The sequence below is a fragment of the Homalodisca vitripennis genome, chromosome 3 (genome assembly GCF_021130785.1).
Source record: "Homalodisca vitripennis isolate AUS2020 chromosome 3, UT_GWSS_2.1, whole genome shotgun sequence".
Taxonomy (NCBI): domain Eukaryota; kingdom Metazoa; phylum Arthropoda; class Insecta; order Hemiptera; family Cicadellidae; genus Homalodisca; species Homalodisca vitripennis.
This window is the reverse complement of record NC_060209.1, coordinates 208,060,443-208,132,531: the sequence shown is the minus strand read 5'-3', so window position 1 is coordinate 208,132,531 and position 72,089 is coordinate 208,060,443. Positions and strand designations below refer to the sequence as shown.

The 72,089-nt window shown below is 35.1% G+C and overlaps 1 protein-coding gene across 1 annotated transcript; it reads right to left on the bottom strand.

Annotated features, from left to right (window-relative positions):
* Window positions 1-17,796: 17,796 nt before the first annotated feature.
* Window positions 17,797-65,114, bottom strand: LOC124358069 (endochitinase). Its single transcript, XM_046810362.1, has 11 exons — window positions 65,042-65,114; window positions 63,404-63,468; window positions 50,661-50,824; window positions 46,456-46,621; window positions 44,238-44,460; window positions 38,328-38,451; window positions 24,055-24,252; window positions 21,879-21,960; window positions 20,239-20,450; window positions 19,078-19,539; window positions 17,797-18,363 (listed from the first exon to the last, which is right to left on the bottom strand). The coding sequence occupies exons 2-11, from the start codon at window positions 63,465-63,467 to the stop codon at window positions 18,223-18,225; spliced, it is 1,836 nt and encodes a 611-aa protein (XP_046666318.1). The 5' UTR covers window position 63,468; window positions 65,042-65,114; the 3' UTR covers window positions 17,797-18,222.
* Window positions 65,115-72,089: the final 6,975 nt, after the last annotated feature.

Sequence of the window (72,089 nt, the reverse complement as noted above, 5' to 3'; positions counted from 1 at the left end):
AGATGTCGTTACTCCAGATGGGCCAGTTATCTGCAGAACGTTGTTATTCGATATGTTCCAGTTTTCTGCAGAACGTTGTTACTTGAGATGTTCCAGATATCTGCAGAACGTCGCTACTCGAGATGATCCAGTTATCTGCAGAACGTCGCTACTACTCGAGATGATCCAGTTATCTGCAGAATGTCGTTACTCGAGATGGTCCAGTTATCTGCAGAACGTTGTTACTCGAGATGTTCCAGTTATCTGCAGAACGTCGCTACTCGAGATGATCCAGTTATCTGCAGATGTCGTTACTCCAGATGGGCCAGTTATCTGCAGAACGTTGTTATTCGATATGTTCCAGTTTTCTGCAGAACGTTGTTACTTGAGATGTTCCAGATATCTGCAGGTTTATGCCATAGTTCTGAGTGGTGTCTTAGCAACATCCTAATTCACCTTTTCATTCCGCTTTTGATCAATTATTTCTCAGCTACAAGTAAAATTACAATTATTAATAATGTAATAAATAAAAATAGTTTGTGATATATGCATAAGAGAAAGGATTTTAATATCTTATTATTAAACAATATGCTTTTAATATGTAACTTTACAATTCGTAGATTTCAAAATATTATGTTTTACATCCCTAAATTTAAAGACCATGAGGCATAATCTAGTACCTTTGATTTTATAATCTGTAATTGTGAGTTTCCTATGGAGTAATTGAATATTTTAATGTCTTAGCTAAATACTAAAACATTTAACAAAATATTTTTGTAAACATAGATTCTTGTGATACATTATTTTATAAAAAATAAACCCTTGGTCTGTACAAGGATCATATCAAACAGAATAAGAAAGAGATGCTTGTTACAGTACGAGGTCAATGGACAATAAAGTTATTAAGTCACAGACGGGATATGACCTTGCGCTTAGAGTGCCTATACTTTTATATTTTGAAAGTAATAGTATTACACTAAACATTTTGTGATACATTAAAATGTTATATCTAATCTATTTAAGATATAAAATTGTGTACCAAAAGGTTGTACAAATTAGTTTTTAAATTAAATTTGGAGCAAATCTCACTATAATATAGGAAAGTTCCCAGCGAATGTATATTTTTGGGGAATGTGACGTAGAGTTCAATGTGGGCAATTGTTACACGTAGTTACATAAATGAAATTACATTTAAGAATGATTTCAGTTTTATTTTGCTAAACCAATTCCGTTATTGAAGCCACACAGTGTGCACTGTTACAATAAATCTCTCTTGCAAGTGTTGCAGATGTGTTACCAATCCAGGCGATTGCAGTTTTTGAGATAACATCGCTATAGTATCAAGTAGACTCGGTGCGTAAAAGGTCAGCAGCATCGGTGTACCGGCAGTTATGCGTGAAGAAGCTCACCTCTCGAAAGTCATAAACCTTTCGACCCATTAATTTCCCAGCAGGATGGCCACGGATACATTTCCGATAATTTGCGAGTCACGAGGCTCATTATCTTTTAGAATGATAAGATTCAACTTAGTGGAAATTGTCGTTGTTGCGCAATGTTTTTGTGACCGCGGGTAGCTGTTTTTTGTTACTGTTAAAAGAATTAAAAGAGTGACTATCAGTCATTTAGTCTCGTTCTCTGCCAGACCGAAATGTTCAGTGATATCCACTTGTAATAGTTAAAGCAATATTGTTATCACCATTAATTATTATTTGAAAAGTCACAACAAAACCATCCTTGAACTTTTGTTTCCGGAAGTGAAGTGCGTCGTTATTTTCTTTCAATCCAAAATATGGAAATGTCAGCACTAAATCTCACAAATTCTTTTGGCCTAGGTTCCTCGTATGAAATCCGTTGCATAATGACGGTTGTAATGTACCAAAACGGGTTTCACGAGATTATGAGAGAATATATGATCGACGTGATAATCATCACTCTTCATCTCTTTCTCTCAACCTTTGCTGTTTCGGCAGCGGCCTCCCTCCTCCACCCCATCATTAACCTCTTCTTCATATGTGTCACCTTTCAGGCTTTGAAAGTTCATATTATTCAGTCCTCTAGGTTGATATAGTAACTTAATGCTAGTACTGTAACGAATCACTATTGTGGTTTCAACATGTGGCATAGTCTACATACACGCTTTGCTCATTGGTTTATCAGAGGTCTATGAGCTACTAACTTTTTAATTTTGAATTTCGTAAATCTTGTCATGAATCAGTAATTTAACCATTCATTTAAAGCAGATTTTGTATAAACAATCGACCTATAAAATGCTTCATCATGTTTACTGTTGATTATTTTAAATTTCGTTCAGATTTAACTTTATAGTGAAATAAAAAATAAATTATTTAATTTACACAAAATTATAAAAAGTAAAAAACTTTAAATTTGTTTAATAATTAAACGTGAACAGTTTTAAATTTAATAGGCAAATTGACGGGCACGTAGTCCTATTTGCTCGTCGCAATCTATAATTAATAGAAGTAAATAAACTAAAATTATACAACAATTATTAATAGTTCTACATTATCTTACATGACGTAATATAACTATGAGTTGAAGTAAATTTAATTACAACATAAATCGACAAAAATTAAGATAATGTATGTGTTACTAAATGAAAGTATAGTTGGAATTAGGAAATTTTTGTATTAGATTATTCTGTTTTTAAAGAATACAGATCAAATTTTCTAGTTAGCTTAATCTGATTTTATTGAACAGAACAGGAGGCAGTAGAGTAGAGACAGTATTTAAATATAAACTAAAAAAGAAAGAAAACACCCCATTGTCCTAATAATTTTGAAGAACGAGTATCTGTTCTTATTTGCGAATCTTACATGGCCGCCAAGTCAATTTTTGAAATTTTACTAGTAATACTTGTGCTATGTATGTAACATTTTACCCAGGTCGTACATATGGAATATGATTGTGATATTCTCTGGTAGCAAAAGACTAATTCTTTGTAAACAGGATCAACTATAAACAATTAATAATAAATAACTATAACTATAACATGTGATGGCTCTGAGTAATTATTTGGAAGGATTCACTTTCTTCCATATTTCAGTATGACGACTACAATGTCCTTTAAAATTAAGAAATAATGAAATTAAGTTTCGGAAGCCATAGTTGACGTTGGCGAACGATAAGAAGATCAGAAAAAGAAATCATTCGTCGGGGTAGTATCTAAAAACCAAGCTCGGATCACATGAGCACTTCAAAGAGCAGGTGCTATGTATGGACGGTGAACTTTCTTATCGCTCGACAACGGTCAACAATGGCTATCCTACATTAAATTTTCATGGTTTTTACTTTCTTTACACTGCCTGGTCATCATGTGAAAATAATAAATTAAATAAAGTTAGCCCAACAATTGCTAATCAACAACCAAACATGTTGTGAACCGAGATAGATAATTTCGATACTCATAGATAAACCTCTGACGTGGCTAAACAGTGTTAATCAACCTGCACCGGACACACCGGACCTAACCTTCCCGGATGAACTCCGACCTTGGCTCACTGCCATTTGGCTCCGGTCAGACAGACGACCATCCACGGTCACTACGACCGTGTACTGCTCATTAATTTATCCAAGCTTTTATAAACTTGTTTTTATTTTTCGTTTGACAAGCGCGCTTTGAAAGTGCAATCCAATACAACGAAACGACTTATCTAAACTACCAACACCATATTTGCAATATATCACCTTATATTTCGTCACCGAATACATTAACAGATAGATGTTGTAATGTATTCGTAAAGATAAAAACATTAAGATTACTTCCCAGAAAACAAGAAATTTGTTATTAATCTTTAAGAAAATAGAGACATTAAATGTCTTTATATTTTAAAAAGATCTTGTCCATCCTCTTCATAAAAGTGACAGAGAATATTATTGCATTGTTTGTACAGTAATCGTATATTATTACATTATAGATTATAATTCAACCAAAATTGGTTTTAACCTAAGGTAAAGACCAATTTAACTAGTAAAAACTAGTTTTGACCTAGTTCTATGGTTTGGCCAAAAGTGAAATCGACTAATAAAAACTGGTTTTGGCAACATTTTATCTGTGGCTAAAACTTTACGTGAAGTTCCATTTCTAAATAAACAGGACTGAGTTCTATAACAGTGCATGTCAAAACTATGGTATTTCGCTGAGCCCCATTAAACCCTATCACTCAATAGAATGGCATAATTTATCTTGTCTGCCATATTGCTGTAGAAACTTTTCTGCATGACTTTCGTATATCTGTCTGCAGGATTTCTCTAGAGTGTAGCCATAGCCTTAGGTTAAAATCATGTTTGACTTGCAGTCTATACTAGTTTTAACTAAATTTTAGTTTTTGTCTTTAACATATGCAAATTGGAATTTAATAAATAACACGTTCTTTATGAATATCATGTAGGGATTCACGTTGGTAATGGTGTAGTTATGATGAATTATAATTTAATAAAATATAATATTTCTTAATAATATATGTCTTAAAAAACTAAATTTTTACCAACAAGAAATATTTACTTCAGTAATGATTTATTCAAAATCATACCGCAGATTCAATCGTAATTTTTCATTACCCTGAAAATAGCCTTAAATTATAGTTTTATGCCACAATTTCCCTCTGAAATAATTTAAAAAGTTTTACTTATTTTTATTCTTCAGAGATAAACATTTACTAAAAACTAAAAATTGTCTGTAAAATAAGGTTTGTTTCAATTAACCACACCGAACGCCTACAGACGATGGGTTATCTTTAAATGGATGAGAATTCACTGATTATTTTATCAACCACTTGTTGCTATTTTTCTGAACGATATTTCGATAGAGCTGTATATATTAATTATATATATATTATAAGTTACTTGTAAAATAAAAAAACCATTAGTTACCTGCCAGAAATTAACATGCTGATTTCTGATTTGCTGTAATATTATTTCAAATTCCAGCAAGAAAAGTAAGATTTTAGTAGTCGATTAAAAGTTTAGACAGCTTAAAATGATGTATTCTCTATCTTTGTCTAAATAAATGAACTTAAATCATGAAAATATCCTAAATATAATATTACAACTATGAAAACTCATAAGTCGTTGTGGAGTTCTCGCCAATCGCAAAAGTAAAAAAATACGAATAAACTTAAGTTTATAAAAATTCACAACATTTATTTGTAACTAAGCCTTATGACCGAATAGATAACTTTTCCCGTAATAAATATGTTAACTTTAACATGTTACATTTCATTCAATTCGTACTTACTATACATGTAATAAAAAATAATAATATTTTAATATATAAATATAATTAAGATGATATTGAGAAAGTTTTGTCAGCGAATTCAGATTGTTTACCTACTACTGTATACTACCTAAGCCGTGGGATCCAAACAGTTTGTAAATATAAAAATTAAAGTAATTTTAATCCGTAAAATATAAAACCACAAGCTTGAATTATATGTTTTACTATTTTTTTAAATTTCATAACAATGTAAATTTTGTAAATATTATTTAAAAAAATGTTTATTGCATTCAATACGTTTTAATGTCTGATAGACAATCTAAAATTATTAAAATACTCTAAAAAATTAATGCAAGTTTAAACTAAGCTAAAAACTATTGTATTTTATTTTAGTGCTTAATATCTCAAAAAAGAAGGAAATTAGTTAATTTCATTATTTCACTCTCATGTAAGCCTTTTTTGTTTCTATCAACAATGAACTTATTGTACTGTCTCTTATAAATTTAATATTGTCATCCAGCTGATTCTGAGATATTAGTCCAGAAGGTGACAGCCAGTTTGCACTGTATAAACAAACAACCTGATTTTTCTTGAAATGGATAGAGCAAAGTATCGTCAGCCAGTTCTGAGATATTAGGCCAGAAGCTGTAAACCAGTTTGCACTGTATAAACAAACAACCTGATTTTTCTTGAAATGGATAGAGCAAAGTATCGTCAGCCAGTTCTGAGATATTAGGCCAGAAGCTGTCAGCCAGTTTTCACTGTATAAAAACACAACCTGATTTTTCTTGAAATGGGTAGAGCAAAGTATCGTCAGCCAGTTCTGAGATATTAGGCCAGAAGCTGTAAACCAGTTTGCACTGTATAAACAAACAACCTGATTTTTCTTGAAATGGATAGAGCAAAGTATCGTCAGCCAGTTCTGAGATATTAGGCCAGAAGCTGTCAGCCAGTTTGCACTGTATAAAAACACAACCTGATTTTTCTTGAAATGGGTAGAGCAAAGTATCGTCAGCCAGTTCTGAGATATTAGGCCAGAAGCTGTAAACCAGTTTGAAATGTATAAACACACAACATGATTTTGAACCTCACCAAGAAACAAGAGGTTACACTTTGTTTTTTTGGTGCCTAAGGACACAGATTCACTTACATTACTACGGCGCGGCGTCCACCAAGAAACTAGAGGTTAGGTTAGTTACCACAACAAAAAGTAGACCAAGAGAGTAGCTCGATGAAAAGTGTATTTATATGAGTTCGTACTAAAAAAAATAAAAATTTTTAAGGTTTGTAACTCACATATCTAACGCATATGAATCTACAGCCTAGCTGATATGTAGTATATGTGATTAGTTGTATAATCTGTGATCGGAAGGTTTTCAACAAAGCTTGGAATTTAAACATTCGAAATTTTACATTAATTATCCTAATTATTGCCTACAAATTGTAACATGTTTCATATACATAGATATTCCGTTATTTTGAGCAGCAACTAAGAAGTCCCTTCGGTGGTTTATTTCTATTACAGGTTTAATATTGGGCACATTTGGAACCAAGTTATCAATCACCAATACTTTCTAAGGTTACCATATGAATTGTACGGATCAGGCAATGTACTTACCTATCCCGCGTGAGTTGGTTGAAATTAACAACGTTAATGATGGGGATAACAATACCCCTAAATTCACATCCTTTATATCCATATTTAGGTCTTTTATGTTTCCTGAAATTATTGAACAAATCAAGCATGTTTAGATTGTATGTAGTTTTGTAAATAGAAACAAGTAGGAAATTATGGATATGGTCGAGTCGATCTGCAAGCACAAGTGTATGATCCGGTACCGACCGTTGATTATCAGAGATTGGTTAAAGTTGAAGGCGAGCAACCATTATGTGATTACTTAGTATTTTCATGTTTCGGCTCGTCCAAGGCCGAGGTACTGAGGACAGCGCAGACATTTCAAATGCAACGTTGTCTCGTTAACTGTTAACGTTACGACCTGATATTTGCATTATCACTTAATTCTAGAAAATATTGCAAGTGTGTTGGCTGTTCTATCTATATCCCCGAACTCTGTTCTTTCAGTAAAACACCAAGTGTTGGGCTTGGATCTTTTTTCTCTGCTTTGGATAAATCGGTAAGTCCACAACGGCCGTGGTAGGTTATCTTCCAAAATCGAAAATTTTTTCGCATTTTCTGTGGTTTACATAAACTGTTATACATTTTAACATAATTTTGGCTGGACGTAACTTTATAACATACCCAGTAAGTTCCGAGTTCTTTTACAAAATTGAGGCGCTATTCAAGAGTCAGAGGACAATAATTTAGATATATATATATATATATATATATATATATATATATATATATATATATATATATATATAATTTCAATAAACATTGAATCGCAAAAGTACTTGCTCCCGGCGGAGCAAGTACTTTTTGCGATTCAATGTTTATTGAAATTAAATAAGGCTATTGCCATTTATACAATTTAATATATATATATATATATATATATATATATATATATATATATATATATACATATGCACAGGGTAAGTTGCGTATTATTGAAAGAAAATTATGAGACAAGAACAGATCTGCAGAAAAATTAAATACATTATCCTATAGAAGGTGGTGAGTTTCAATTTTTTTTTTAATTATTAGATGATAAGACAGTTATACAATTTCATTACAGTCAGATAAAAAGTAGATTAAAAAGAGCCGAAAATTGATTGTCATGAGTGGGTTATTCTACAACTGTTGTATATGCTCGTTACGACATTAATTTCTCTCGTATAAATGGTATGAGTAAAATATGGACAATATTTCAGAGCCATAATGAAAAACATAATTAGTAATAATCAATTTTGCAGCATGGTACAGCTAGTCATGAAATAAGTGGTTTTTGCACAATATACCATTAAATATTAATTAACTAAATTAAAAATTTAAACTAAAATACACAAAGAATTTATAAAAAGTATAATAGGAGAGTCTTTGCCAAAAGATCTTTTGTCAAAATACTGGCCGAGGCAGGTACTGATTACGGCTTACTACGGCCTAATTTATCCCCACCTTTCGTATGGAATCGTTTTGTGGGGAGCCTGTGCAAACAACCATTTTATGAGAGTTTTCAAATTAAAAAAAGCAATTCGCATTATCGCCAATTTAAACTTCAGACAGTCGTGCAGGACAGAGTTTAAAAATTAGCAACTGTTGACTCTGCCATGTCTCTATATCTTAGAAACAACAAATATATTGTTTGTCTAAATGTGCCTTAACCAGAGGACGAGAAATACATGAATGAGACAAGAGGCAGAGACAACTATCGTTCGGGAATGCATCGAACGGTGGTTTATGAACATTTACCTTCGCAGGCAGGTGTTAATTTTATAAACAGATTGCCAGACACAATTAAAAATGCCTTAACGCCCAAGGTGTTGAAAACTCGTATCAAACTCTGCCTGGTATCAAACGCTTTCTACAGTGTTGATGGGTTTCTGGCATTCAACCCCGCGATGAGGAAACTGATTCTAACGCCGAAAGTGGGCGTAATTGGCATGGAACGAATAGGGAGTGAATGTTTGAATGTGGCCTTAATGTGGGATGAATGAAAAGAATTATAAAAATTGACGTTTGCTATGCAATGTATATCGTTAACTGCAATAAACGATTTGATTTTGAGAGTATAACAGCAATCAACAACAAAGCTGCAACAACTTTACAGTACTTTTTAATGCTTTACTTTGTAGATTTTAACCGATAATTTACTATATACAGGGATAAAAAATTTGAAGTCTAATCAACATGTCGCTATATCCCAAGCTGAGCTTAACAAAACAAATACTATGTTATTTAACTAACATTAAGGAATGTCCAAATTAGCAATATGTACCTAGTAAGCTTGAACGAGAATAAGACATAATGACATAGAAATATAACCATAATCTACTATAAGGTCAACATACAACAACAACATACTTGATTGAACTATGTTACTATCGAAAGTACAATGTACTGTATTGTGGACAATGGGAACGTACAGGAAAGGGAGGGGAAAACACCAGATTTTGCCCTCTGCTAAAGTAAAGCTTCTCACTAAAACACAGCTCATAGAAAAAAAGATTATATACAAATTTAATGAAATTTGTAAACAAATAATTAAACACTGTTGTTTAACAAATTTGTCTCAAAAACACATAAACAACAACGAAATAAATAGGGCCGAACGAAAAACAAATATTTAAAGCGAATCAGTTGGTTAAATGCTTTCTCCATGAAAATACTATATTATAAGAATTACTGTATGTTTGTATTACGTAATAGTTCCTAATTCACTGTTTAGGTATAAATCACAGGGTATTATTCAATAAATAATTTTAATCTTACCCAGTTATTGTACTAGTTATTTTCACTCTATTTTTGGCAGTAGGTATATAGTGAGTACGTGAGAATACCGCCAGTAGTAACCATTACGTTGATGTATCTCATTTCCCAATGACAGTCCACACCTTTGTTATGTGAGCACTTGTATGTGTACTGCAGATACAACTCTTATATGAAGCTATGAAGCAGCTGTTAGTCTGAAAGAACATTCTCTCGATGTTTGGTTCTGGGACCAGATCTTTATATTTTATTTACCAATAACAATCCACACCTTTGTTATGTGAGCACTTGTATGTGTACTGCAGATACAACTCTTATATGAAGCTATGAAGCAGCTGTTAGTCTGAAAGAACATTCTCTCGATGTTTGGTTCTGGGACCAGATCTTTATATTTTATTTACCAATAACAATCCACACCTTTGTTATGTGAGCACTTGTTTAATGTGTACTGCAGATACAACTCTTATATGAAGCTATGAAGCAGCTGTTAGTCTGAAAGAACATTCTCTCGATGTTTGGTTCTGGGACCAGATCTTTATATTTTATTTACCAATAACAATCCACACCTTTGTTATGTGAGCACTTGTTTAATGTATATTACAGATACAACTCTTATATGAAGCTATGAAGCAGCTGTTAGTCTGAAAGAACAGTCTCTCGATGTTTGGTTCTGGGACCAGATCTTTATATTTTATTTGCCAATAACAATCCACACCTTTGTTATGTGAGCACTTGTTTAATGTGTACTGCAGATACAACTCTTATATGAAGCTATGAAGCAGCTGTTAGTCTGAAAGAACATTCTCTCGATGTTTGGTTCTGGGACCAGATCTTTATATTTGATTTACCAATAACAATCCACACCTTTGTTATGTGAGCACTTGTTTAATGTATATTACAGATACAACTCTTATATGAAGCTATGAAGCAGCTGTTAGTCTGAAAGAACAGTCTCTCGATGTTTGGTTCTGGGACCAGATCTTTATATTTTATTTGCCAATAACAATCCACACCTTTGTTATGTGAGCACTTGTTTAATGTGTACTGCAGATACAACTCTTATATGAAGCTATGAAGCAGCTGTTAGTCTGAAAGAACAGTCTCTCGATGTTTGGTTCTGGGACCAGATCTTTATATTTGATTTACCAATAACAATCCACACCTTTGTTATGTGAGCACTTGTTTAATGTATATTACAGATACAACTCTTATATGAAGCTATGAAGCAGCTGTTAGTCTGAAAGAACATTCTCTCGATGTTTGGTTCTGGGACCAGATCTTTATATTTGATTTACCAATAACAATCCACACCTTTGTTATGTGAGCACTTGTTTAATGTATATTACAGATACAACTCTTATATGAAGCTATGAAGCAGCTGTTAGTCTGAAAGAACAGTCTCTCGATGTTTGGTTCTGGGACCAGATCTTTATATTTGATTTACCAATGACAATCCACACCTTTGTTATGTGAGCACTTGTTTAATGTGTACTGCAGATACAACTCTTATATGAAGCTATGAAGCAGCTGTTAGTCTGAAAGAACAGTCTCTCGATGTTTGGTTCTGGGACGAGATCTTTATATTTGATTTACCAATGACAATCCACACCTTTGTTATGTGAGCACTTGTTTAATGTGTACTGCAGATACAACTCTTATATGAAGCTATGAAGCAGCTGTTAGTCTGAAAGAACACTCTCCGATGTTTGAATAAAACTCATCAGTACTGCAATGAAAATTATTTGGTTTCAAACACCACAAAAACAAAGGAGAAGAGACAAACTAGGTCTGGACAGTACAGTTAAAGAAGACTTTGTTAAACTCCTCAGAAAGACAATTGATACAATCGTATTGGATACCTCACATCCATAACTTAGCAAATACACAGGTCCTGTAGTATATACAGTGTACAGGTGATAAAAACTTTTCAGATCCATTTTGATATTAAATTTTTCGTGTGTCTTGATACGCATAACTACTTCCCAAAGAACTCGTGTATATCCAGTACAAATATAGTAAACAAAGTTAGAATATATACACTAATAACTCACGTTACGTAATGGTGTAATTTGTCAAATTTACATATTGCTACATCCCGGCACTCTCAATGGACCGAGCGCATGATATAATAGTACAGCCAAGTGTTACATGCGACATCGCCATTCAGCCCACTGCGCCACACACACTCGCGACCCGGCGCGGCGGCGAAAGTTCCCAAATGACGCATCATCACCATTTAGTTTAACCTTCTTCACTACTCTACCGTATACAAAATGTCAGTATGGAAAAAACTGGGTTGCATAATAAGTGCATTCGTTGAAGTGAAGTTACAAGTCTTAGCGTTGCAAATGGATGCTTCAGAGTTGCTGGAGTGATCTCCTACAGGAAGTAGAAAACCTTTTAAAACGACCATAAGTCACACGTTCAGCATTGAGGTTGATATTTAAATTTATAAATAAGACAAGAGGTTGTACCAAACGGTGAAGTGGGACTGGATGTTCACTGTGAAAATTGACAAAAGGTGAGTATATTACAGTGGCATTAGTGTTTATAAAGATTGATCAGATGTAAACCAGTTATGTTCTTGTGAGATTCTTATGTAGTTTCTGTATTTTTCGCAGTTCCACTTACTATTCATGTTACCGTTTATTCAACGGTCAAGAATAGTCTGAGTATTAAAAGTTAAGGCTGTATTGGCTAATGGTTTGTAGGGCTCCCAATTACTTATCTCCGGGAAAGCTCTCCGGTTGAATTGTTCAAAGCATAGGTTAATTTATAGACTATGAATGTTAAAGTTTTGACGAGTCACAAAACATTAATAACGTACCAATAAAATTCGGTAAACCTAAAATAAGTAGCTGCAGTTAAAGATTTATGACTAAGAATCGACAGTAGAATGGTCAGCCTTTATTAACACAAATAGCTTGTGAATGACGAGTTTAGTTCAGTTTACATTTCTCGTAGTAGAGTATCTGCGATCTGAAGCTGTCGCAGACTTCACTCCTGAAGTTTAGAGTCATATTCGTCTGAAAAGATCGAAACAAGTCGGTTACTAAGAAGCTTAAAATGAACTATTTCATCATTTTGCTGTAATAGACTAAAATATATAGTGTAATCTAGATGAAAAAGTATTTCATTGTCTAATCAGATGCACTAAGAGAAAGGTGAATTTGAGCTAAGCTCAACATTCACATTAAATAAAGCCTTACAAAATAGCTACATTTTGAGTAAAAATGGCTTCGTTTAATATTTAAAATTATTAATGATCAAAAGGATAGAATACAAGAGTATCGCTGGAACACTCACAGTGCAATCTGGCGACCAAACCTACGAACTACCAATTTGGCAAAACGCATAACTAGCGAATTCTGGTGACTGTTTCTCGCTATTAACTTCAATGAGACGTCTGGATTATCTCTGGGTCTCGATACATTAAAAAATACGAGTAAATATAAATGCTTAATGTAACATTTTAAACATTTGAAAATCAATTACATGTATAAAAATTTAAAGTGTGAACAAATAAATAAACAAAACACAAGTAAGTTTTAAAGAAATTCAACAATTTATTTACTCGTAAAATAAAGGCAAACTTGAAACGTTCACATACTTAACACTTAAAAGAGATTTCCCTTGCTTTCATTTTGGCAAATTCGTTTAGAACGTAGTCAGTGTCCATTTGGTTTAAAAAATCATTCTCAATGGCCATTGTTACCAGTCCACGCAAACGTTCCTGACAAATGGTGGATCTGAGATAAGTTTTAATTACTTTCAACTTTAAAAAAAACTTCTTTAGCCACTTTGTACTGAAACATGGAGCATCAGAAGGATTCTTAGAGAAACAGAAACATTAGTGAATATAATCATTTTTGTTATGTAAGACAAAGCCTTACTTAGAGAACTTCCGGGTAGCAAAATTGGAACAAAAATGTCTAGCTCTTCGAACAGTTCAACTCCACACATATGTCACATTCTACTCCATCACTCAGAACATTGTGAAGTAGTTTGCAGGCTTTCTCGTCCCACAGCCAAAGATTCTTAATGTCATACAGGAAACAAAACTCTTGCTGTGGTTCCCCATGGGTTCAAACCTATCTTTAAGTGAGTTAATATTCACTTTGAATTATCCCAGTCCAGTCTGAGTCGGTTCATCCTCACTCTCATTAGTAAAATTGCCTCTTTGTTTTCCTTGGACGAGTTTCGGTTTCTTTTCCAAATTCAGCAGAAACAACAATTTTTCTTCCAGTTTTGAAGCGTCTATCATAATGCTATTGAGACCTTCATAAGATCTCATATTTTCGAAAAATGTCCGATCACTTTTCACGTGTGTAATTGGAGTTTGTAAAGTAGATGAGGCTTTTTGCAAGGTCTTACTCTCCATGGTTATTTTAAAAGGGATACGACACGTAACCAGGCAATACAAAAATTTGAAAGTTCGAAGTTTTCTTATTACTCCTACTGCAGCGTTCCTGCAGCATTTAGCTTGTGGCCTTAAGAGGCTTCATACAAAGCATCGTAAATCTCCTAATTTGGTATCTAGGCTACTAAGCCTTCAATCCTACTCTCCCATCGAATGTTGCTAAGGGGTTTCACTGTCAGAGTGGTTACGTGTTTAAAAAAAAAAACTCCACCTGTGAGTTGTACTAGAGAAAATGTTGAATATTTCTTTAATCGTACTAAAACAATCAACTGTAATAAGGCAAGAGAGAGCAGTATCATTAACCACAAAAAAATCATGGAATGGTTACCAAACGGCACGAAAAAATGCCCTGGAATTCAAATCAAGTACTCTTTTCTGGACTCCAGCATGCTTTCTTCTCATGTTGGAGCCATTATCATTTCCCTGGCCCCTCATGTTTTAACGGGATATTCCGTGTAGTAAGACTTCTGTGAGACCCTCACATCATGTATCTGTATCTTTTAACACATGTAACGAATCTCCCCACCATTGTCATTTGTTCTGTATGCCTAATATTGGGTGTACAGTCCAGTATTGTAGAATAATATGTTGCTTATTTTAGGTCACTAGTGATTCGGTCATGAATATCCAAAGAGAGAGAGAGAATCCCCAAGGACAGAGATAAATAAACTCACGTTGTATTAGTTTGCTCAAACTAACTCCTTACTCCTTTGCGTGGGTGAATCAACTTTCAACCTCTAGTCTTCTTCTTTAATACTGAACATTGGAGAGCGCTTAGGCGCCCTCCGCGACCGTGTACTTCACTTAACCCTTAAACCAGCCCTGGCTGAGAGCTATTGACGTAACATTGGCAATCGCGTTCTTAGCATATCACGTTCTCTGTGATATGGAAATGCTTCCCATGAAAGGATTCTAATAATATCTTATGACCAAGATTTGTTTGTCATTTAGTCCAAATTAAAATTGGGGATCGAATTGTGGATGGTGAGATTGAGGTGGAAAATGAATTTAATACACGTTTTTGCAAATGTAGCCTTGACCATTGAGGAAGAGGTGGATAGAATCATTCAACAACTTCCATCAAAAAGGTTCAGTGATACTAATTTAATGCCAATGTGGCTCATCAAGCAATTCTCCAAGCATATTATGAGACCTTTTACTGTACTAGTTAATCTGCATTTTCGCACAGGAGTTTTCCCCTCGCTCCTAAAAATCTCAAAAGTAATCCTAATTTTAAAAAAGACGACCCCACACTCATCAATAGTTATCGGCCTGTCTCGATTTTGCCTGTAATGAGCAAAATATTCGAAAAGCTTTTCTTATTACGAATGCTTCAATTTCTTAACAAATACAATCACCTCTCAAATGAACAATTTGGATTCAGAAAGGGCAAATCAACGATAGACGCAGTTGTGAGTCTTGTTGGATGATTGTAGAGGGGCTAGAAAGTCGAAATAACACATTAAGTGTGTTTCTCGAGTTATCTAAAGCATTCGATTGTGTTGACCATCTTACGCTGCTTGACAAATTGGGGTCCCATGACATCCGAGGCGTGCCTCTCTTGTGGCTTAGTTCATTTTTAAGTTACATATCTGAAGATGTCCAAATTTCAAACCATTTTTCTAATTAAATGAAAATGATTTATGGAGACCCTCAAGGATCAATTCTCAGCCTTATTTTCTTCCTGCTCTATGTCAATGACAGAATCATCACTACCACACAGGAGAATTGTGCAGTATGCGGATGATACTACTCTTTGTTTTAATGAAACAACAAAATCAGTTTTAGAACACAAAATCTTTGTTGCAATAAATAGTTGTGTCCAAAATGTTCACAGCCTCAATAAAAAAAACACATTCTTCGAAACCCAATGTTCTAAAGTTTTCTTTGCGCTTAACAGACTGCGAATATGGCCCGGCCATCGTGTTGGATGAGGCCATATTAGAAAAGGTCTGTTCCTCGAAATTCCTTGGAATTTACCTTGATCAAGGTTTGACATGGAATGTTCATATCGATTACGTTTGCTCCAAATTAGCCTCAGGCATTTATGTGTTGGTGGAATAGCCTAGCTGCCCTATTCAGGTTATGATGACTTATTATGGCTTGATCTATCCACATCTCACCTATGGACTAGTGCTGTGGGGTGCATGTACAAGTAACTAATTTTTAAGAGCGTTGAAGCTTAAAAAACGAGCAATACGCAGCATTGCAAAATTAAAAGTAAGAGAGTCGTGCAGGCCAGTTTTCAAAAAATTTCAGCTGTTGACACTGCCAAGTCTCTAGATTTTATAAACAATGTCATATTGTACGCTTAAATGCACCTTGACCAACGGACGAGATATTCACTCGTACGAGACAAGAGGCAGAGATTGCGGGAGACCGCACAATCAAAAGGAATTGGCGAGGAATGGAGCAGAGTGAGTGTCAAAATGTATGTATAAATGAGAGTTCGATGTAGCACGTGTCAAAATTATTAGATACTTGACGTTTGCTATACAAATGTACTTATTGTCTCCGTAATAAATACTTGACTATTGGCTATTTACCTGCGTAATGTGAGTTAGCTTAGCTCTCATCGTTTGTTATTTGGGAAGACTGAATAACTAACTTCAGCCAATTTTCCCTGAGTTTTATATACTTCATTTCCACTTGACGATAATAATACGTACGTATTGTTTATATTTAATTTTGTATAAAAAAGTGTCAACATTTATATGTATTGGAGTTTTATTCTTGCAAATTAAAGAAAAGAAACTTGCAGGTGTTAAAATTAACACAGAAAGTTAGTTTTAATTATTATAGTAAATTAAATCCGACACTACCTCAAAAAATCTTATTTCACACATAACGGAGCTATAGTGGGAAGGGTTGATTCAATGCGAATCATGGGTCTCTGGCAGTGTCACATTTCAGACGCGAAAGGTGACTTGATGCTGGAACTTGTTTAAGATATACAAAAGAAATTTTAACTTCAGAAATTAAATTAGCACAAATAAAATATCTTGAGAGGGATGTGCTTTAGCCAAAATCATATATTTTTTAAGTGCAGTGTTTTACTTTAAGTCCTGCCTTAGATATCAAAATACAACCTCAAAACCTCGACTCTGATGTTGAAGTGAACTATAATGATAGTAGTCGTTTTAAGTGAATTTTGTATTCAAATTACAAACAATAAAATTGTGTCATTTAAAGAGAGGGAAGAAGTAAAAGGTTTTTTGGAACGCATAGAACATTTTCTATACCTCTTGCTGTAAACTATTTTTTTATATTTCGAACGGGTTCGAGGTATCGAATAAATATAAACCTGATAATAATTTCCTATCTCCAAGAAGTGGTGAAAGCCACTCCGAAATAAGTTCAAACTTGGTAGAAAAATGTAACTTTAAAATGTTTTAGTAAAATTCAATGGTCATCTTGGTAAGCCAATTTGTTTCAATATGGCGGTAGTTAAAATTTTACAAAATCATAAATTGGATTTGCAAAAAACCCGTTTTTGTACAGATGTACTGTAGCATAATTCTGCATTTTTAAAATAAACTATATTGATATTTCAGTTTTTAAAAACCCTACCTACTTTTTCCCAACTGAGCCGGAAAGACTCTTGATTACTATTACTATTATCGATCATCAGCTATAATATCTATTCACGACCATATGTTCTTCGTTATCAAAAATACTGTAACCCAGCAATAAACTGGGGCAAACTAAACCAAGTAAATGGTTATTAATAATTTTGGTCGCTAACATTACGAGATAAGTAATAATAATAAATCATCAGTTCATAAATATTTATTTCAATAACTAATAGTAAAATTCTCATTCTATACTAGGACAAATTCCTGTGTAATCTATAATATTCTGTATTAGAGCACTTTAAAAGTTTTTCTCTAATATCAAATGGCACATTATCTCAGGTTACTTTCCAGACTTATTAATCAGATTTTAATAAATGATAGACTTTATCTCTAATGTAATCTACATATTAGGATCTATTACAGTCATATTGTCGATTAACAACTCATTGAAATGTCGAAGAATATTTAAAAGAAATACAAAGTAACAAATAAACTATATCGCTAAAGAAACATTTTAAATAATCACAAAGCAAAAATAGCAACTGAAGACGAAACTACATAACATATCTTCAGTTTAATTGCAATAAATAGCATTCGCTCGAAAAATAATAGTGAATTTTAAAAGTTATTTCTTAGTCTTGTAGAAGGTTCTGCAGGCAGGCCGACGTGCATTCTCGGGCCAGTCGCAGATTGAGATCTCATTGTTCCACACTGTCCCCAGCTTGCACTCGAACTCGAGAGGTTTGCCGTGAACACACTGATAGTACTGTAACATGGCGAGTTTGTGTTACAACTCGAAAATGATAGTTGAAATAAAAACGATACACAACACAACATGAGGATGAAACATTTCTCAAAATAATGTTTTTTTTTTCAAAAATAATTCACTAACCTAATTAAAAAAGTACTTAGGTATTCTATATTAAATAATACTCAGAAAGATATTGAAGAGTTTTATATATATAAAAATTATATATATTATGGTCGTATTTTGTTTACGTAGAATTTAATCTGTATGATTTTTATGCGCTGTAATTTTACATATTAAGTAAACAATATTAAGATTTTTGGTGCCCACTCAACTTGTTACACTGTTGATGCGCCGTCGTACAATCGACGTCAGAATTGGGCGGTGAAGTAAACAATATTAATTGTTTAGGTGCCCACTCACCTTTTTGCACTGTTGGTGCGCCTCGAAGTCATCCGTCGTACAGTCGACGCGCGACGTCAGAATTGGGCGGTGAAGTAAACAATATTAATTGTTTAGGTGCCCACTCACCTTTTGCACTGTTGGTGCGCCTGGAAGTCGTCCGTCGTGCAGTCGACGTCAGAATTGGGCGGTGAAGTAAACAATATTAAGTGTTTAGGTGCCCACTCACCTTTTTGCACTGTTGGTGCGCCTCGAAGTCATCCGTCGTACAGTCGACGTCAGAATTGGGCGGTGAAGTAAACAATATTAAGGGTTTAGATTCCCACCCACCTTGTTGCACTGTTGGTGCGCCTGGAAGCCGTCCGTCGTACAGTCTACGTCAGAATTGGGCGGTGACAGTTCACCTTCCTCGGCCGCTACTTCCTCCACCGGCTCCTCAGGCTTAATCTCCGGCTTCGACGTCGCCGGCTTGCTTGTGGTGGTAGCTACTGGCTTGCTAGTGACTTCCACCTCGTTCTCACAAGGACATCCTCCATCACTCGGCTCTCCGGAAGGGGGTCTGACCACCGGTCTCACCGGCTTCTGTGGCTTCGATGTCACGGGTTTTTCAGGAACGGAAGGCTTGATTTCTTCGACCTCTGGAACTTCAACGGGTTCCTCTTCTGTTGTTGTTGTCGGCCTCGCTGTTGTCGGCTTCGGTTTTGGCTTTGGCTTGGGAGTTCCAGCTGTCGGCTTCTTTGTTGGCTTGACAGGAGAAGAGGAAGGTGTACTAGGAGGTTTTGCCCATTCCGGCTGGAACAATTATCTCGTATAAAATTATATGCTTATAGCTATTTGCAGTATCCATTCTGATATACAATTAGTTAATGAAGATTGTTTATGCCTTCCTCTCCAAATAGAATTTAATCAAATTTATTTCAGATGATTTCTTTGTAACATATTTAACGAATTTTTTAAACAAATGTGTAAAATTTCAGTGTATTGTTCTATAATATTAAAGTTGTTCTCAACTCAAATAAAGGGTGTCCGGGGTAGAGGTTCTAAATTAAGTTATTACTTTATGACCAAATTTTGGATTTTGAGAGCCAAGATTATGTTTTTGTATAAGATTATTCTACACACTGTGTATACTCAAGACTTCACTTAGCAAACCGGGTGAGAGAACGTTGGCACGATTCAATAATAGTGTACCATACTGGCAACGATTTTAAAATCAAATTTCAATAGGTACCGCAATTTGCAAATTCTTCGTTTCTTAACAATCTTCTATCTAAACGTGTTTGTTAAAAATGCCTGGCTGTTCTGAGCGCATAAATACTCGAGCCTTTATTAAATCATAACCTTACTACGAATTGTCTTTTCAAAATTGTACCATAATCTTTCTTTTTATTAACGTACCATGTCGAATACGTTAGTTATATCTTAATTCTAGCTCTGACAACAGACTCCCGATGTTTTGCTCCATTCTTGAGTTGTAATCAGTACACCTACCCTGGGGGTCGTGGTGATGGTCGGGGTGGGCACGGTGTAGTCCTTCATGTTTCTGTGGAGCACCTGTATCAGGGGGTTCTGAGGGCCACAGACACTGTTGAAGTCGTCCATGTCTATGGCCCAAGTCATTGCCCCCGCATACCCGTTCTGCTTGATCCAATCCATTTTGATCTGCAGGCTCTTCTCGTTCTCGTACCCGACCCACTGAGTCCCTGCAATCAGATCCTCTGTCACTCGCGGCACTGACACGTGAGTAGGAAGTTGGCTGATGTGTTTGTTCTAAACCCGTTTTAAAACAGTGGCTGCTGTTAATTAGCCAGAAATTTCGAAAATGATTGACCTTAAAAAATGGGGAGTATAATGCACTGGAGACATCGATAATGGCCTGAGTAAAAGGCACTAAAGCGAGAATAAAAAAGTAAAAGTCTAGTCTTGTTTCTAAGTTAAAACATCTCACACTATGGAACTTTCAAAAACCTGTCTATGAACGCATACAAATCCAGGTTTATATTCTGTGTAAAGTACATTTTCTGTTATAAAAATTTTTATTTGATAATAATTTTAGATTTTTTAAATGTTTATGATCGCAAAGATTCTTGAGAGCAGAGTTTACAAGAAATAACCTTTTAGTAAACATTAGTAAAATCAGATAGGTAAGTTTATATAGTAAACTATAGATACTCGCATTTCTCATATATATGTTGACACATATCTGATTATATTGTACGAACTCTGGGTTTACGAACTCCCCAGTAATATTTTTGGTCTCCAATAAAAATGTAATAAGAATGTTTTCCATTTCAATATGGCGGACAATTGAAGATTATAAAATGTTTAAAATAATAATAAAATTTGCTAAATATAATCAGGAACATTTTGAAAAATAGATAAAATTGGTCTGTAAATAATACACATTTACACTTTCAATTGTTATAACGCACGATTAACAATAATGCCATAAACCACAATAAGCTTAAATGCCATTTTGAAATGTGATATGGTGATATACTATTTTTTTTGTTAATTTGAGACCGAAAGGAAAATAATTGGACAAAATTTAACGTGTTAATTTTACACATTTCTACAGTAAAAACAATAAATCTAAAAACAAATACAGACAGACAGACAGTAACAAAATATTTCTGACCTAATTTGTTCGCCTTGATCCAGAAAACAGATTTCCAAAATATTATCGTAGAGTTCGCAAACACCCTGTTTATTTTAAGATTTCTTTTGAGTTCTAGAAGTAAAATTTTTATTTTCTTATTGCTATTGCACTTTTTACAGTTTAGGTATTTTATGATTTAACGTAGTCATGGTAGGAAGGATTGATCCTATGTGAACTTTGATCTTCCTCTTAGTGCAGCCTCTTGAATCTAACGAGATAATGGAAATGTTTATTTACCAAGCTAAACTATACTGTCATATTTTTCAGTCTCGGTGTCTCTGATGTTGCTTTGAGGTACTTCGTCGCCGAATGTTTTTGGATCTCTTTACACGTACAAGACTCCGAAATCCAGGAGTCAAGTCTGTGACGGCGTCAGATTCCAGACAGTGCACTAAGAAAAAGGTAAAATGGAACTAAACTCAACATACACATTATATGATATAAGTTTGAATTTTTGTATGCATTTTCACACCTTTGTATGCGTACGGACAGAAGCCAGCCTCGTCCCATTTCTCTGTCCAGCCGCCGTCTTCCTCTTGCAAGTACTCACAAATCTGAAACACAATGTGAATAAAACACATTCATTTATGCCACACCTGTTACACTTATTTTGGCTCGATTTAAATTACTTCTCCAAGGAGATTGTTAAGTCCTTCCTCCCCATTCTCTTATCCAATAACATGCCTGTTGATGAACTAAAACCTGCAAATGCCCTTTTAAGAACTGTTTATAGTATCCTGATGTTTTTTGAAATCTCAAAATGATAATTCGTTCCCTAAATGTTAAAGAGGAGGATATTTAAAGTCACCCAGATGAGAAAATCTGTTGAATACACTGGAAATTAAATGTCTTCACGTGGTAAAATGAAACGACTAAAAATTGTTTCCAATGATTAGTCGTCTAATCACCGCAGCAAATGGAAGGTTTGAGATTCAACGCCAGTACCGAGATGAGTTACTAATGAAATAATATCTGTAAACAAAAAATGTTTAATAATGATATAAAGAACTCCGAAATATGCCATTTTGAGCACTATACTCATAACTAATATTGCAGCTACTTATACTCAGTTAAATTTAGATAATAAAATATGTAACAAAATTAAATCTGAATTCTTAGTTAGCTTAAAGAGTACCTTTTAATTTATTTCGTAATAGTGTAGAGGTGTGAAAACTGGTTATGTGGGAACTCAGTGAACAGTGTACAGAGTAAATCTGCGTTGCTTAATTTCTACGTATTCTTTGTGTAGTTTAAGCTATTCTATGACCTTTATCAAACAAAAAATCTGCATTGTATCCCATCTTTTAATATTTCTTTAAAAAAATAAATGGACTTACACTAGTTGATTAGTTAGGTATTTACTTCATAACATAATTGCTTCTAACAAATCAATGTCAAATTCAAGTAGTACTCTACATATATTATTATTAATTCAATAAAGGGTTTTATAATACTCCAATCTCAATTTTGGTAAATCAGTAATCAACCAGGCAATTTGCTTTAAATTTTATGCAAATTCCATTTGGTTGTTGGAAATTATTTAAATGAAAAGTAAAGAACAATGATGTGTATACCAAACCGCTTCATACGTATACAAGACTTTTAAAAATCTTGTGACCATAACAATCGTAATAATAACCGATCAGAGGTTCAATTTTATAAATTAATTCTTTGACAGCATATATATTACTTTTCAGCATTTAGGACTTTTTAATGCCTCAGAGAGAGAGCAGTCCATGAGGATTCTGAGGAAAATCTTAAACGAAAGATTAAGCCGAATTGTATATTGTGTTAAAATCTTAATAAAAAATAATGAAATAAATAACATTTGTAGGATATTTTCTTCTGGTAAATCTTATACATTAATTAAAAAACTGTTATTTCAAGAAGTAAATATAATTCATATCTATTTTATCAACATTTTTAAACTTAACTTATAAAATGATGTGGTATATTTAGTATATAATGTTTAACAAATTTAAATTGGTATTTAAAAAAATTATATACGTCTTTAGTTTATAGCGGCTCCGAATCCACATTTGTAGAAATCACTGTTACGATTATGGCTGTTTAAATATTTCTAGATAAGTGTAAAATACTAGTAATTAAATTTAAGTTTTCAAGATTAAGAAGGCCCTGAGTTTGAAAGTATATTCAACTAACATAGAATCATCATATCATCACATTTGTACAATTTAATCATCTAGAAGCTGAGATCCAAATTGGATGGTATAAGGAAACAACACTACTGGAAATCGATGAAGGAATTTCTCTTAAGAAAGGAATCAATGGTCAGACGTGCTAGTTTTTTGGTGTGAATTAAAATTGAGGGTAAAAAAGGGTTAAAAATATTAAACTATAATTTTTACATATATACATTTTTAGTTTAACACACTTATAAACAATCGTCTGACATATAGATCAGGCTGTATTTTTATACAATAAAAATTGGTTTTCGGCTCCTGGACTTATAGAATAGTATATCTTCGGTTGTATATTTTGATATAACAGATACACGTGAAATATATTATTTTAAGTAGTTTAAAAATACATTTGAAGGCACACGTACACGTTATATAAAATATTAAAACTACAGTTCATATAATTTGAACTAGAACAAACTCAAAATACTGGGGTACAGTACAAACCTCGTAATAGGCAAGGAAGCCTTTGGCTTTTGTGTAGTTGCCTGGGGCCCCACCTCCCGCCTCTTTGTTGATGTAAGACCCTAGGTTATAGTTGGTGTTGCCCGCACTCAGAGTAAAGGAACGCCCGTAGAAAGGCACTCCCACCACCAGCTTGTCGGGTGAGCACCCCATGCTGACCCAGAGTGCCAGGCCGTCGTTCTGCAACACGGACTCGTGTATTTCTTAATATTAAAATCTATAGTCTATTAGTAATAACGATTTCTCATAATAAAACTAAAAAGGTGTCATAAAAGTTAGGAATCAAGAAAGACTATTTTAAGTTTAGTGATTATAGATATACTAGTTAGTTATTTGTGATCCTAACTGCACACATTATTTCACTTTATAAGTATTATTTCTACGGGGAAAGAAAAAATTTTTCCAATACTTCTACTTACTTAATTTAGAGACATATTTAAATAGGCTTGCGGTTTCTGAAGAAATACGAGGTATTGTTGGAAGTGTTAGTAAGCAATAAGATAGGTAAAGATGTCGGAAATGTTATTTCTTATTTTAATTAGAATATTCGTATATAATATGGTATATAACCTATACATATATTAACTAGCTGTTACCCACGACTTCGCACGCAATCTTTAGAACCGAAGTTCTTATATTACTTAGTAAAAGCAATTATGATTTAATATGATGGGAGTCCTATAAAAATTTTAAAACGTAAGTAGCCATACATCAGGTAGATATTATTTAAATTCGTGGTAAATAGTATCAGAGTTTAACTTAATTATTATATCATGTTTGGCACGTGTAGGAGCATTTCTGGTTCTAATTAATTATATCCCAGAAATTTGTTTCGGTCAAAAAGTGTATATTTCCAGTCCTTGTCATATATTTCAGGTCTAAGGTATTTCCAGTACAGATAATAAAGTATGACTTGCTCTGACGAAGAAAAAATATATATATACTTGTCCTGAGGAGAGATGCCTACTTCGGTCAAAAAGTGTATATTTCCAGTCCTTGTCATATATTTCAGGTCTAAGGTATTTCCAGTACAAATAGTAAAGTATGACTTGCTCTGACGAAGAAAAAATATATATACTTGTCCTGAGGAGAGATGCCTACTTCGGTCAAAAAGTGTATATTTCCAGTCCTTGTCATATATTTCAGGTCTAAGGTATTTCCAGTACAAATAGTAAAGTATGACTTGCTCTGACGAAGAAAAAATATATATACTTGTAACATGTTATTTTTTTTAACATACAAAATTAAATTTAAATTAAAAATATTCATTAGTAAAATTGAAAAAATTAGAACAGACAATTTTTTTAATACTACGAATAACGACTTGAGTTTTAGAATTATCATAAAAAGGAGCGAAATAATTATTTTCTGACGATGAGTCAGACGCTATCTGGCAGGTCCGTGCCCGCACGGATATCGCCGCTTCCCCTCCGATCACGGCGAGAGGAGAAGGCTTCCCCCACCCCCGCGATCGCGCGAAACTATATAATGACGGCCGATTGAAGACACGGAGAGAGCCAGCCAGTGACCGCGACACCGCCGACGACCGCTGCTCACCACTACTTCGACCCCTTCCCCCGACCCCACTCGCTGAACGACTACATCGCGACTCGACGCCCGCCGCCGATATCCAGCACCAGGTAAGGAACAACGACCCTGTTCCTTACTAAAGTGTTTTATCTCCGCCATCAACAATTCTTCCAAATTTTTATGTGAAACAGAATTTAATATTTTATTTATCATTTATGAAAATTAATCGATCTGAAATATATTAGACTATTAATGTTTGATGGTTATAGATTTATTTTGATAAGATAATTGTTTGATTTTAAATATACTCTTAATAATTTATTTGATATTTAAGGGTATCAATAAATTTAAATAGAATATATTTGACTTTCTAAATTTACTCAAACTTTAATTACTTTTTCAACTAGAATTACTAAAGTTATTCTTTTCTTCAATTTAACTTATATTTTGAATTCCAATTAATCAGATTATATTTTTTTGTCATTTCGACTAAATTTTAAATACTGTGATAAAATTTTCCTTTCTAAATTTTTCAGGTCTCGCATTTCTTTTCCTGGCGATCGATCTGACACCTCATCCCGAATTTCCTTTACGAACTTTCCTACCGATTATCTCCTACCCGGAAAAAAATATAACAGTCGGGACTCGCCTTACCACTGCTTTCTTTCCGGCGATTGTACTGGCACCCTATACCCTCGACTTCCTTTTACAAATACTTTCTTCCCACCGACCCCTTCCTTATAAACTAAATCTTATGTTCAATCGATGTAAATTTTTATATTACGTATAAAGTTTTCTCGACCATCATTCTGTTGTCTGGCTATTATCACATTTGTTGGCGAATCTCTAATCTACTCGGAAATATTTTTCTTTCTTATTGAAATTCAATCTAACTTTCATTTTATTAATTATTTATATTTTTGTAAGTGATTATCTTTATTTTTCTCCTTTATATATTTTGGGACTCGCAACCCTTTCTTTTTATTTTTGCGAACGTCCTGACACCTTCAACCCGATAACCTCCTTCAAAATATTTATTTAACGATATTTTAGCTTATTTTTCTGGTGAACTGTACAGATAGGGTGAGTGTTCAATTTTTCTTCGATATTCATAGAGCCCTAATATTTATAGTAATTTAGCTTAGTAGCCTTATTGCATGGTTTAAATCATTTACCTTTATCTTAGCTTGCATATGGTAGGGTAATTCTGCATGGTGAGTTATAAGTGATTAGCCTACTTTGTTTTTTTTTTATTTTCCAAAATTATATGCCTGAGAAAGTAAACTTGATATTTTATTTTGGAGCCATACACTTGCCTACAGAATAAATACAGCTTAGTATATTCTTATATTATAAATACATCTAGCTTTTGCATCCCGTAGAAATATTTTTTGTTAATGGTTAGTGCTTGCTTTATGTATATAGTAGTTGCACTGTGATATTGGTGCATGGCTAATCTTTAATTTATAAGATTGTATATTTGCTATTGGTGTTATTTGAATATTGCTTTTGTTTGTTTGCCATTGCTATTCATATTTTGCTTTGACTTTGAATTTTGCTTCTACTAACCATCATTATTTAACCGATTAATTATTCCAACCCCGGGCTCTTACAATAGTTACTGTATACGACTCCCCGACCAAGTTATCAGTGGAGACTACTCAGCTTACTTGTAATTCCTCACTGACCGACGTATTAATAAACAATACAGTTGTTTTCGAAAATCGAACTCGCTTGAACAATAACTTTCCTAGAACAAGAAATTTTTATTTTTCTGAACAAGATTATTTTTTTATTTTTTACGTCTTCAAAATTTTATTGGAGTTGACGTGATGAAGTAAGCCCAACGTTATTTTGGAAGTATCAATTTCTTCCGCAGGGCCCTCTGATTCGACTCCTAACAATAAATAATAGTTGTATGAAATTCTAGAACCCTGGAAATTTTTAACCCAGCTCGACTGGCTATCTGGCAAGTTGCGAATATTTTCGCTTGCCCCGAAAATAAAATCGCAAAGTGGCGCCCGAACAACTGGGACTGTAATATACGTTAATTTACGAACTTTACGATTTACTTTACACTTTTTTTGTGAATATACTTTACAATTTACGACTAAAAATTGTTAAAGTTTTACAATAACTTTTTGTTTAAGAAAATTTTATACGTACAATAATGATGTACTTATTGAACCTCTTTCTCCGCCCTTATCAAATTTTATTCTTTATGTATGTAAACGGAAATGATGGACAGACGCAAACAAACGAAAAACAAACCACAACCACTACGACTTTAACTCGTATTACGACACCACAGGCTTCTGGTGGTACAGTGCCAAAAATGAGTCCTCCTACAGTCGTAACATCAGTCGCACCGATTACTACCACTACTACTGCTACTATTACCACCACCACTACTACTAGTACTACTGCTACTACAATGGGCCTACCGATCCCTCCTACAACTATTCCCAATCCCCAAATTATGCTTCCTTCCCTTCGGAGAATGATCCTCGTGTGGGCTGGATTTATAAACTACAAAAGAACGACCATCAGGAAGAGTTGAGAAAGTTTAATCTGAATCCGGATGGTAATGTGGCTGAACTACGAAAGCGGCTTGTAACTTTTCTTAGGTCTGGAAAAACACCTCCTGAACCTCTTCCACTAAGAACAGAATTATTGTCATACGGACAAAACCTCGCGACCAATGTAGTTTCCTCAGCATTAGGACCGATTAGTGCCTCTCATGTTGATGGTCATATACAACATGAGGAAGTTAGCATTCGAGAAATGTTAAACCTCCCTCCTACAGCTAGTTTTAGACTAGTACAGAAACGATTAGCACGAAAAATCTGTAAATTCCATAGCCCCAACAAACACACAAGACATAACAACACCTCACCCGTTGAGAATGCCGACAGCAAGATCCCTCACAGGTGATGAGCCTTGTGACCCGAATTTTGGATTGGACAGTGACGCTAACATGGCAAGCAGGCCTACATCTGAACTTAGACATCCGGATATCTCTCATATCTGCAATCAGGTTCGGAAATGGAATTTGAGATTCGATGGGGATGGAGACCCAGTCTCTTTCATTGAGCGTCTCAGTGAACTTGCCGAATCTTATGAAATACCTCCCGATCGGCTACTAAAAGCATTACCGGAACTTTTTAAGGGAAACGCCCTTTTCTGGTACCGAAATAATAAGTCATTTTGGGCAAACTATGACGACTTTATAATCAGCTTCGAAGAGCAGTATCTTCCTCCAGATTACCGACGTAACTTGGATGAGGAAATAACTCGAAGAACTCAGGGCGAGAGTGAGCCAATGCGAAAATTTATTGTAGCCCTTACGACTCTAATTCGACGACGAGGTGGCTTCTCTGTAAACCAAACACTAAACCGATTATATTCAAACATGAGACCTGAATACAAATTAACGATCAGAAGGGAAAGTTTTCACTCGATTAGTGAATTAATTCATCTTGCCGAAGGTTATGAAAGTTATTTGCGAGAGAAGAATAGTTACCGACCTCCTCCAAATCCGGCTCAATCCATGGTACCTGAGACAGCATACGACACAAAACGTAGAGTTTTTAAGTCATACCCAGTTCAGATGATAGATAAGCCAGAACTGTATCACGATAAACCCAAATATTTTACCGATAAACGAAGGTTCGAGCCCTCTACAACTGTCCCGACTAACACTACTCAGCCAAGGCATCTTACTACAGATACAACGACTGCCATTCCTATTTGTTGGAATTGCGAAACTAAAGGCCATAAATATCACCAGTGTCCTCTCCCTAAAACCATTCGCTGTTTTAACTGTAAGAAAGTAGGAGTTCGAACCGTCCAGTGCCCTTGCAGGCAGGGAAACATTTCCGGAGCCCGGAGCGTCAGAGGTGTCCCGGGACTCTGGGGCAACAAATCACCTCAATCGAATGGCCCAAGTGGCTCAACCAAATAAAGGAATTTAACAAAAGCAGCTGTGCAGAAGTTAAATCGAACGATCCTAGACCATTTGTATCCATTAAGATTCAAGAAACTACCTTTTGTGCACTGCTTGATACGGGATCGATGGTGACTATTATAGGGGAAAGAGTAGCTCATCATCTATTACAGTTAGGCGTTAGGCCTAAGAACGTAAATGTTAATGTTAATATGGCCGATTGCACAAATAGCCAGATATCTCAGGCCTTTGAATTTAACTGCAAGATAGCCGATATTAGAACTAAGGTACGCGCCCTGTTTCTACCAGGCTTAACTACGCTGATGATTTTGGGTATGGACGTTATAACGCCTTTAAAACTGATCGATATCACTCCTCATGAAAGTACTGCAGAAACAGTGACTAGATGCGATAATTCAAAGACTATTCATACTGATGCCGTTATGACACTAACAGAAGTAGAAAGTAAAAAACTGAAAGAATTCCTTGATTATCAGTTGAATTTGTTCGATGGTTTTATTGGTCGCACGACATTAGTGGAACATAAAATTCGCCTTAAAACTGATACACCCATAAAACAGAGGTATTATTATCGCAACCCGGCAATGCAGGCGATCATTAACAAAGAAGTTGACAAGATGCTGGAGTCAGGCATCATTGAACCATCATCTAGTCCTTGGAGCTCTCCACTAGTGCTGGTTAAGAAATCGAATGGAAAAGTAAGGTGTTGCATCGACTTAAGGCGAGTTAATGCGGTCAGTGAGAAGGATGCATATCCCCTTCCCCAAATAAGTGCGATACTCGACAAACTGAGAAATGCTTGCTATATATCCACGATCGACCTAAAGGATGGCTATTGGCAGGTACCTCTCGAAGTTAACAGTAGACCAATTACGGCTTTCACCGTTCCCGGCAGAGGGTTATTCCATTTCAAGGTCATGCCATTTGGCTTACACTCTGCTCCGGCTACCTTTCAGAGATTGCTAGACCAAGTGATAGGACCTGAGTTTGAGCCTTACGCTTTTGCCTATTTAGACGATTTGGTGCTGGTATCCCGAACTTTCGAAGAACATTTGAAACTTCTCAAAGAAGTTTTCGAACGCCTTAGAAATGCAGGATTATTACCAAATATGGAAAAATGTAACTTTTGTAAAAAGGAGTTGAAATACCTTGGCCACGTAATAAACGAGAAAGGAATCCAGACGGATCCAGAAAAGGTTAAATCAATTGTAGATTTTCCAGCACTAAAACTGTAAAACAAGTACGGAGTTTCTTGGGACTTGCGTCTTGGTACAGACGATTTATCGAAAACTTTGCAAACATATCTATGCCATTGACGAAACTCTTAAGAAAGGGGAATAGATGGGAATGGACGGATTCTCAAGAACGAGCATTCAATTCCCTTAAAGCAAAACTTTCTACCGCACCGGTCTTAGCCTGCCCTGACTTCAAGGAAACTTTTACGGTCCACGTGGATGCCTCCAATGAAGGTTTAGGGGCTTCGCTTACCCAAACTATTGGCAAGCGGGAGAAGGTTATTGCATATGCGAGTCGACTTTTACACGAGAATGAAAAGAAATTTTCCGTAACCGAGAAAGAATGCCTAGCTCTGGTATGGGCCGTTCAAAAATTTCGTCCGTACCTCGAAGGGTACAAGTTTATTGCGATAACTGACCATCAAGCTTTAAAGTGGTTGATGAGTTTGGAGAAACCATCCGGAAGACTTGCTCGCTGGATGCTGGAACTACAGCAACATGACTTCGAAGTCCAATACCGCAAGGGAGTCCTGAACCGAGTAGCAGACGCACTCTCCCGGTATCCGATCGACACGTCAAGCTGTGATCCTGTAGTCGGTTCAACCGTTGGTTGTAGCACCGCCAACGAGAGTTCGAATAACTCTCGGAGGCAACTATCGCTCAAAACCAAGGAACCAAGGCTAGAAAAAGCTTCAGGCGAATTTATGCCCGATTGGCACTCGAAAATGCTTCGGAAGGTATCTGCAAGTCCGAATAAATATGCAGATTACACTATTCGAGGAAATAAACTATACCGAAAAATCGATAAATCAAGTACCGACCCAAAAACAAATTGGAAACTTTGTGTACCATATTCTCTAAAATCCGATGTACTGAGAGAAAATCATGACAGCACAACAGCTGGCCATTTAGGTGTAAACAAAACGATCCAGAAAATCAGTGCCAGATACTTTTGGCCTGGATGGAGAAACGATATTCGAAAATATGTAAAAAATTGCGACACTTGCCAGAGATACAAGGTGGAACAATGTAAACCGGTGGGGAAAATGCATTTCAGACGCCCCAAGGACCTTGGTTCACAGTAACCAGCGATCTGATGGGACCTTTACCTCGATCTCGTAAGGGAAACAGATTTATCCTGGTGTTCCAAGATACCTTTACCAAATGGGTAGAAATTGTGGCATTACCATCAGCAACTGCTAAGAAGGTGGCAGAAAAGTTCGAAGACCTTATATTGTTGCGATATGGTGCTCCAGAAGTAGTACTGACAGATAACGGAACGCAGTACCTCTCGAAAATCTTCCAAAAACTTACAAGTGATTGGGGAATAATTCACAAAACAACCGCACCTTATAGTCCGCAGAGTAATCCAACAGAGCGAACGAACCGCGTATTAAAAACTATGATTTCCCAGTACGTGCGAAATGATCATCGTAGTTGGGATCAACATTTAAATGAATTTAGATTTGCGTTAAATACATGTTGTAGCGAATCAACAAAATTTACTCCGGCTATGCTCAATTTTGGCAGAGAACTTAAAACTCCAAACTGTATCTACGGTCAGGTATTAGAGAATGCCACTCAAGGTGCTGTTAAACCTAGAGAAATCGATATACATGAAACTCGAATGAACTTCATGCTAAAATTAAGGGAAAAATGTAAGCTAAACATGGAAAAAGCACACACTCGCCAAGCTCATTACTATAATCTCAGAAGAAGAGATAACAGTTTTGTAATAGGCCAACAAGTTTTGAGGCGCAGCCATACACTTTCCTCAGCGGCTGAGAATATAGCAGGAAAATTGGCACAAAAGTTTGAAGGACCATACATCCTATATAGAAAAATAGGATGGAATATATTCGAACTACGAGATCTCCAAGGAAAAGACGTAGGCCGAGCCCATACGAAGGATCTGAAGACATACTCTTCCTTGGAGGCACACTAGATCCTTGTGTTGCCCCGTAGTGTGCCCATAGTTTCCTTTCTACTAATCTGTTTTATTATATGATTTCTTGGTTGCCCGATGTGTTTATTGTTTTGGCGCCAAGAATTACTTTAGTATTCCTGTGACAAATTTCCTTTCTGTCCCAAGCTATTCCTTGTAGGACTGCCACTCCCCTGTGCCCGGCGTGTCTAGTATCCTTCCCTTAGAGATTTTATATTTTCGAGTTTGATTTTTGTTTATTTTTATTAGTAAAGCGAGATCTGATTTTGTTTTCCAGTAATTATATGTATTGTAAAAGACTGTGCCCGTAATATATTTTAGTGTAAATTTTAGTTTTGTTAAATAATTTTTTGTTTATGCAGATTGCAATTTGTTTTTAGTTGTATTTTCTTACCAGAATATGTTATCATTTTATTTTATTTGTTGATTAAAACATTAATTTCGTACGAAGGGAGTCTTTAGTTTGTTTTATTTCATTTCAGAAACTTTCAAAACGGATACAAGAGGGGATTAAGCTGCGGTAACCTTTTTTGTTTATCTATATACAAATACCACACTTAACTTTTCTTCTTCTTTTTTTGTTTCCCGAAGTACAGATGGGGTGTAACAAGTTATTTTTTTTAACATACAAAATTAAATTTAAATTAAAAATATTCATTAGTAAAATTGAAAAAATTAGAACAGACAATTTTTTTAATACTACGAATAACGACTTGAGTTTTAGAATTATCATAAAAAGGAGCGAAATAATTATTTTCTGACGATGAGTCAGACGCTATCTGGCAGGTCCGTGCCCGCACGGATATCGCCGCTTCCCCTCCGATCACGGCGAGAGGAGAAGGCTTCCCCCACCCCCGCGATCGCGCGAAACTATATAATGACGGCCGATTGAAGACACGGAGAGACAGCCAGTGACCGCGACACCGCCGACGACCGCTGCTCACCACTACTTCGACCCCTTCCCCCGACCCCACTCGCTGAACGACTACATCGCGACTCGACGCCCGCCGCCGATATCCAGCACCAGGTAAGGAACAACGACCCTGTTCCTTACTAAAGTGTTTTATCTCCGCCATCAACAATTCTTCCAAATTTTTATGTGAAACAGAATTTAATATTTTATTTATCATTTATGAAAATTAATCGATCTGAAATATATTAGACTATTAATGTTTGATGGTTATAGATTTATTTTGATAAGATAATTGTTTGATTTTAAATATACTCTTAATAATTTATTTGATATTTAAGGGTATCAATAAATTTAAATAGAATATATTTGACTTTCTAAATTTACTCAAACTTTAATTACTTTTTCAACTAGAATTACTAAAGTTATTCTTTTCTTCAATTTAACTTATATTTTGAATTCCAATTAATCAGATTATATTTTTTTGTCATTTCGACTAAATTTTAAATACTGTGATAAAATTTTCCTTTCTAAATTTTTCAGGTCTCGCATTTCTTTTTCCTGGCGATCGATCTGACACCTCATCCCGAATTTCCTTTACGAACTTTCCTACCGATTATCTCCTACCCGGAAAAAAAATATAACAGTCGGGACTCGCCTTACCACTGCTTTCTTTCCGGCGATTGTACTGGCACCCTATACCCTCGACTTCCTTTTACAAATACTTTCTTCCCACCGACCCCTTCCTTATAAACTAAATCTTATGTTCAATCGATGTAAATTTTTATATTACGTATAAAGTTTTCTCGACCATCATTCTGTTGTCTGGCTATTATCACATTTGTTGGCGAATCTCTAATCTACTCGGAAATATTTTTCTTTCTTATTGAAATTCAATCTAACTTTCATTTTATTAATTATTTATATTTTTGTAAGTGATTATCTTTATTTTTCTCCTTTATATATTTTGGGACTCGCAACCCTTTCTTTTTATTTTTGCGAACGTCCTGACACCTTCAACCCGATAACCTCCTTCAAAATATTTATTTAACGATATTTTAGCTTATTTTTCTGGTGAACTGTACAGATAGGGTGAGTGTTCAATTTTTCTTCGATATTCATAGAGCCCTAATATTTATAGTAATTTAGCTTAGTAGCCTTATTGCATGGTTTAAATCATTTACCTTTATCTTAGCTTGCATATGGTAGGGTAATTCTGCATGGTGAGTTATAAGTGATTAGCCTACTTTGTTTTTTTTTTTATTTTCCAAAATTATATGCCTGAGAAAGTAAACTTGATATTTTATTTTGGAGCCATACACTTGCCTACAGAATAAATACAGCTTAGTATATTCTTATATTATAAATACATCTAGCTTTTGCATCCCGTAGAAATATTTTTTGTTAATGGTTAGTGCTTGCTTTATGTATATAGTAGTTGCACTGTGATATTGGTGCATGGCTAATCTTTAATTTATAAGATTGTATATTTGCTATTGGTGTTATTTGAATATTGCTTTTGTTTGCCATTGCTATTCATATTTTGCTTTGACTTTGAATTTTGCTTCTACTAACCATCATTATTTAACCGATTAATTATTCCGACCCCGGGCTCTTACAATAGTTACTGTATACGACTCCCCGACCAAGTTATCAGTGGAGACTACTCAGCTTACTTGTAATTCCTCACTGACCGACGTATTAATAAACAATACAGTTGTTTTCGAAAATCGAACTCGCTTGAACAATAACTTTCCTAGAACAAGAAATTTTTATTTTTCTGAACAAGATTATTTTTTTATTTTTTACGTCTTCAAAATTTTATTGGAGTTGACGTGATGAAGTAAGCCCAACGTTATTTTGGAAGTATCAATTTCTTCCGCAGGGCCCTCTGATTCGACTCCTAACAATAAATAATAGTTGTATGAAATTCTCGAACCCTGGAAATTTTTAACCCAGCTCGACTGGCTATCAGGCAAGTTGCGAATATTTTCGCTTGCCCCGAAAATAACATCGCATACTTGTCCTGAGGAGAGATGCCTACTTCGGTTAAAAAGTTCCTACTTAAGACCGTTTAAATTCACTTACCTATTACGTTAAAGTTTAGCTTATTGCATATTGCCTCTTTCAAAATACTATATACGTTCGATTATATTATCTAGTTCTCGGAAATCTATTTTGGCCAAAATCGTCTAGTATCGTCTTCTGTAATCTACATTCAGTCTAAAATATTTCCGGGAACATAGTTGAGTTTGCCTTGTTGTCCTGATGAAGAAAATATACACACATAAGTAGGACCAAGAAGCCTCTTACTGCATAGGGGGAAGTCCTATCTACTTCCTATGTACTTTCGGTATAAGGGGGAAATCCTTATTAAGGTTCCCAAACAACGTTCCAAAAAAATCATTATTAAAGTTTTGCGTTATACCAGTCTTGGTTTTTGGACTGTAGCCAGGGAAACAATGAATATATGAGACATGTTAGTGTTCATTTCTCTGTTGTGCCATAAGCCACTGTTAAAATGTCCTAGATATCACAACGTCAAGGAAGCCCACCAGTTTAAAGAAACGTATGTGAACAAATTCATAACTTTGCTCATTAAGGTTGGTGTTATAACATTGTTTAAATCTATTATATAAAAATGAAACTGTTCGTGTGTAACAGCATCACTCACAAACGGCTGGACGGATTCGCCTAATTTTTTTTTAATTTGTTCGTCTTGATCTGTAGAAGGTTATATGATACTTTTTATCCCTTTCCCGATTCAGGATTCCGCCCCACTGGTTACAGAAATACCCGTAAGAAATGCATTGCAGCAAACATATGTTATTAAGTGAAAGAGTCTTTTCAAATTTTTAATCAGCTGTTCTTTGTAAACATATATAATGCGACAAAAAATATATTTATATATAATTTAATTACTACACTTATAGTTTTAAAGCATAGAGTAAGCTTAAGAGAAACGACAAATTTTGTTTAAACTGTTTCTGCAATCACTGTTAAACATAGACTTTACTATCCAGATAATACAATTCAAATTTGACGTAAAAATTCACCTTTAACTGCAATATTTATTTAATATAAACCATGCTCATGCTTGATCAGAAGAGCAATGCAGATATCATAATTACTATCTTACGTTGGCTACAAATATAAAGAATGTTATAAAATCAACCTTAGTTGTTTTTTTTTGACAGAAGTATCAGGAATGTGGTACATACCTTCATAATGCGCCCAAGAAGCTCACGAAGGAACGACTATCAATTATCTCAGCAATGTTTAGAATGTGATAGAAAATGAATAAGTGAATATAGTGTACTGTTTTCAACGGGAAATTGCGTGCGAAGCCGCGGGAAACTTATTGAAATGCGCAGCGAAGCGCGCCGGGTCCGCTAGTAATATTTAAAATGCATCATGTGATTTAAATTCGCCACTGGCGCAATCTGGGGTATAAATTTTTAATTGCTATCTGCATTACACTACTGACCGAGCACTGTTCACTTAACATTGACCAAATTTGAATGTGAACAGATGTTTCAGAAAGTTTGTCAAACTATAGCTGAAGGTGTCAACAGCTGTTTAGTGCCAGTTTAATTTGGATTATGAAACGTAAAAAGTAAATTTTTCTGGATACCAAAATATTCCAGGTAAGTTTTCTTATCTTTTTCTACGTAAAAACATTCCTCGGTTTTAATTGAACGTTTTACAAAAAGAATCATCCAAGTTAGTCCAGCCGTTCTCAAGATTTGTGCTTGCCAACACATTTTGCGATTCATTTGTATATTATAGATGTTTTGGTTCATACTTGTGTATTGAATATATTTAATTTCTATTCCGTTATATGCTCATAAAACAAATTTTTTCTATTTATAAATCATAAAAAACTGATAATAGTGGCTAAAACAGTATTTAAAACCAAAAACTTTAATGATTCTAGTTTACGAACAGCCTGACTCTAAAGCTGAGTCGCCAATACTCCACACTGTCAGCGAAGAGCGAAACATCCCTCAAGGGAAATTATGTCTCCATAACTTCACTAAACATGACATCCAGAGTCCAAAACCACCTCCCTGTCTAAAAACGACGCGACGTCTGGAAGCCACAATTGCCCAAGAAAAACCTAAAGAAGTTTAAACTTAAAATTGATCTTATATATATCTCAACTACGTTGTTGCCCAGCTTTGTACGCAATTTAGTTTGAATATGGTGAGCGTACAACCTTTAAAATAATTCACAACTCCGTTACTTAAGAACATATTGAATGAAATAAAAGTGTTATAGATTGCATATAATAATTACTAAACAGTTTGTAGTTAACCATGTTTCGAACGGTATTCAAGATATGAATGATATCATCGATAAATCCAATGAGAATAAATGTTTCAGTTGTGGAATATCTATACAGTCTATTTCTTCCAAATAAACCGGAAAGACGATTTATTTAACTTTACTCTTTATTCCAAATTTATCGGTTACAGGATTTCTCAACAGCTTCAAAGAATTCTAATCTTATTGGGCTGTGCCATCTTGACTACCTTTCACATTGGATGAAACGAAGAGTAAAAATATTTCTTCTGACCATATGCCGCACTGCATCATTCCCAACTGTTGCAATCCGATGATGCACTGACTGATGACTGACGCTGACAAATAGTCATAAATACTTACGACATTGAGCAACTCGTAGGCGTATTGGTCGTGGGGTCTCCTGTAGAGAGGACTGTGCACGTCAGCGAACCCCGCCCAGTTGCCGCGCAGGTCATAAGACATGACGTGGATCGCGTCCACTAACCTGCAACATCAAAATTTGTGTCAACACCTACAGACGTCACTGGATTTTATAATAAAGTAAAATAATAAATTATGCAAAATACTTGACTGTGCCTCTTTAAATGTATGATTGAAATGGTTTGGAGGAAGGGATTTCGGACATATGTTATAATTATACGTTACAGGTGTAAAACACTACCTTTCAAGGTTGGCATGTACCTTATTCTTCCGTGTAAAAAGACTTAGAGCATAATATTAAGCAAGCATCAATAAAGAACTCAGACTTGTGGTGCGGATAACGTGTTATGTGTAGAAGAAGCGTAGAAATTTCACTTAGTCCTAAAAGGAACTTTGCGCTGCTTTCGTGTCAAAAGATTTCTGGGGGAGGGTAGCCGGATCCATGCAGAGATCCATGATGAGGATTCTGAGCATTAATCTCAATAATGTTTTGCTTCGAAGAAGGAAAGGCCAGCTCTGTACCAACCTCTCCAATCAAAGCGGCAGGCGGCTTTGGCTAGCAGTTTGGCTAACTAGTTAATATTTTGGGTAGCAGCTGCTTTAGGGAGCGTTTCTTCAACTTCAACAGTCATTCCCCGCAGTAGACTAGAGCCATCGATCTACCCTTGCATCCCAATATCTCGACATTTGTAGTTAGTGACGTGCCGCTCCTGGACATCCACAGGGTTACCCAGATTTAAGTGACATACCACTTCTTGCTGTATACAGTTTATGTTCAACTGAAAGGTATAAACTAGCCAGATGTGAACCCTCCTGGGTAGTTATTCAAACTTATGATTTGTTTATTATGATTCCTATAATCAAAACTTAATGCTATCCTTTTAACGAAGGAAAATGTCCTAAATCCAGTTATTCCTTTCAGATCAACTCTATCGTCAAAAACAAATTTTAGGGGCATGAAGTGAGTTTTACATACTCGCTGTTTCAGATTTTAATAATTCAAGCTGTTTATAGATGGGGTTAAATAAATATTAAATATAGTTTATCTACTTACCTTATACAATTAATAAGCATGGTAAAAAATAGTCAATTTAGAGAAAACAGCTCCCCTGTTTTTGGATCATAAATTATCAAATGATGAGTAAAATTGGATTTTGTCACTGTAATAAGTCAAAGGTTGACACAATTAGTATTAAATGAATATGTTTCTTACTATTACTGTATTGGAAATTTTCGTAATTTAAGACTTTATGTTCAAGTTCTATATTGCTCATGTTAACATAATGAAATTCAAATAAATAATTATGGATGTCTTATAATAAAACTAAAAATATGTCCATAAAAATTAGGACGAAGAAAAATAAGATTTTAAGATTAGCGATTATACGTATGCCAGTTATTTGTGATCATAACTACAATTTTATTCAATATACGTATTTACTTTATTGACATATTATAAGAACTGTTTTCCTACTGTAGAGATACGAGGTTTTGTTAGATACATAAATCGTAGTCGTAAGTTATTTCATGAATTTTAACAAGTCAATAATACGTTAAATTCTAGACAAAAATAACAGTGAAGTTACAATTTATTTAATACTGATTTAGTAAAAAGTTACTGGCTGTCGACTACGGAATCTTTTACCTTACAATTAGCCTTATCAGTAATTCAACCTCTTAGATGTTTCCTAATTGAAGTATTTTTTGACGTTTTAATACAATGGCTGTGTATGTTATAGGTGTACTGCAAAATATATAAAATGCCCAAAAAAAGAATTTAATACAATATTTATTATGGATTTAGGTGTATTTCTTTTATTGTAACTATGCGTAGAGAGGAAAGAAGCAAACAAATAGAAAAATATCTTTGTAAACAAATGCTTGTGAATCAATATTTCACTTTTCTAAATTTGTCTTTGTAAATAAAAGTTTGTTTAATTTTATATAAGACAGTACGAAATATAAAAAATAACATAACGAACTCAAGCCGTACATAATTTGAAAGGAACTTAATGACTTACTCATAACGCTCATATATCTACATATTACGCAATGGTGGATGCTCTCATGTTCTCAATAGTGACTTGCTTATAACGTAAATGTAGGCGAGCTACAGGTAAGCATATGGTTTTATTAATACCTGTGTGAAGAGAAGTTTCCAGGAATTCACGTAACTTTCTGTATTAGAAGATAACAAAATATAATAAGTGTTTACTGTTATCTATATATATAAAAATGAATGTTTGTATGTTTGTCCTTTATGGAATCGTGAACTATTGGACCGATCATGATGAAAATTTGTACGTATATGTATTTTTCCACGGAGAAGGTTTATAAGCTATGCCCATCCCTTTCCCGATTCAGGATTCCGCCCCACTGGTTACAGAAATACCCATAAGAAATGCATTGCAGCAAACATATGTTAACGTCTTTTCAAATTTTTAATCAGCTGTTCTTTGTAAACATATATTACACTTATAGTTTTAAAGCATAGAGTAAGCTTAAGAGAAACGACAAATTTTGTTTAAACTGTTTCTGCAATCACTGTTAAACATAGACTTTACTATCCAGATAATACAATTCAAATTTGACGTAAAAATTCACCTTTAACTGCAATATTTATTTAATATAAACCATGCTCATGCTTGATCAGAAGAGCAATGCAGATATCATAATTACTATCTTACGTTGGCTACAAATATAAAGAATGTTATAAAATCAACCTTAGTTCTTTTTTTTGACAGAAGTATGGTTCTCAAAACTCCGTGTGTACATATTCTCTCGATCGAGACAACAAAGCAAGCTCAATCGTGGCATCGGAGATATAACTAATTTAATCTAAAATTTATTATAGTAAAAAAAAAATTTACTAAGTAATATAAGGACTTCGGTTCTTAAGATTTGCGTGCGAAGCCGTGGGTAACAGCTAGATAGAGGCAGGAATATGGTACATACCTTCATAATACGCCCAAGAGGCTCACGATGGAACGACTATCAATTATCTCAGCAATGTTTAGAATGTGATAGAAAAAGAATAAGTGAATATAGTGTACTGTTTTCAACGGGAAATTGCGTGCGAAGCCGCGGGCAACTTTTGCAAAAAATTATTGAAATGCGCAGCAAAGCGCACCGGGCCCGCTAGTTTTATATATAACTTACAATATTTATATGAATGAAGATTAAATTCTATATCATATGTTGTAATTTGGTAATAACAAAAACCTTTTTTCTGAAACATGATTATTAATTAATCTGTACTCTAATAATATCGGAGGAAAATAAAATTCATAGACAGAACATCAGATACTGGAAGTGCCGAAGGCCGAGCGGTCTAAGATGTCGGACTTTGATTCTGATTTAGAGACAGCCTGTACTGTGGTGCTTACTCGCAGAGCTCGGACACGTAGGATAATACCAAAGTACCATCTGGTCACTCACAGTTTCAACCAAACATGTATCGAGTGTGGCGCTTACTCCCAGAGCTCTGGAACGTAGGATAAAACCAAAGTATCAACGGGTCACTCACAGTTTCAACCAAACATGTATCGAGTGTGGTGCTTACTCCCAGAGCTCTGGAACGTAGGATAAAACCAAAGTATCAACGGGTCACTCACAGTTTCAACCAAACATGTATCGAGTGTGGTGCTTACTCCCAGAGCTCTGGAACGTAGGATAAAACCAAAGTATCAACGGGTCACTCACAGTTTCAACCAAACATGTATCGAGTGTGGTGCTTACTCCCAGAGCTCTGGAACGTAGGATAAAACCAAAGTATCAACGGGTCACTCACAGTTTCAACCAAACATGTATCGAGTGTGGTGCTTACTCCCAGAGCTCTGGAACGTAGGATAAAACCAAAGTATCAACGGGTCACTCACAGTTTCAACCAAACATGTATCGAGTGTGGTGCTTACTCCCAGAGCTCTGGAACGTAGGATAAAACCAAAGTATCAACGGGTCACTCACAGTTTCAACCAAACATGTATCGAGTGTGGTGCTTACTCCCAGAGCTCTGGAACGTAGGATAAAACCAAAGTATCAACGGGTCACTCACAGTTTCAACCAAACATGTATCGAGTGTGGTGCTTACTCCCAGAGCTCTGGAACGTAGGATAAAACCAAAGTATCAACGGGTCACTCACAGTTTCAACCAAACATGTATCGAGTGTGGTGCTTACTCACGAAGCTCGGGCACGTAGCATAATACCCAAATACCAACTGGTATCTCACGGTTTCAACCAAACATGTATCGAGTGTGGTGCTTACTCGCAGAGCTCGGGCACGTAGCATAATACCCAAATACCAACTGGTATCTCACGGTTTCAACCAAACATGTATCGAGTGTGGTGCTTACTCACGAAGCTCGGGCACGTAGCATAATACCCAAATATCAACTGGTATCTCACGGTTTCAACCAAACATGTATCGAGTGTGGTGCTTACTCACGAAGCTCGGGCACGTAGCATAATACCCAAATACCAACTGGTATCTCACGGTTTCAACCAAACATGTATCGAGTGTGGTGCTTACTCGCAGAGCTCGGGCACGTAGCATAATACCCAAATATCAACTGGTATCTCACGGTTTCAACCAAACATGTATCGAGTGTGGTGCTTACTCACGAAGCTCGGGCACGTAGCATAATACCCAAATACCAACTGGTATCTCACGGTTTCAACCAAACATGTATCGAGTGTGGTGCTTACTCACGAAGCTCGGGCACGTAGCATAATACCCAAATATCAACTGGTATCTCACGGTTTCAACCAAACATGTATCGAGTGTGGTGCTTACTCGCAGAGCTCGGGCACGTAGCATAATACCCAAATATCAACTGGTATCTCACGGTTTCAACCAAACATGTATCGAGTGTGGTGCTTACTCACGAAGCTCGGGCACGTAGCATAATACCCAAATATCAACTGGTATCTCACGGTTTCAACCAAACATGTATCGAGTGTGGTGCTTACTCGCAGAGCTCGGGCACGTAGCATAATACCCAAATATCAACTGGTATCTCACGGTTTCAACCAAACATGTATCGAGTGTGGTGCTTACTCACGAAGCTCGGGCACGTAGCATAATACCCAAATACCAACTGGTATCTCACGGTTTCAACCAAACATGTATCGAGTGTGGTGCTTACTCGCAGAGCTCGGGCACGTAGCATAATACCCAAATATCAACTGGTATCTCACGGTTTCAACCAAACATGTATCGAGTGTGGTGCTTACTCACGAAGCTCGGGCACGTAGCATAATACCCAAATATCAACTGGTATCTCACGGTTTCAACCAAACATGTATCGAGTGTGGTGCTTACTCACGAAGCTCGGGCACGTAGCATAATACCCAAATACCAACTGGTATCTCACGGTTTCAACCAAACATGTATCGAGTGTGGTGCTTACTCACGAAGCTCGGGCACGTAGCATAATACCCAAATACCAACTGGTATCTCATGGTTTCAACCAAACATGTATCGAGTGTGGTGCTTACTCACGAAGCTCGGGCACGTAGCATAATACCCAAATATCAACTGGTATCTCACGGTTTCAACCAAACATGTATCGAGTGTGGTGCTTACTCGCAGAGCTCGGGCACATAGCATAATACCCAAATACCAACTGGTATCTCACGGTTTCAACCAAACATGTATCGAGTGTGGTGCTTACTCACGAAGCTCGGGCACGTAGCATAATACCCAAATACCAACTGGTATCTCACAGTTTCAACTAAACATGTATCGAGTGTGGTGCTTACTCCCAGAGCTCGGCTACGTAGCATAATACCCAAATACCAACTGGTATCTCACGGTTTCAACTAAACATGTATCGAGTGTGGTGCTTACTCGCAGAGCTCGGGCACGTGGTATCCCTCGTTGAGCCGGAACTTGGCGAGCGGCACGGCCATGGTGATCTCCCAGCCCTTGCCCTCGGCCTGGAATGCGCGGTACAGCTCCTCTACGAACCACAGGAAGCGGTCCTTGTCCGAGAAACTACCACCGCGGTCTGCCGCTCCAGGATACTCCCAGTCCAGGTCGAACCCGTCAAAGTCGTACTTGTGCATGTATTCTGCACAAACATTTGAATAATCTTAACTTTTGTAGTTTTATTTTGTAAAACATGAAGGTCAAAATAACATTTTTAATTGCATAATAGATTCTAAATATAAACTCGTGTTATGTTAATTTTTTCTAATAACAAGTTCTAAAAACTTGTACATATCTTAATAATAATAAGACGATAATGTTAATACTTATTTATTTAACACAATTAATACATTTATAAGCAATTTTAATACAAATTCAATGATAAGAAGTTTAAAAAAATCGGGTGATAAATGAGTGAGATAATTCTGATAGTGCGTGTAACAGCATTTTAGGCCATAACTTGAAAATATCCAGCCATATTTTGAATATATATTAATCATTAAAATTTGTACTTATCTTTATGCATTATTTTAATTGGCTATTTAATTCAAAGGTAAACTATGAAGAGGATAGAATAATTTATTAGGGCAGAATAAATATGTTGTTTTTGAAAACTATTAATGATAACATTTCGACATTTATTTTAAATGGTAAAGCTATATTTCTTAGACTAAACCTTATTTTAGTTGTATATATACAATTACAATAAGGTATATAAATATATGTTATATACGTTACAAATCGGAAATTCTAATAAAGAAAAAAAGTTTATTTCTTTTTCATATCAGCTTGTTCCAAAATTCGACGGATTTGTCTAACGTGTACATTTAAATCCTGAATTTACTCTTGATAAGTATTGATAGTACTGCTTCTATTGAAAATGTTTGATGAAATAATGCTATGATTTCAATTCGAACTAAAATAAATATTTATATAGTTTTCCATATATTACATTCAAACTTTGAAGTTTTATCACATTGACTTTAGATCAACATAGGCATCTGACGTAATTATGTAGGTATCATATTTGTCAAATTTAATCAACTGAAAATATGTATTATATTAAATAATATTTTTTTGACATTTTACTCTATGGGTATGGGAAGAAATATATTTTTACATATTTTCTAAATAATCTATTTTTAGTTTTATTTATTTTTAGTTTACATTTATGAAGTTATTGAATTTAAATGTACTGAATATTACTGTTATGACATAAGTTTTTACTTAAAATTATTAATTCTTAAAATTTTTTATTGTATTCGATTGTTTATTTGTAGCTTGTAACTTTCGAAATAATATAAATGTTTTAATTTTAGTATTAAGCTTTAACTTTGTATTAAATTGAAATAATGAACGAAACAAATAATAAGTGTTATTAATTTAAAACCTCATATTACCGTGGTCCTAATTTTAAGAATGTGCCTATTGTAGTTTGAATGCAAACGTGTTACAGTACTGTTAAATAATTGCGTTGACAAATTTCAGGCGTTAATTGAAATACCATAGCGTGTAAAATGAAATGAAATGATATACAACACGATTGATGTGTGTGTGTGTGTGTGTGTGGTGTGTGTGTGTGTGTGTGTGTGTGTGTGTGTGTGTGTGTGTGTGTTAAAGACATGAAATAATATTTTGTTATTACAAATTTAATTTGTCTAAATAGCAACGAATAAACACTTTGTACGTAATTTGAACGCCACAGTGAAGGTATAAAAGTATAAATCTAAAAAACTTTTTGAAGTTAAATTAAAAAAAAATATATTATGTTATTTCATGTATAAATAATTACATATTTTGTCTTTTGTCACGAGTAATAATTCATAGTACAGTTAAACGCTTTTGTCTGGTTATTTCATCCCCTACTGTTATTATAAAATTTATGGATAATTAGGAAAATTTTACGAAATTAGCTTACATTAACATTATGTAATGCAGTTATATAGTTTTTAACTTGATTTCACGTTTGATTTGCAATATACATGATTAAAATAAGAGTATTGAAGAAAGTTATTTTATTAATGAAAATTTGCGTCTGATGATCGTCGATAAACGTTTAGTAATTTTATTAAAATAATTTAAAGTATTTTATGGTTAAATATAATAATAAATCATTATAAGCGAATACAATACACACCTACTACACTGCGGATGAATGAATCTCTTCTCTCCTTCATAGAGACAAGAGCTGAGTACTTGCGCCCTCCCTCGCCCCAACCGCCCACCGCCAGCTCCGTCTTCAGCCCCGGGTACTTGGCCTTGAGGTCAGTGAAGTTCTTGTACCCATTCTGTTCAACGTCTATCTATGGAACAACGGTAAGTAATAATGTAAAATATACATATCATTGTCTTAACCTTCCCTTAACAGTGACCTGACTGTTGAAGAGGCAGGTCCGGTTGATAGTGGTGGAACATTTCAATGACAAATTACGAGCTTTCAATAGAGAATTTATCTACAATATTTCTGACAAACCAAATCTTGAATTAGGAAGGATAGTCAAACATATTTATACTGCCAGTCCATTGGCGAGTAACGATGGATAACCTCCAGGAAAGTTCACTTTTGGAAGGTTTATTCCTTCCAGTTGAACATACACTGTATATAGAAAAAACCGATGAGTAAATCATACGTAGGCAACCCTATGAATGTCCAGGATTGACATATCACTAACCGCCAATATCCAGATATGGACCGATAAGACTGGAAGGATGACTATTGGAGTGAATGGAGCTTCCTAATTGTTAAAGGCAGTTTGAACATGGAGTGCTGTTGCATTCCCGCTTTGTCTGACTCGACTAGTCTCTTGAGAAGGATGACTAATGGAGTGAATGGAGCTCCCTAATTGCTAAAGGCAGCTTAAACATGGAGTGCTGTTGCATTCCCGCTTTGTCTGACTCGACTAATCTCTTGAGAAGGATGACTAATGGAGTGAATGGAGCTCCCTAATTGTTAAAGGCAGTTTGGACATGGAGTGCTGTTGCTTGCCCGCTTTGTAGGATCTGCAATGCAGTTGCTAGTTTTATTATGACTGGCCTATATACGAGTTATTCCAATATATAGTTATTCTAACTCGTATTAACACAGAAAAATCTACCTAGAAAATTGTAGTCCTGAATTCTCTAATTGTCCATCTTCACAATTAAGTGTGCTCCAGACCCTAGCAGTTGACTTCTTGATATAATTCAAGTGATGTAATGGGGATGATAACGTATACACGAATCGCAAGATGCTAAGTACAAAACCAGGCTCTACATAGGGGACGCCTAATATATAATCTTTAGCGATTATTAACAAGAACTGATGAAACTGCTGAGTGCCTTATATTGTGACTTAGTTTGTTATTACTTGTTCTGTTTTTAACTACTCTTCGAGTGCTCGTATGGTGTTGATCATGTTTAATGTTTCCTCCTTAATGATTTGACACCTCATACACGGTCAAATGTCTTGAGCTTCTTGTCCAGCTTCTGGATTTTAATGTAAAAAGAACTAAAATTTTCTCAGATATATACATAACATCCTCAAATGCACAGTCGAAGAAGGCTGTTTTCCATCACCTCTTAAAATTGCCAAGGCGACCCCAATCTCCAAATAGACTATCAGTCAAACACTATCGACCAATCTCAATTTTACCAGCTCTTAGCAAAATATTTGTAAAACTGTTTTTTATAACAATGATGAATTTTCTAGACGGACACAACCTGCTCTCTGAAGACCAGTTTGGATTAGTGAATCTGGTGAATATAGTTGTTGAAGGTTTAGAGGCTAGGATGCCCATCTTAGGTGTGTTTCTTGACCACTATAAAGCCTTCGATTACGTAGATCACAGCTTGCTTCTTCAAAAATTGGTAAGTTCTTTCCTGTGTGGTCGAACTTAGGTCGTCAGTGTGTCTGATCAGGCCTCCGGATCCAAAAATCTGAGCTATGGTTTCCCTCAAGGAACAATACTCTTCTCTTCTTGATATACGTGAACGACATTGGCTCATCATTACAACACGGGCGACTCGTGAAGTATGCCGATGACACGACTCTCTGCATCAGTGGAAATTTAAAATCTGAGCTCGAAGTACAAACCTTTCAAGATTGGAATAGTTTGCTTGCAAAGCTTTAACCAGATCAACTTGAAAGTACATTCGATGAAGTCAAATTTAATTCATTTCTGCCTGGGACCCATGGAAACCATGAGTGGCCCAGCAGTCATGTTGGAAGATAACATGCTCGAAGAAGTCTGTCCCACAAAGTTCCTTGGAATTCATTTTGATCGAGGGCTGACATAGAACTCGTACGTGGAAGCAGTCTGCTCAAAATTGTCTTCTGCCATCTTTACCATGAGAAGTCTGTCCGTATAATGCCCAACTCATGTATTGATGACAACATATGGACTCATTTACCCCCACCTTTCATATGGAGTAACGCTCTGGGGCACATGTTCAAATGTAGATTTTATGACATTATTTCGACTCAAAAAAATGCTGTCAGAATAATCACCAAACTGAAAAGAAGAGAGTCGTGTAGATCTGCGTTTAGAGAGTTGCAGATATTGACTTTACCTTGCCTCTACACCCTTGCAACTGTGTCATTTGACTTGTCTAAGTATGCCTTAACACGGGGCCGATACATTCATAGTCACAACACCAGAGGCAGGAATAATCTCCGTACTGGCAGGCACAGGACGGTAGCCTTCGAACACTTGACCTCGCAAGCAGTTGTTGTACTATTCAATAATCTGTCAAACTCACTCAAAATTCAAGAAATGTCAAGGGTATCTAAGCCTTGCCTCTAAGGCTTTTTATAGCGTGGACGAGTTCCTGGAATATAACTGGGAGACCAATGATTTCGGAGAATGATAACCTGGTATCGAAGAGGGAAATAATTGGCGTGCAGAAGCTGAATGAATGCTACTGTGTATTTTTTACCGGATCAGTAAATCATAAATTTTAGCTTATTTTAAATTATTAATTGACATTTGCTATACAATGCATGTAATTGTCTGACAGCAATAAAACATATTATTATTATTATTATATCTGCTCAGACGGTATGTGCCATCCTCAATCATTGTCTAACCCGAGCACTGACAGAGCAGCAAGAGGAAACCTAATTTTTCCGATCCCAGCCGGACTTTCAAGAAGGCGTACTTATCCCATCAAAATACAGTTACTCCAGTTGCACTATTTGTTTTTTATTTAATGTCTATACATCGACTCCTTAGAAACAGACATCTGAGGAGTCTCGAGGAGTAATAAATCTAAGATGTCAATGCAGAGATGTACTTGGACTTCTTACGATGCTGAGTGTAACAGAATTGAAAATTGAATGTAAGATTGTACCCTGAAGTCCCCCCTATTTAACCCTAAGTTGTCTGAATGCCCTAATTCGTTTCAGCAAACTATAAGATATCGTTGGCCAAACAGGACATATAAAAGCCAAATAACTTACCAACAAACTCAAATACAAACATCACTCTCGAAACATCTATCGCACTGGATCATCTTTCCTTACGCATCAGCCCACAAGATACACCTAAAATTCAAATTGACTGAACTCCATTCATAGAAGCCCTTAACAGAACCCAGCAATGGCACAGTACCTCACATTGCCAAACGCCTTGGGGATATTCAGTGAAACAACAAAGAAATTCTGGAATAAATAATCTGGAAGTACAGGTCATGGAATCTTGGATAACAATAAATCACGCTTCTGAGAATCGGGTATAACTGCTGGGACCGGTTCTATGGCTGTTCAACGAATGGATTCTGACTCTGCTATCAAAATTAAAGGCGGAATTACCCTGTGTCTGGTTACAACGTCCACTCTCGCAACATCTCAACCTCTTATTTAAGATATTACTAGAGAACTAGTGTCTCCATTATACCACATACAGACAAAAGGTGATGGAGAAACGCGTTTTCATCTGTCTTCTACGCTTTATTTTGCAAAATTAAATAAATCCCTCCTTAATAGACACAAGATGCCTACGTTCCTAGGTATCAAAGGCTACTTAGGCATGTGTATAAGAAATGGGGGAACGCTTGCTTCTAAGGAGGACTTCCAAAGTCATCGATATGTAAAGGAAAGAAGATATTTGCAACTTCATGAGATACAACTACTTGAAGTTTTCATCATTACTTTTAATAACCATCGCTTATCGAAATTGTATCATAAAATGACAGAAAATCGAGCCTTGCTTTGAAAATTGGAAAAAGGAAACCTATGAAAATGCTTTTCGCTGTGACTTTTATATATTTTCCATCTGAATATTTCTTAATTAAAACGCAAAGAATCTTAAACACTAGCTTCTGTTTTATATACATACCAGCTACATCTATGCCAGCTCAGATTACCTCAGGATCCAGAACGAGTACCTCCCACGTCACATTACTGACGCCGACGAAGGAGTAGATAACGTGGGTGCAGAACTCTGCCGGGATGTCGTCTATGGTGTACCGGCCATGGCCCGGCCTGTAGATCGCCCAATTGCTGAAGTAGCAAACGACGCGGGCATCCTCTGTAGAGTACACGATCAAGTTATTTCAACAATAAGAATTACATCGATACGGTATTGTACTTGGTCTCTAAAGTTATTAAATATTAATTGAATGTCCTTTGGTACTATCCGAGGTCCATTATTTTTGGAAGTTTTTCTTACCTGAGACCTAAAAAACTGAATTATTTGAATTACTGTGAAAATTATATGTCATTATGACGATCAGTCCTTGTTTTATATTTTCCAAAATGCAGCGATGTCGGAGAGAATCAGGTCACTGTGTCCCCATCCACTATTTGTTATTACGCGATTTAACTAAGTTTAGATCATAAATAAGTTACTAGTAGTACCAAAGTTAAAGATAACCTTTACGACCGCTCACGTGATCTGAGCTGGAATTCAGGTCTCTTTAGAGGGAGGGTTCTTTTCGTTTTTCGCCAGAAGTGCGGGGTAACGCCAGGGGCATATCCGATCGGTATTTTCCCGACCTCAGTTTACTTCCCAGATTGTTCAATTTTAAAATTCAAGCTCAGATATCGTAAGCCCTCGTTAACTTTTTACATTTATAATACGTACATATGTATACAGTATACACAGTACAGTATACATATGTATACAGTATACACAGTACAGTACACATATGTATACAGTATACACAGTACAGTATACATATGTATACGGTATACACAGTACAGTACACATATGTATACAGTATACACAGTACAGTATACATATGTATACAGTATACACAGTACAGTATACATATGTATACAGTATACACAGTACAGTATAGTATACATATGTATACAGTATACACAGTACAGTACACATATGTATACAGTATACACAGTACAGTACACATATGTATACAGTATACACAGTACAGTACACATATGTATACAGTATACACAGTACAGTATACATATGTATACAGTATACACAGTACAGTATACATATGTATACAGTATACACAGTACAGTATACATATACATATGTATACAGTATAAACAGTACAGTATACATATACATATGTATACAGTATACACAGTACAGTATACATATACATATGTATACAGTATACACAGTACAGTATACATATGTATACAGTATACACAGTACAGTATACATATACATATGTATACAGAATAAACAGCACAGTATACATATACATATGTATACAGTATAAACAGTACAGTATACATATGTATACAGTATACACATTAAAGTATACATATACATATGTATACAGTATACACATTAAAGTATACATATACATATGTATACAGTATACACATTAAAGTATACATATATACATATGTATACAGTATACATAGTACAGTATACATATACATATGTATACAGTATAAACAGTACAGTATACATAGTACAGTATACATATACATATGTATACAGTATACACAGTACAGTATACAAATACATATGTATACATAGTACAGTATAAACAGTACAGTACACATATGTATACAGTATATAGTACAGTATACATATACATATGTATACAGTATACACAGTACAGTATACATATACATATGTATACAGTATAAACAGTACAGTACACATATGTATACAGTATAAACAGTACAGTATACATATGTATACAGTATACACAGTACAGTATACATATACATATGTATACAGTATACACAGTACAGTATACATATACATATGTATACAGTATACACAGTACAGTATACATATACATATGTATACAGTATACACAGTACAGTATACATATACATATGTATACAGTATACACAGTACAGTACACATATGTATACAGTATACACAGTACAGTATACATATGTATACAGTATACACAGTACAGTATACATATGTATACAGTATACACAGTACAGTATACATATGTATACAGTATACACAGTACAGTATACATATGTATACAGTATACACAGTACAGTATACATATGTATACAGTATACACAGTACAGTATACATATACATATGTATACATTATACACAGTACAGTATACATATACATATGTATACAGTATACACAGTACAGTATACATATACATATGTATACAGTATACACAGTACAGTACACATATGTATACAGTATACACAGTACAGTACACATATGTCTACAGTATACACAGTACAGTATACATATGTATACAGTATACACAGTACAGTATACATATGTATACAGTATACACAGTACAGTATACATATGTATACAGTATACACAGTACAGTATACATATGTATACAGTATACACAGTACAGTATACATATGTATACAGTATAAACAGTACAGTATACATACATATGTATACAGTATAAACAGTACAGTATACAGTATACAGTATACATATACATATGTATACAGTATACACAGTACAGTATACATATGTATACAGTATACACAGTACAGTATACATATGTATGCAGTATACACAGTACAGTATACATATACATATGTATACAGTATACACAGTACAGTACAGTATACATATACATATGTATACAGTATACACAGTACAGTATACATATACATATGTATACAGTATACACAGTACAGTATACATATACATATTTATACAGTATAAACAGTACAGTACACATATGTATACAGTATAAACAGTACGGTATACATATGTATACAGTATAAACAGTACAGTATACATATGTATACAGTATAAACAGTACAGTATACATATACATATGTATACAGTATAAACAGCACAGTATACATATACATATGTATACAGTATACATAGTACAGTATACATATACATATACATATGTATACAGTATACACATTAAAGTATACATATACATATGTATACAGTATACATAGTACAGTATACATATACATATGTATACAGTATACACAGTACAGTATACATATACATATGTATACAGTATAAACAGTACAGTACACATATGTATACAGTATAAACAGTACAGTATACATATGTATACAGTATACACAGTACAGTATACATATGTATACAGTATACACAGTACAGTATACATATACATATGTATACAGTATACACAGTACAGTGTACATATACATATGTATACAGTATAAACAGTACAGTATACATATACATATGTATACAGTATACATAGTACAGTATACATATACATATGTATACAGTATACACATTAAAGTATACATATACATATGTATACAGTATACACAGTACAGTATACATATACATATGTATACAGTATAAACAGTACAGTACACATATGTATACAGTATAAACAGTACAGTATACATATGTATACAGTATACACAGTACAGTATACAGTATAACATGTATACAGTATACACAGTACAGTACAATATACATATGTATGTATACAGTATACACAGTACAGTACACATATGTATACAGTATAAACAGTACAGTATACATATGTATACAGTATACACAGTACAGTATACATATACATATGTATACAGTATAACAGTAGTACTATACATATGTGTATACATATACATATGTATACAGTATACACAGTACAGTATACATATACATATGTATACAGTATAAACAGTACAGTACACATATGTATACAGTATACACAGTACAGTACACATATGTATACAGTATACATAGTACAGTATACATATACATATGTATACAGTATACACAGTACAGTATACATATACATATGTATACAGTATAAACAGTACAGTACACATATGTATACAGTATACATAGTACAGTATACATATACATATGTATACAGTATACACAGTACAGTATACATATACATATGTATACAGTATAAACAGTACAGTATACAGTACACATATGTATACAGTATACACAGTACAGTATACATATACATATGTATACAGTATAAACAGTACAGTATACATATACATATGTATACAGTATACACAGTACAGTATAGCTTAATGGCAAATAATACATAGGGACAAAGTAATTCCGTCTCGCCTATATCACTGCATTTTAGGAGGTAGAAAACAAGAACTGATCGTCATAATGATGTGATTTTATCAATAAGTGAAATAAGTCTGTTCTCTCAAATGATGAAGTTTGTTAGGCCTCTGTTAAGAAAAAACTTGCAAAAATAGTGGCCTCCCGATAATACCAAAGTACTTAATTAAAAGATCCCGTGAAATGTAATCAACTGTGTTGTGTAAACATTAATTGTGTGAACAACATCACAGCCATATGTTTAATTAATTTAACCACTCTCTCTCTCTCTCTCTCTCTCTCTCTCTCTCTCTCTCTCTCTCTCTCTCTCTCTCTCTCTGTGTAAATAAATAAATATATATATATATCTATATATATAAAAATGAATGTTTGTATGTTTGTCCTTTATGGAATCGTGAACTATTGGACCGATCATGATGAAAATTTGTACGTATATGTATTTTTCCACGGAGAAGGTTTATAAGCTATGCCCATCCCTTTCCCGATTCAGGATTCCGCCCCACTGGTTACAGAAATACCCATAAGAAATGCATTGCAGCAAACATATGTTAACGTCTTTTCAAATTTTTAATCAGCTGTTCTTTGTAAACATATATTACACTTATAGTTTTAAAGCATAGAGTAAGCTTAAGAGAAACGACAAATTTTGTTTAAACTGTTTCTGCAATCACTGTTAAACATAGACTTTACTATCCAGATAATACAATTCAAATTTGACGTAAAAATTCACCTTTAACTGCAATATTTATTTAATATAAACCATGCTCATGCTTGATCAGAAGAGCAATGCAGATATCATAATTACTATCTTACGTTGGCTACAAATATAAAGAATGTTATAAAATCAACCTTAGTTGTTTTTTTTGACAGAAGTATGGTTCTCAAAACTCCGTGTGTACATATTCTCTCGATCGAGACAACAAAGCAAGCTCAATCGTGGCATCGGAGATATAACTAATTTAATCTAAAATTTATTATAGTAAAAAAAAAATTTACTAAGTAATATAAGGACTTCGGTTCTTAAGATTTGCGTGCGAAGCCGTGGGTAACAGCTAGATAGAGGCAGGAATATGGTACATACCTTCATAATACGCCCAAGAGGCTCACGATGGAACGACTATCAATTATCTCAGCAATGTTTAGAATGTGATAGAAAAAGAATAAGTGAATATAGTGTACTGTTTTCAACGGGAAATTGCGTGCGAAGCCGCGGGCAACTTTTGCAAAAAATTATTGAAATGCGCAGCAAAGCGCACCGGGCCCGCTAGTATATATATATATATATATATAAATGAATGTTTGTGTGTTTGTCCTTTATGGAATCGTACACTATTTGACCGATCATTATGAAAATTTGTATGTATACGTATTTTTCCACGGAGAAGGTTTATAAGCTATGCCCATTGATGTAACTCACCACCAAGCGCCGCTGCAAAAGATAAAATGTATCAAAGCGGCTGCACACTACCAACTGCAATTACGAGACAGTTACGTATATTACATAGCCAAACACTATTTGAAGGCGCTAAGTTATTTTGTATATTTATCTTTAAGATACATTTCTGATTGAACTTAAAGTTTGAGTGTTAGACCACTTTATAATAAAGTACATGTACGTGCACAATGGCTATAAACATAAACATATTTTCTTAATCGTGGCAACAAGGTAAACTCTACATCGGCGTTGTAAATATAATGCACTTGAACCAGAAGTGCAAATACATGGCCAAGTCTTACATAAAGCGCGCGAAGCCGCGGGAAACGGCTAGTGTTTAATAAGTTTACATCTATAGTGTGAAAGTATAGAGTAAGCTTGATAGCAAAACAACAGCAGAGTCGAACACAGGGTAAGAAAATTTCCAGATTTTAGAAAAATAAACTTTTAACTGTAAATATTTAGCAAATATTAAGTATTAGATATAAAAGATAAAGTTACTCCTAACTTTAACTATACATTTAAATAAATTGTTATAAAACTCATCTTGGTTATATTTTATCAGAAGTAGGCTACTCAGATCTGTTTATGTATACATACGTACATATATACTACTTATTTATTTACATAAAGGCAAACTCAACAAAATATATTGAGGCCGGAGTAAGCTACAATGGCCATAAGTATAAACTTTTATACAGATTCTTTTTGGTTATTTTGGTGTTGTTTTTACCTTGGTAAACTCAACTTTGGCGTCGGAAATATAATTAACTTGAACCAGAAGTACTCATACATGTGAAAACCTACAATATTCTAGGTAACTGCTAGTTAAGTGATAAAAAAGTATAATTATGGTAATTTATACCGCTTTCATATTAGTTATTGAAGTAGCACACCAATTAAACCACTGTACATGAAACTCAGTATAATACACCAAAGTATAGAAAGTACAAGGAAAATTAGAAAGGCACTACAAGGGTGTAAAGAAAGACATGGAAACATAGTTCACTATTGATACGAGTCGTGCTTGTGTTTAATTTATAATTTAATAACGGTATAATTTTGGTTGAAACTGTACAGAAGTTAGAAAAATGTCATTTTGTTGAGTTCAGTAGTTTTGGTGATTTCTGTTTCTGCGAATCAATAGTTCTGGCATTGGTTATTTAATATTAAAAGCTGCTCAATTTTGAATATTTGGGCAATGAATTCAGACCCATATTCATGACGTAATAATGTTAAGCTGAAGCTGAAACTGGAGAAATAAAAATATTTATCTAACAATAATCAATAACATTGCAACATGGTTATCCATTATGCAAATACACATTTCCTTTTTTATAGTCATTAATTTTTATCTGACTTGGTCTTTCATTGAGGATGAAATAATTGTGTAAGGCAAGTGCGTGTGCCCAAGCCGAGATCGAACCCGAGACGGTAAGGTGAGACACTAATCACTAAGTTAAAAGGGCATAATTACATAACAAAAATTGATATACCGTACTTGTATTACCAACTCAGAAAAATGAAACGCAAAATATAAACACTGGCCGAAGAATAACAACATTATCTTAACTTTTGCCTTTGAAATATTCGTAGCTAACCATTGGGAGTTCTATCGTAGGATTAAATTAAATCAGCGACTATTTATTTTAATTTACTTGATTCACAAGTTCGCTATCGAACAGAGAGTGAAATTTTTGTGCTCTTCGAAAAATATAAACCGATTTTCTCCAGTGCAATACCTAAAGAAAAATATTGATTCCTCCTGGAGATCGCAGTAAAGAAAAAATTAATATTAAATATGATTTATGTTCTAAGGTATTTTAGTGCCTCTCTCTACACACATTGCTACTCTAGTTTTTATTAAACATCGGCCCTGGGATTCTTGATAAAATCGAGTAATTAAACGTATTTTAAATAATACACTGATTAGTTTATTTTGCCATTTCGGCAAAACCCCAAACGCAGACGCGCTTCCGAGAAGGCCATAGAGAAGAGGAAGTTATAGTCATGTACCAAGGACCTTCTACAGCACCTTGTCCCAAACTCGACGTGAGCATACTAACTGCATTGGTCTGTATGTGGTCAGAATATTTAACAGTAATGCCGTCTATACTTTCCTTATACCAAGGCGGTTTCATAAGACTTTTTGAATAAAACAAAAATGTTTAAGCAAATAAAAATTTTATTTTTCAATTTAATCACCTTGTAGCTCGATACATTAATCCAGAATTTTTTTATTCCGTCCAAATAATAGGTTTTCTCAAGGCTCTCAAAATAGGCATTTGTTTCAGTGGTGAATAATCTTCACCTGACCCAAAATCTCCTACCACCCAGCCATTTCTTTAGGTTTTTTTAACAGGACATCGCAGAAAGTCGTGGAGTATTCCACAATAACTGAGAAATGCAAGCTGATGCAGTTTCTGAAACATGTAATACACCCAAACATTTGATTTCGTCATTTTCATTGGGTTGTAATTGTTTGATTTGATCACATACCTTGATGGTAATTTAAGAATTTCAGTTTTTTACGTACTATCATGACGTACCAGTATTTTATTCTGACAATTTCTACCATATTTTACTTCGCATTTTGGCGTTAATTTTTCTATACGTTTCACCTTCTACTGAATGCATAGAAATAACTAACAGTTCATTTATTTATTTCTTGTGACAAACTACAGCATAGTCTGTGAGTTAAATTTTATTAATTAAACTTGATACAAACAAAACTTCTGTGTTTATTTGTATACATATATGAATACATATATATATATATATATATATATATATATATATATATATATATATATATATATATTAAGAAAAATTCCCTTATTTCTTAAGCGTTCTCATTAGTAGTTTTCAGAATAACTTGCGTCAAATTCATGGTATATACCGAATAAATAACTAAACAACTAACATGCTAAACGCAATTATGAGAAAAATAAAAGTTAAAATGCGATATAAACATTTTAGAAGCTATTAAAATATATAAACATAAATAAAATATATCAAAGTTTTATAACGTACCAACTAATAAAAATTACTTAGTTCGTTAAAAAGTTATTTAATGAAGTCCGTTAGTGATTTTTTTTGTTTCTGCTGTCTCATAATGTTTTGTATTTTAATTTTTAACGTGCTAACTTTATGTCTATGTTTGGAACAAAGCAGCTGAAGCTTCTCCTTCTCATCTCAAGCCGTAATTGACGAAATTAAGTTTTCAGTCATGGCGGGTGCTCCTTTGAGTGATCTCTTCCCGACATGACAATTTGTGTCCAAGATACCGAGGTTCTCCAAGACATAGGACTTTGTGAGTCATGCAGTTTGTCAGAACCATGCATAGGTCTTCCATTTGAGGCAAAACGTCTTTCTCTCTAAAATGGTTACACTTTCATGCTGATTCAGGAAAAAAATGAACCTAACAGCCGAGATTTTCACTTTTTGAATTCTATAAGCATCCTTCTTTGAGATAATATTTCTGCATTGAGATATGTATACGACAGGGTAGCAGTAATAGAACATTGACAATACAAGTGACTGCATGATCTTTGTGGACTCTGGAAACATACTTCTAAATCTATACTGAGGGCTCTCAGTCTAGCCAATTCACGCTGCGTAGCATATATTACATGGTCACTAAAAGTGAGCCCTAAATCCAGTATGAGTCTAAACTTTTCACTTCGTCACACACTGCCAGACTACTGACACACAGCCACGGTCTCGCCGAGGGTCTTTACAACGGCCTGTGGGGCCACTTAAAGATCTGTGCAATTGTCCGTGTTGTGCTTATGGCCATTAGTCACTGACCACGAGCTCACAAAGTCAAGACTGACATGTCCAATAGCCTCAAACAACATGTCCGGGTCAGCTGACTGATCCGCGTATAAATGTGGAGAACAATACTGTACACAAGTGGGAAAGTCATAAATGTACAGATTGAACAAAACTGAACCAATACTCGTATAAGAGTATAATATGCCTTAGGAACAAAATGCTGTCAGGCAAGCGGCAATGATGAACCACTACCATTTCTGATTATCTCCTGTTTCTTACCTAGGTATAAACGTATCCATTTCAAGACATTTTGTCCAAAGTAATAGTAATACTCGTACATCGACATATCATGACTGATATAGTCGAAAGCTTGCGAATAATCAAGCAAAACAACAGTGCTTATTCCACCTCTGTCCTTTTCGTCCACCAGATCACTAAACATGTTTGGGAGAGCAGTGCATGTACTATGGTTTTCTCTAAATCCAGATAGCAATGATGACAATATATCATTCGTTTTTGTATGTGTGGTAAGCCGGTAAATACTATAACTTTTGATATAGCTGGATGAATTGATATAGGCCTCAGATGTTTAACACTTGTAGAGGTAGACACTTTAGGCAACGGGTAAACAATACTAGTATTAAAATTTGTAGGAAAATTCCCAGTTTTAAATTAACTATGAGGGGAGCTTTTAATGTAATTATTACATGTCTTATTTTTATATTGGTTTAGCGCTGCTAACTATAACGACCAAAAATCACCTTTACAATATACAATGCCAACTTTAATTTACGCTTAGAATTCCAGCCCAGTCATTATTTAAAAGCATTATCTATACTAAACGGCATTATCTTATTATTTATTTGTCTGTTTATTTTCTTCGTATAAATAGGAGAAGAATGATTCATTCGATTATGCCCATTGAATATCAGGTCTTAATGCCTTTATCGTTCCTTGTTAGGCCAGGATATTACGTTTGTTTTTGTTCTGAATGATCTTATTACCGTCTGCCGTACTCATTTGTAATCAGAACCTCTTGACTTTTTACTTTTACATAGTTCCTGGAGGAATGTTTTTACTTCAGTCCGGACTGGTGGCCGGAGGCATTCGTTGTAATCAGATTGTCTGGAATTTTTATATGTTTCTGGAGAATTTGAACTGGATGGATGTTTTTACTTCAGTCCGGACTGGTGGCCGGAGGCATTCGTTGTAATCAAATTGTCTGGAATTTTTATATGTTTCTGGAGAATTTGAACTGGATGGATGTTTTTATTTCAGTCCGGACTGGTGACAGGAGGAATTCGTCGTAATCAGATTGTCTGGATTTTTTATACGTTTCTGGAGAATTTGAACTGGATGGATGTTTTTATTTCAGTCCAGACTGGTGGCCAGAGGCATTCGTCGTAATCAGATCTTCTGAAATTTTTATACGTTTCTGGAGAATATGAACTGGATGAATGTTTTTATTTCAGTCCGGACTGGTGGCCGAAGACATTTGTTGTAATCAGACTGTCTGGATTTTTTTATACGTTTCTGGAGAATTTGAACTGGATGAATGTTTTTATTTCAGTCAGGACTGGTGGCCGAAGGCATTCGTTGTAATCAGATTGTCTGGAATTTTTATGCGTTTCTGAAGAATTTGAACTGGATGAATGTTTTTATTTCAGTCCGGACTGGTGGCCGGCGGCGTTCGTCGTAATCAGATCGTCTGAAATTTTTATACGTTTCTGGAGAATATGATCTGGAGGAATGTTTTTACTTCATTTTGCACATTAGAGCTCATTTCAGCACAGGTAGTAGTGCTTAGACCCTCTAGAAACTATCCAGAAGAATGTTATTCCTTGGACCCACATCGGTAGCCGGAAGCATACGTGATTAGACTTCCTATAATTATAACTTTTTACTTGTTCCTTTAACTAGTTGCGGTTCTATGTTTTAAACTGGTCAAAAATGGTCCGATGATATTTGGGGCGGTGTTGCCATATCATTGATGACCACCAGCTGTTCCCGCTATGACGTAGCTAAGGCCACTACTGACTGTTTTATGTCCAATTGTATTGATGACTATATCGCTAGTATGACGTAGCTAAGGCCACTACTGACTGTTTTATGTCCAATTGTTACTAGAGTAGATCGCACCAAAATAGTCCGATGACATTTGAGGCCGTGTTGCCATATCGCTACTGACCACCAGCTGTTCCCGCTATGACGTAGCTAAGGCCACTACTGACTGTTTTATGTCCAATTGTTACTAGAGTAGATCGCACCAAAATAGTCCGATGACATTTGAGGCCGTGTTGCCATATCGCTACTGACCACCAGCTGTTCCCGCTATGACGTAGCTAAGGCCACTACTGACTGTTTTATGTCCAATTGTTACTAGAGTAGATCGCACCAAAATAGTCCGATGACATTTGAGGCCGTGTTGCCATATCGCTACTGACCACCAGCTGTTCCCGCTATGACGTAGCTAAGGCCACTACTGACTGTTTTATGTCCAATTGTTACTAGAGTAGATCGCACCAAAATAGTCCGATGACATTTGAGGCCGTGTTGCCATATCGCTACTGACCACCAGCTGTTCCCGCTATGACGTAGCTAAGGCCACTACTGACTGTTTTATGTCCAATTGTTACTAGAGTAGTTCGCACCAAAATAGTCCGATGACATTTGAGGCCGTGTTGCCATATCACTACTGACCACCAGCTGTTCCCGCTATGACGTGGCGACGTTTAGACAGATGATTAAAATGAAATGAATGTACGAATATTTATTTACAGAAACAACTGATGATATAAGTTTACTGCAATAGGTGTTGAGATGGTTCAGTAATTTTTCCATAACTGTAAAATTGGAAACAGTGTTGAGCATTTGGTGTGTAGAGGAGAGATTCAACTCTATTGAATTATTCTCGTGCGGACTCCTTTACTAAAGATTTACAATGTTAGGAATATTCTAAGGATTTAATGCTTTAACATGAATTTAATAATAAGAAAAAGCTGTTTTATGGATGAGATATTGTTTACTGAAGACGTCATCAGCGGATGATAATTATTTTATTTAGCTTGTCCAGATATTATGTTGTTTCCTGCAGTTCATGAGAATCACTTTTGTTTTGCGGAAATGTGTACTTTGAAATTACGTATTTTTCTGAATGGAATATATTAAATTCAGCTAAATTCTGTTCTCTACACGTTATACAGGCAAGTACTTTATTAGGCTCAGGTAATTTAGGTTAGCTACGACCAAAAACTGTGACTGACCGCACACGAAAATTTCAGTGTTTCTTTCCGTTAAAAGTGTGTATGTCGTTACTTCTACTGGTTTCTCAGTAGATTGCCTTTTCCAAAATTCTTATCTGTTTAACGGTAATATTGGATTTGCAAGACTACTATTTACTAGGTGGTCCTATTTGAATACTCACTGTCTGCGTACGCGGCGCAGGCCACTAGCACCAACACAACAGCGCACAGTCCGCCAGTCCCCATCCTGGGAGAAACATTGTCATCATCAATTCGTGGCCAAAGAACAATTTACAATACATTAATAACGATTAGTTAATCAGTAACATATTATTATCCTTTCTGCATCTCATTCACTGCAAATAATTTGTACCAATCTTTTATGGGTTTTTAGTGTTAAAAGAGGTAGAAGAAACTAATGAGTTTTTTAAAGGCGGTTGTACTTCAGATCAGACCCAGCTATTCCTCCCTTCGCGTATTTTGCTTAATTTAGTGTTTTTTGAAAGTATAAAAATTTAATATTAAAAGAGCGGACTTATTCTTTCTTAAAACTTCCGTTAGCTATTAATATTGACTACGTTAAAAACTTAATTGCAAGGAAAACAAATATTATTTAGTACGAAGGCTTGAAGTTCTTTCATTTAAGTACTAATTTTTATTCTTTATATTTAATTTAACTATTCACATATAAACACAATAAATTGTTCAATTAAATGGCGGTACTTAATTGGAAAAAACACTCTAATAATAAGTTAATTTTATTTGTAGAATTTATAAATAATATAAAATAAGTTTACTATTGGATTGTTTGTTTATTAAATTAAGTAATCAAATCCAATAATAAAGAAGCTGGTACAATGTATAGAATTTGGCCATATTTATGAGATACCGACAAACAAACGCCTTTAGATTAAAAACCTTTGTGTAGTAGAAAAATTGGTTTTCAGTAATTTTCCTACTAAAACGATTTTGACAAGGGTTTTCTACTTAAAAATATAAAATTTTTTAAATAATTAAATTAGGAATTTTATAATACGTTGGAATTTTAAATTCTCTGTATATTTCTAATTGCATAAATAATTTTTAACTGTTTGTACATCCTAACAAACAACTGACAAACATGATATCCGTACAAAATTGAAACTGGAACATTGTTTACGAAGAATAAATCTTTTTAATTTTTGATGTTTTTGGATTCCCTATATTTTGCAACCAACAATACCAATTTAGTAAGTATACTTTTTGCATTTTGTATTGTTTTATGTGTAATAAATAAATGGCGCTATTTTGTATTGAAATGTGTTGTTATCTGTATTTGAGTTGAACTGCATGGATTGGACATGTTTGTGTTTCAGGCATGTTTTTACATTTTCACACATATTTTCAGTTTCTTTGTACATATTCCTAAAAAACTATATATTTTCAAACACTACATAATATTGTACAACTTTTTGATATCTTGCAGTTTCCAAGCACAAGAAATAAAAATATTTTAAACAATGGTTCCATGCAATTAATATAAATAAAATCCAAAAGGTTTTGTAAATTATATGTATAACGAATATCCACCTATTATATATTAAAGTTATCTGAACAGAATGTTATTTCCCAACATTTTTTTGAAAAAAACCATGTATAATACATCGTAATTGCTATTATGTATGTATTTTTTTAAAATAAAAATGCATTTCACAACACACAAAAACGGCCTGCCGTTAACAAGTGAAATGACAGCCACTACCAGGTTTAACTTGATTTTCGATAAATATTTGTAAATGACTGAGTACTGTGGGGACCCTGAGGTAGCCCCGTGGACTCACCTGCAACGACAGTGGTACTTGGTGAGCGACTTGGAGAGCACTGACCCGAGCAACGGGGGACCGGTTGTCAGATATCCAGTAGTCGACAGTGGTGAGGGGATGACCTTGGCGCTGATAACAGCATCTCGCCTGCCAGAGATAAGCTAATGGTGAGGTGATCTGCGAGGTTGTTGGCACCATTGGTTATTTGGTCAACATATTCTGTACAAAACCGTTACTTTTGTTCACCGCAATGTACGTGTGTCAAAACAGAAGTTTTGTTCTCACAGAACGTGTTATAAATTCCAGTAATGTTACTGATCTGCAAGAATAATTTATTGTTCACACACCTCCACGTTTGACACTTTGGAGGGTTCATAGAACTGTGCTGTAAACTTTATGCGTTCTTCTGACTTGTTCAAAGGCATATACTTACAAGGATTGGATGTTTGAGAAAACAAGTTATTAGGAATATAATATTTGGTAGTTTAATCAAAAGTGTTGTATATTTATCGCTGAGAGTGACACGATGGAAAAAGCAACTATAGTGATGTAATATTTAATTTTTAATCACTCAAGATTATCGCTTAGATTTATCTTACTCCATTTAATGGAAAATTGTTACTGGAATTAACAATGTGTGAATGAGTTAATGTGTTCCGCCCATTGGCAGCATTAGGCGGAACACAATAATTTACTAGGAGGAGCGCCATCAATGAAGGTTAATAACGGATCAATAACTTCACGACATTAACAGTTACGTAATCATTCTTGTGTCTTGAACAGATTTATCATTCATTGTGTGTTGTTGTTGTTGTGTTGCGTTGTGTGTTGTGTGCTGCATGCTGAACACACAATGAAAGTTAATAACGGATCAATAACTTCACGACATTAACAGTCACGTAATCATTCTTGTGTCTTGAACAGATTTAACATTCATTGTGTGTTGTTGTTGTGTTGCGTTGTGTGGTGTGTTGCTGTGCATGCTGAACACACAATGAAAGTTAATAACGGATCAATAACTTCACGACATTAACAGTCACGTAATCATTCTTGTGTCTTGAACAGATTTAACATTCATTGTGTGTTGTTGTTGTTGTGTTGCGTTGTGTGCTGCATGCTGAACACACAATGAAAGTTAATAACGGATCAATAACTTCACGACATTAACAGTCACGTAATCATTCTTGTGTCTTGAACAGATTTAACATTCATTGTGTGTTGTTGTTGTGTTGCGTTGTGTGCTGCATGCTGCATGCTGAACACACAATGAAAGTTAATAACGGATCAATAACTTCACGACATTAACAGTCACGTAATCATTCTTGTGTCTTGAACAGATTTAACATTCATTGTGTGTTGTTGTTGTGTTGCGTTGTGTGCTGCATGCTGCATGCTGAACACACAATGAAAGTTAATAACGGATCAATAACTTCACGACATTAACAGTCACGTAATCATTCTTGTGTCTTGAACAGGTTTAACATTCATTGTGTGTTGTTGTTGTGTTGCGTTGTGTGCTGCATGCTGAACACACAATGAATGTTAATAACGGATCAATAACTTCACGAAATATTCAGTCACATAATCATTCTTGTGTCTTGAACAGGTTTAACATTCATTGTGTGTTGTTGTTGTGTTGCGTTGTGTGCTGCATGCTGAACACACAATGAATGTTAATAACGGATCAATAACTTCACGACATTAACAGTCACGTAATCATTCTTGTGTCTTGAACAGGTTTAACATTCATTGTGTGTTGTTGTTGTGTTGCGTTGTGTGCTGCATGCTGCATGCTGAACACACAATGAAAGTTAATAACGGATCAATAACTTCACGACATTAACAGTCACGTAATCATTCTTGTGTCTTGAACAGATTTAACATTCATTGTGTGTTGTTGTTGTGTTGCGTTGTGTGCTGCATGCTGCATGCTGAACACACAATGAAAGTTAATAACGGATCAATAACTTCACGACATTAACAGTTACGTAATCATTCTTGTGTCTTGAACAGATTTAACATTCATTGTGTGTTGTTGTTGTGATGCGTTGTGTGCTGCATGCTGAACACACAATGAATGTTAATAACGGATCAATAACTTCACGAAATTTACAGTCACATAATCATTCTTGTGTCTTGAACAGGTTTAACATTCATTGTGTGTTGTTGTTGTGTTGCGTTGTGTGCTGCATGCTGAACACACAATGAATGTTAATAACGGATCAATAACTTCACGAAATATTCAGTCACATAATCATTCTTGTGTCTTGAACAGGTTTAACATTCATTGTGTTTTGTTGTTGTGTTGCGTTGTGTGCTGCATGCTGAACACACAATGAAAGTTAATAACGGATCAATAACTTCACGACATTAACAGTCACGTAATCATTCTTGTGTCTTGAACAGGTTTTAACATTCATTGTGTGTTGTTGTTGTGTTGCGTTGTGTGCTGCATGCTGAACACACAATGAAAGTTAATAACGGATCAATAACTTCACGACATTAACAGTCACGTAATCATTCTTGTGTCTTGAACAGGTTTAACATTCATTGTGTGTTGTTGTTGTGTTGCGTTGTGTGCTGCATGCTGAACACACAATGAATGTTAATAACGGATCAATAACTTCACGAAATTTACAGTCACATAATCATTCTTGTGTCTTGAACAGGTTTAACATTCATTGTGTGTTGTTGTTGTGTTGCGTTGTGTGCTGCATGCTGAACACACAATGAATGTTAATAACGGATCAATAACTTCACGAAATTTACAGTCACATAATCATTCTTGTGTCTTGAACAGGTTTAACATTCATTGTGTGTTGTTGTTGTGTTGCGTTGTGTGCTGCATGCTGAACACACAATGAATGTTAATAACGGATCAATAACTTCACGAAATATTCAGTCACATAATCATTCTTGTGTCTTGAACAGGTTTAACATTCATTGTGTTTTGTTGTTGTGTTGCGTTGTGTGCTGCATGCTGAACACACAATGAAAGTTAATAACGGATCAATAACTTCACGACATTAACAGTCACGTAATCATTCTTGTGTCTTGAACAGGTTTAACATTCATTGTGTGTTGTTGTTGTGTTGCGTTGTGTGCTGCATGCTGAACACACAATGAAAGTTAATAACGGATCAATAACTTCACGAAATTTACAGTCACATAATCATTCTTGTGTCTTGAACAGGTTTAACATTCATTGTGTGTTGTTGTTGTGTTGCGTTGTGTGCTGCATGCTGAACACACAATGAATGTTAATAACGGATCAATAACTTCACGAAATTTACAGTCACATAATCATTCTTGTGTCTTGAACAGGTTTAACATTCATTGTGTGTTGTTGTTGTGTTGCGTTGTGTGCTGCATGCTGAACACACAATGAATGTTAATAACGGATCAATAACTTCACGAAATTTACAGTCACATAATCATTCTTGTGTCTTGAACAGGTTTAACATTCATTGTGTGTTGTTGTTGTGTTGCGTTGTGTGCTGCATGCTGAACACACAATGAATGTTAATAACGGATCAATAACTTCACGAAATATTCAGTCACATAATCATTCTTGTGTCTTGAACAGGTTTAACATTCATTGTGTTTTGTTGTTGTGTTGCGTTGTGTGCTGCATGCTGAACACACAATGAAAGTTAATAACGGATCAATAACTTCACGACATTAACAGTCACGTAATCATTCTTGTGTCTTGAACAGGTTTAACATTCATTGTGTGTTGTTGTTGTGTTGCGTTGTGTGCTGCATGCTGAACACACAATGAATGTTAATAACGGATCAATAACTTCACGACATTAAAACAGTCACGTAATCATTCTTGTGTCTTGAACAGGTTTAACATTCATTGTGTGTTGTTGTTGTGTTGCGTTGTGTGCTGCATGCTGAACACACAATGAAAGTTAATAACGGATCAATAACTTCACGAAATTTACAGTCACATAATCATTCTTGTGTCTTGAACAGGTTTAACATTCATTGTGTGTTGTTGTTGTGTTGCGTTGTGTGCTGCATGCTGAACACACAATGAATGTTAATAACGGATCAATAACTTCACGAAATTTACAGTCACATAATCATTCTTGTGTCTTGAACAGGTTTAACATTCATTGTGTGTTGTTGTTGTGTTGCGTTGTGTGCTGCATGCTGAACACACAATGAATGTTAATAACGGATCAATAACTTCACAAAATTTACAGTCACATAATCTTTCTTGTGTCTTGAACAGGTTTAACATTCATTGTGTGTTGTTGTGTTGCGTTCTGTGTTTTGTGCTGCATGCTGAACACACAATTACAGGATCATTAAAATCTCTAAAAAAGATGTTGTCGTGTGAAATACTGGTGACTGATTTGAAACATAGTATTTGTTAATTTGAAAAAACTTTCTCTATCAATGAAAACGCACACTATAAAAATATACAAACCTGAGAAATCTAATTTCATCAATAGAGAATATAAAGCATTTATTTGATAAAATTCTTGGATGAGAGGGACGTTTTAAGTGCAAAAATATTGCTTGATAATACTTTACTTGACAATTTTGTATTTATCGCCGTAAACCTTGTGTATACATTTACGTGTATGAATGTATGTACATTAAAAGTTTATCTGTGCACAATTAATTTCTAAATTAGACCCTTCAACATAAATGCCTTTTCTAGGTTTTTGGAGTCCAAATTTACTCAAATATATAAAATAAATCGAATATTATTGTTTTATGTAACAAAAGAAACGTTCGATTTTGTCTAACTTTTAGCTATTATTGACACTTACGGGAAGATACAAAATTCGAGTAGTGGGAATGGGGGTTGGCTTAGATTTTATTCCTATACAAGAAACCAGTTAAGATAACTTAAACGTGTATGAATAGCAATTTCTAAGAAATAAACTAAATTTACCACTCCTAAATGATATTACAAAACGTATTTGAAATATCAAATTGATGAAATAAGTTGTGTAAAACTGTAAGTTCTTGGTTTGAATCCTAACATTTTCTAATGTACCGCACGTTGCACCATTTTAAAAACCCCTAGCCAAAAGACACATTTTGATAAAGTTTGTTCGGAAAAATACTTTCAGTTTTAAAATGGCAGAACAAACAATAACAGCATTGGGGTGTCACGTAAAACCTGATGATCTCTACAATTTTAAAAGTAATTGAGCTACTTCATAATAATGAATAAATCCATTTAATAGCTGTAATGTGAATATGTCACATGGATATATTCCCTAAAATTTACCCCTTACATAAAAATGAATATTTCGAAAAGTCAGAATCTTACAAAGGGTTTTCTGCAATTAAAGCTGCTTTTGCGGTTCTGTTTGAACTTGAGCTACATGAAATAACTACCCAGATAATCTACGGTTGTATATAATGATGTACATTGTACAACTGGCTTTATAGTGATATACACAGGCTCGCGTGTCGTGCTGCCACCGCACAGCATCCAACACCACTGCTGACATTATTCACTGAGCCACACACCACCTTGCGTTGTGCCTTTCTTATCAGAGTTCCGGAATTGGATCTCGTGTGATGCATGGTTGTTAGGTTAGCTGCACAGCAGTCAGACATTGTACCTAGTACACCTTGACTAGAAGTGTATAGTCAGATATAATGATGTACAGCTTTGTAGTGATATACACAGGCTCGCGTGTCGTGCTGCCACCGCACAGCATCCAACACCACTGCTGACATTATTCACTGAGCCACACACCACCTTGCGTTGTGCCCTTCTTATCAGAGTTCCGGAATTGGATCTCGTGTGATGCATGGTTGTTAGGTTAGCTGCACAGCAGTCAGACATTGTACCTAGTACACCTTGACTAGAAGTGTATAGTCAGATATAATGATGTACACTGAGCCACACACCACCTTGCGTTGTGCCCTTCTTATCAGAGTTCCGGAATTGGATCTCGTGTGATGCATGGTTGTTAGGTTAGCTGCACAGCAGTCAGACATTGTACCTAGTACACCTTGACTAGAAGTGTATAGTCAGATATAATGATGTACACTGAGCCACACACCACCTTGCGTTGTGCCCTTCTTATCAGAGTTCCGGAATTGGATCTCGTGTGATGCATGGTTGTTAGGTTAGCTGCACGGCAGTCAGACATTGTACCTAGTACACCTTGACTAGAAGTGTATAGTCAGATATAATGATGTACAGCGTGCAATTATTTTAGGTCAAAAGACACGTTGATCATCAGTGCCCGTCGCATTACGTAACGCCTACATATTAAAATAGCGGTGTCTCAACACTAAAGAAATTTAAAAACAAATAATAAGATTGAATGTGAATGGTACTGGTTAAAACCCTTAAAACTAAATTATAAATATAGGGATGAACTGTAATGGGGCTCACCCTTGATTAAGATATTGATTAAAATGCATGAACTAAAACTAATCATGTACTATTGGGCTTATATTATAGACAGTGATTTGTTGCTCTCCAGAACATGTTCTTGGTCACGAAATAACTTATCTAAGCGGCCTGGCAAGTGAAGCGCTCTCCTCTGCCCGGAGTTGAGGCAGTAGTCCATCACGTGACCGAAGTTTAAAGCCACGTTGCGTGCCGCACACTGTGGATTAAGAAACCGTGATAGAGGAGAGTGTGTCCTATATGGAGTCGATACAGCACAGCCTCCTCTCTACGGCGAGTGTGGTAACCAGTCAACCGAGGTTGCACGTTATCTTGTATATGTCGAAGTTTGTTATTGGCCACTTGAACCCAAGATAGATTCCACTGACGTTATAGTCTTGACTTTTTATTTGGCTTTGTATCAGAAAATACAGATCGACTATTATATGGAATCAGGGAAAATGTCTCCTTGCCTGCCCAAACTGCGATCTCGTTACCGTGAATTCCAGTATGCCTAGGAACCCAAACTAAGATAATTGCGATGCCCTGTGACGTCATCTAGTTCAAAGCGTAACGAATCTAATAATCCAGGACATGTGTGTAGTACACGTCTTTGATAGCCAGAAGACCGCTTAACGAGTCCGAGCACACTACTACCCTATTTGTTCTTGGGTAAACGATGTTTAA

Excerpts from the sequence above, each read along its gene's own strand:
- LOC124358069 (XM_046810362.1), bottom strand. The coding sequence starts at position 63,467 with ATGGGGACTGGCGGACTGTGCGCTGTTGTGTTGGTGCTAGTGGCCTGC. Across the intron at positions 50,825-63,403 it reads CTGCGCCGCGTACGCAGACA|AGGATGCCCGCGTCGTTTGC; the intron begins GTGAGTATTCAA and ends TGTACTCTACAG. Across the intron at positions 20,451-21,878 it reads CTGTCCGTACGCATACAAAG|GGACTCAGTGGGTCGGGTAC; the intron begins GTGTGAAAATGC and ends ATCTGATTGCAG.